Genomic DNA, 72,089 nt, shown 5'->3' on the forward strand with positions numbered 1-72,089 from the left:
TCATGAATTACTTGCACGGAGACAGTAAGGCCGGGCCCTTAGCTCTGCAGCTAGAGGGATGTTTACCTAAGCTACTTAGACAGGAATGCATTTCTTGAGGAGCGGAACAGATAACTTGAAGGCTGAATACAGTTTTGGCAGGCAACAGGCCGGGCTAGGCACCGTTAGCCGCGCAGGAAGTAAGACAAAGTTCATGGATACATATGCAGGTCCAGGCTGGAGCATTCAGAGGCAGAAGCAGGAAAAGCTCGATGGCAGAATTCAGGGCCTACCTTGCCAGAGCTGGAGAACGTGAAAAGTATACCATATAAAGACGGTGGCAAGGCATACTTAGGAACGGAATATCTGGCCCATTCATGGCAGATATGAAAGAGTACATATTAACGTTGGACACAATTGTATTTGCGTCTTCATAGCTTGAAGTGGAGGGAACATACATGTACTTGTAGCATGTACATGGAGCCGTTGGGGTCTAGATAGGGGACACAACTGACCATAAAAATTCATATTTCCTCATTCCCTCCTTGTCCCCTACGGACCCTCATGAAATATCGATCCTCAGGAATCCATCAATTTGTTCATGTAACATCATTTGCTCTTCTTTCTTCTTCCGGGATCTTGAATGAAAACTTGAACGTGGAATACACGATGTGGCACACAGGCCGCAAATCGCTGGTCCACATTGTAGACATAGGCAACAACTGAATACTATGAGAAGGCCAATACCTAGGAAGGATAGGACTTTCCATCCCCAGGCTGACAATACACTCCAGAACCAACCGGACCATGTCCAGGTGCCTGCATTCTGATGTATCTGGTTTGCAATCTTGTGAAGACGAGTTATGGCTTTATATACGGATGGCGCGTTTTCTGGGATGAAAACACAGCAACTTGATCCGATGACCCTACAAGCTCCGCCCCTATCTGCTAGGATGACGTCAAGGACAAGACGATTTTGGAGAACAACAATCCGCATCGCAGACTGCTCCTCTGTTAAGTTGCCTAGGGCAGAGGTAGTTTCATTCACTACTGCTTCAAGGGTTCTGGTTAATCTACGTATCAGTTTACTGTTTGAGACAACACCTATGTAAGGAAAGAGACCTTTATTGAAGTCTGTATATTGTTCCCATGCTGTTTCGGTGTAGTCAACAATCGGGATATCTCTCTGAGGTCTATGGTGTACTAGATTGGTATTTCTATGATAATCAGGAGGGGCTAGGAAAACAGGTGGCAAAAGGAATGCAATGTAACAGGTATCATCCCAGTCTGGAGGTAGACGTATATATGCGGTATGACCACATATGAAGTAGGAATGATGGGAAGCTCTAAATGTAGACTTGCCTTTATCACTGAATTCGATCACAGTAGTACATTTACTATGACCCAGGTGTACTGAACCATTCTTTCTTACACAGAATTCACCTTTGACTGGTAATACTGACATAGCAGGCAAGACTAGTGTAGCTTCAGATTCAACATTTAGAATCATGAGGTTAAGTGTAAAATTACCTAATCCATATACTTCATTTTCTAGATCAGTTCCTGTTCTTTTGGGAAGTCCCTCCTTGTTAGGATAACAGACTTTAAGCAAAACTAAGTTCAGGTTTCCCCATACCCAGTTGCTCTGGTATACTACAGTGTTTGAATCTAGAGAGTTAATCAAACTAAACCATGCTCCACAGGAACCATTGTGTGTGAACGGATACGGAAAGAGAGGCAGAACTCCTTTGTATTTCTGATAGGGAGGGAGTCGGCCACATATCCAACAATTTGTAGCATTGCTGGTCTGATGGGAATGATGTAACATACTAATGAATGTGTTGTTGTGCAGCGCAAATCTATAGGACAACTCATGTGGAGGTAGTTCACTAAAAGAATGTTCGGCAGTAACATTGTAAGCACGCTTGAAAATAGGATAGTACATATGTAACAGTATACTTGCAACAATAATAAAAAGACTTAGGAAAAACATAATCAACAATGTCACTATACAGTGACTATGAAGTGATTTGCAGTATGCATGTTTCTTGAGCTGCTTCTGTCTATTTTTCTCTCTCATTCGGTCTAGAGGATACATGTCAAAGACTTAATTCAACCGATTCACCTTGGAGAGGACTTAAACAATCGAATTGTCTGACTTGCTAGACCTTAGTTTCAGTTTATAGTTCTCTTTTTCTGACTTTTCAACCAGGGGGAGTTTTGAGTCAGTCTGTGGTAAATAATTTAATTACCGGGACTTAATTTGATGCGGAAAATCTATAATAATAGCTCAGTAAAATAAGAGGCAGAATCCGTGGTATTAGAGGTTCGGAACGGGCTTTATTCCAAAATCAATTCGAATTGAGGACTCCATATTCCATCACCACGAAGGTTCAGGAAGTGAAGGACCCCCTTTATTGACAAGTAATCATTTATATACAATAGGCATTTACAGTAAAACAGATGCCGGAGGCGTAACAGTTGATAACAAAAGATAAGAACATACATGCGTAACTAAAGTGGGTGTAACTAAAGAACGTCATCAGGTATGATGTCCTAAATGGGTGGTTCCATGAAAGAATTTCGCAATGTCAGCAGAAACACTTGGCAGAGATGCGCGCGCAGCAGCATGACGTGTGATTGACGTGTAACTAGGGGATGAAGGGGACTTGACATTTAGCTCTACATGTGGAGACAGAAGTCTGGGGTTATGTCAACCTAATCCCAAATCATATCTAATATCCTATGTTTAAAGAACTGTGTTATCCAGAAAGAAAGGTCTCTTAGGATAGAATCTTATTCTATACTGACTATACTGTCCGTTAGTGCGTGTACAAGCGTCTAAGTGTCTACACTAGATGCGAGGGCAGAAATCTTCCATAGTAATAGGGCTATTAATTACTTGCATGAAGACAGAGAAGCCGGGCCCTTTGCTCGGTAGCTGGGAGAATGTTTACTTAAACTACTAGACAGGAATGCATTGGATAGGGAGCGGAGCAAAGCAGATAATCTTGAAGGTGAAATACAGTTTTTGGCAGGCAACAGGCTGGAGTCAGGCACCGTTAGCCGCGCAGGGAGTAGGACAAAGTTCATGGGTACAGATGCGAGCTCAGACTGGAGCTTTCAGAGGCAGAAGGCAGAAAAGGCTTGATGGCAGAATCAGGGCCTACTCGCCTGAACTGTAAAATGGGATAAGTGAACCATATAAAGCCGGTGGCCTTTCATACTTAGGAATAGAATATCCGGCCCATTCATGGCGGATCTGAAAGAGGACATGTTGACGGTGGACGCACATGTGTTTGCGTCTTCATAACTGGAACTGGAGGAAACATACATGTACTTATGGTTTATACATGAAACCGTTGGGGTCCAAGATAGGGGACATAACTGACCATAAAAATCCATATTTCCACATTCCCTCCTTGTCCCCTACTTGTCCTTAAGAGATATCAATCTTCATCAATCCGTTGATCTGTTCATATAGCATCATTTGTTCTTCTTTCTTCTTCCGGAATCTTGAATGAAAACTTGGATGTGGGATACACGAGGTGGCACACAGACCACAAATCGCTGGTCCACATTGTAGGCATAAACAGCAACTGAATAGTATGAGAAAGCCAATACCTAGGAAGGATAGGACCCTCCATCCAAAGGTAGATAATACACTCCACAACCAACTGGACCAAGTCCAGGTGCCTGGATTCTGGTGTATCTGGCTTACAATCTTATGAAGGCGAGTTATGGCTTTATATACAGATGGCGAATTTTCTGGTATGAAAATGCAACAGCTTGATCCGATGACCCTACAAGCTCCGCCCCTATCGGCCAGGATGACGTCAAGGACAAGACGATTTTGAAGCACAACAATCCGCATAGCAGACTGCTCTTCTGTTAAATTGCCTAAGGCGGAAATAGTTTCGTTCACTACTGCTTCAAGTTTTCTTGTTAATCTACGTATCAGCTTACTATTGGTAACTGTACCTATATAGGGAAAGAGACCTTTATTGAAATCTGTGTATTTTTCCCATGCTGTCTCAGTGTAATCGACTATTGGGAGATCTCTCCGTTCTCTATTGTGTACTAAATGAGTATTTCTATGATAATCAGGAGGAGCTAGGAAAACAGGTGGCAAAAGGAATCCAATAAAGCAGGTACCATCCCAATCTAGAGGCAAACGTATATATGCAGTCTGACCACATACAAAGTAGGAATGGCGAGAAGCTCTAAATGTAGACTTGCCTTGATCACTGAATTCTATTACAGTGGTGCATTTACTGTGGCCCATGTGTATAGAGCCATTCTTTCTTATACATAATTCACCTTTAACTGGAAATACTGACATAGCGGGCAAAATTGGTGCAGCTTCAGATTCAACGTTCAGGATCATAAGATTAAGCGTGAAATTACCTAATCCATATACTTCATTTTCTAGATCAGTTCCTGTTCTTTTGGGAAGTCCCTTCTTGTCAGGGTAGCAGGCTTTAAGTAAAACTAAGTGCAGGTTTCCCCATACCCAGTTGTCTTGATAAACTGCGGAATTCGAATCTTGGGAATTAATTAGACTAAACCATGCTCCACAGGAGCCATTGTGTGTGAACGGGTATGGGAAGAGAGGCAGAATTCCTTGATAGTTCTGATAGGGAGGGAGTCGGCCACATATCCAACAATTTGTAGCATTGCTAACCTGATGGGAATGATGTAACATACTAATAAAAGTGTTGTTGCGCAGCGCAAATCTATATGACAACTCATGCGGGGGAAGTTCACTAAAAGAATGTTCAGCAGTAACATTATGAACATGTTTAGAAATAGGATAATATATGTGCAACAATATACTTGCAGCTATTATTAAAAGACATAAGAAAAACAAAATTAATAACGTCACTGTGCAATGACTACGCAGTGATTTATAGTACGCATGTTGTTTCATTCGCTTCCTTCGGTGTCTTTCTCTATTCAGGTCTAGGGGATTCATGTCAGGGACAAATTCGACCGATTCACCTTGGAGAGGACTTAAACAATCAAATTGTCTGACTTGGTGGACCTTAATTTTAGTCTGTATTGTTCTTTGTCATTCAGTTCAACCAAAGGAAGCTTTGAGTCAATCGGTGAAGACACGCAAGGTGTGTCATTTACATCGGAAGGTAGTCCATGAAATTTCTTGATATGACTTGAATGTATCCAGCCTTTTCGACCTTCGATCTTCACGGCTGTCCTCGTTGTTAACAGTACGAGTTGAGGCGATCTCCACCTAGGATCCAGCTGGGACTTCCGGTCAAAATTCCTCACTAACACCAAATCCCCTGGAATTACGTCATGGGGTTTCACCTCGGTGTTGTCGGGAAAGGCTGCAGCTACCTGTGAACGACAAGATTGTAGTGCAGACATCAAGGAAGCCAAGTAATCTGTCAGCATGTTACAGTCAACATCAGTTATTTTTCGTGGTATAGGCGTCCCCCACATATTTGGTGGTCTACCAAAGACCACCTCATAAGGGGATAGCCCTGTTCGAGAGTGCGCTACCATTCTCATGTAAAAGAGTGCAACTGGTAAGGCTACTACCCAGTCGACACCTTTCTCTCTACATATTTTGGACAATCTAATTTTCAGAGTTTGATTATGTCGTTCCACGAGACCTGCTGCCTCGGGGTGTCGGACACAGTGAAATCTCCACTGATAGCCTAACAAAAGTGAAACGTGTTTCATTAGTTCGGAGGAGAACGGCTGGCCGTTATCTGAGTAGACAGCACGTGGTAAACCGTATCGTGGGAATAATTCTCGAACCAACTGTTTGGCAGTAGTCGGGGCAGTGTAATCTGAAACCGGGTATGCCTCTGTCCAACGGGAAAGAGCACAGACAACTACGAGAACATATTTGAATCCTCGACATCGTTCCATCTGGATATAATCCATCTGGAGGACTTCAAAAGAGTGATCAGGAGGCTGAAATCCACCCTGTTCTATGGGAATGCTTTTACCTGGGTTAAACTGACAACAGATCATACAGGTACGGACTTTTTGTTTAGCTGCTGCTCGTAAATGTTTGTTGAACCAAATGTGTTGAATGCTGTCTAGCATAGCTTTTTCTCCTAGGTGCGCTGGACTATGTACAGTGTTAATGATAACTTGGACCATTGAATCAGGAAGGAACCACACAGATTTTTCCTTCGTCATCCATCCTTGATCCGTTTGGGTCCCTCCTAATTCAGTCCATTTCTTTATTTCATCTGGTGTAGCATGTGTCTGTATGTCAATTACGTCAAGATCGGGATCCTTAACCGTCATGCAATGTGTTGGTGTCGGAACTATTGTCTTTGTCATGTCAGACGTGTGGGTTTGAGCAGTCTGTTTAGCTGTTCTGTCAGCTAAATCATTGCCTTGGGAAATGATATCAGTAACTTTCGTATGAGCTTTACATTTCATAATTGATATTGCAGTGGGTAGATGTATTGCATCTAGTAAGGCATGAATAAGGGGTCCGTGCTGAATGTGGGTACCGTGAGAAGTTAAATAACCTCTCTCTCGCCACAGCACGCCGAAGTCATGTACAACTCTGAATGCATAACGTGAATCAGTATATATGTTGACTTTTTTATTCGTAGCTTGAATACAGGCTTGTGTCAGAGCGACGAGCTCTGCTACTTGAGCGGACAAGGTATTTATGCGATTTGTTTCAATAACTTCAGTATCTGTTGTGACTGCATACGCGGCCACTAACTTTCCTGTACTTGTTCTCATACATGACCCATCTACATACAACGTCAGGTCTGGATCTGACAATGGGACGTCTGTCAAGTCTTGTCTAGGTTTCGTCGTGATAGTGATAACTTCAATACAATCATGTGCAAGTGGGTCTGTTCCGTTTACTGGTAACAGTGTGGCAGGATTCAATGTACTACAACGTCTGATTTCTATATGTGGCTGAAACAATGTTAATTCGTAACCAGTGAGTCGTGCTATAGTCAAGTGTTGTGTCTGTGTGCGGTTCAAGAGAACCTCTACTGCATGTGGTACTTGTACTGTCAATTGATGTCCTAACACTATGGCATCGCTTTGTCTAATTGCTAAAGCTGTTGCTGCCACTGATTTCAGGCACGCAGGCAGAGCCTGAGCTACGGGATCTAATGTACTAGAAAAATAAGCACACGGTTTGTGTGATCCTGCTTGTTCCTGAGTGAGTACTGACAAAGCAGTACCTTCGCGTTCTGTAACAAAGAGTGTAAAATGTTTATAGTAACATGGTGTTGCTAAAACGGGTGCTTGACATAAAGCTTTCTTTAGGCTTTCAAAAGCTTGTGTATGTTCCTGTGTCCAAGGGAGGACAGTCGATGTGGCTGCCTCCTGTGTTGTCAACTGAATGAGTGGTTTTGCTAGAAATGCATACTGAGGGATCCACTGCCTACAATATGAAGTGAGGCCTATAAAAGCCCGCACCTCCTTTTGTGTCTTGGGTATTGGCATGTTAGCAATTAACTGGATGCGATCTGGTGTAAGCTGCCTTCCCTCCTTGGACAGCGAGTGACCAAGGTAAACAACTCGCTGGACACAGAATTGCAGCTTAGAAGGGGACACCTTGTGCCCCTTTTCGGCCAAAAAATGTAAAACCGTCAGTGAGGCTTTTTCACATTCAGGTTCGCTTCTAGCGGTGATCAGCAGATCATCGACATATTGAAGCAGGGCAGTGTTGACTGGCATGTGTATACTGTCAAGTTCTCGTTTCAGTGCTTGGCTATAGATGCTGGGGCTTTCTGTGAATCCTTGGGGTGCGCGTGTGAATTTAAAGCTTCGTCCATTTAAACTAAATCCGAACAAGTATTGGCTTTCCGGATCTATTGGGACGCTGAAAAAGGCATTCTTGAGATCAATTACAGTAAAGAATGTTGCTTCGGAATCAATAACTGTCAGTAATGAAGAAATGTCTGGGACTACGGGGTATTGTGGTACAATACATTTATTTAATTCGCGCAGATCAATCACCAATCGATATACTGGCGGGGCCTTTGGATCAGTTCGTTTAAGAATCGGAATTATCGGTGAATTACATACATTGGAGTCTGTTTCCACAACCACTCCTTGGGTAATAAGTTCGTCAATGATTTGCAGTAAAGCCACTACAGCATCTGGTGGTAACTTGTATTGTCGCATTCGTGGTAGTACCACTCCTGCCTTTAGTGTGACTCGATATGGTGTAATGTTCATGCAACCAACATCTGTAGGGCCTTGTGCCCATAAATGTGTGGGTAAAGTCTGCAGTCGGTGATCCATGTCTCGGGACACATAGTGCCCTTTGAAATCACGTAAAAACAATCTTACTCCTTCCGGAGAACAACATATTATAGCTCCTAGAGCTTTCAAAGTTTTTATACCTAACAAGTTTTCTGGGCATGATTTAGTGAGCAATAAATCTGTAGTTCGTGTCAAAGGACCAATCGTAAGGGGAAGAGGCTGTGATACTTCGTTAACGATAGGTTTTCCTGAAAAGCCAAGGGAAATATTCTGTGAGCCTGAGAGGGGTGCCCCTGGAACTTCACTACGTTTTATTGTTGTTCGGCTTGCCCCTGTATCAAGTAAACATTTTCTATCTTGGCCTAATAGTTCACTGTGTACATAAGGTCCTTCTTGATCTACAGGGACCTCAATAAGGGGTAAGCCAACTTCCCTCTCTAGGCTGTTTCATGAGTATCGTTGATAATCAGGATAGTCATACTGTGCGGTCTGGTACATCTGTCGTGTCGTTGTTTGTGTGGCAGCAATAGGCTGCGATGGTGGAGCCGGCAGAGACTGTTGCGGAGCTGGCATGGACTGTGCATGCTGCGGGGCTCCTTGTTGGTTCTGATCCTGTCTAGGTGGCCGTGGTCTTTCTTTTGTATTACCTATGGCGATATTATGTTTTAAAACTGGACAATCATGTACATAATGACCTGGCTGTTTACAATAGTTGCATGTCCCTTTTACAGGACCTGCTGAAACACTGGACTGTGTCATACCCTTTTTATGACCGTCAGCTGGAACTGTCTGGGAAACTAGCATTTTCATTTTCGTGTCTTTCATGCGTCTTTGTTCATGTTCTTGTTCCTCTCTAATTCTATTGTGATGGTACTGTAGCATTTGTAACATTTGTGACGGAGTGTTACCTTGCCAGGTACTCTCGAATTTCAATACTCTATTCTTAACTTGGGGCAAAGAATTTTCAACTAACTTTGTCACAAACAGATGTGGATACGACTCGCTACTTGCTTTTATTCCACTATTTATACCAAAACATTTTTCGAATCGGGCATAGAAATCACTAGTGTCCTCGTCTGGTTTTTGTTTACAGGCTGAGATTGCACCCCAGTCTTCCTTTTTCGTAGTTAATAAACGTGGCAGTACCTGTACTAGTAAACCTGGTAGTGTTTTGGTCTTCTCCCCAAGCCCTGCACCTGGACCTCGAGCTTTTTCTTCGTTTTCTAATGCTGTCCAATCTATCTTTTGGTCTCCCACCTCCCAATCCTTTTCCTTGAGTTTTTCATAAATGCCCGCAGGCATTAATACCTTCAATATTGTCATAATGTCGGGGTAGGTATACTCTCCCATGAGCAACATGTCTTTAATTTCTCGGTGGAAACCCGCTGGGTCTTTGTCATGACTTGGTACCACCTTCTTCATTTCCAATAGTTCTATTTTAGATATGGGTGTGTATACAAACACACGTTTAAACTGATTGTCCTCACCTTTTATCGGGTGCACTTCGCGTAAGGGATTCTGTCTATCCATATAGTACGTCGTTCTTTCCTTGATGGGCAGTGAAACATGTTCGGGACATACAAAAAGAATGTACTGCTTTCTGGATTCTAGTATTTCTCTAATTAGCTCAGTACCTGAACCTCTCCATTTATTCGTGAGTAATTTAGTCAATATATCAGGTAAGGGACCAGGGTCGGAGTGTTGGCTTTTATATAATATAAGGAGTTGTTGAATCATATAGATACCAGCTAAACGCTGTTCATCTGGGGCGAGGTTCAAAAACGTGTGTGCTAATGTATCATCACTATATTTTCCGGGACTATCAACCTAATGAACGGCTGACCTGGCTAATTCTTGTTCGTCCATAGAATCGAGTATATGATAACCCCTTCGTTCTCGGAGTAGGTTGTCAGCGGCTTGGAACGAATGTTCGGGGGACCTTATATTTGTTATAGGAGTTTGGAAATTTCTGCTATTATCTGGACGTACCGGACGTATCGGATCAGTGAAGCATCTAGTATTATTGCAAGATCTTCCTCTACCTACATAGGCCATGGTTTCTGACTGTCCTGTGGGCAGTTCTAATTCTTCCTCGTCTTCGGTTTGTTCAGGTTCGTCTACTGCTAATCTTTCTTCGTGTATTCGTTCTATTTCTTTGCGGATCTTTCGGCACATAGCTACTATACATGATCGTTTATCATGTCTCCCCTCTGATATATTCTGACTCCATGTGGTAAGAATTTGCATTTCTTTCGGATTTACCCCTGGTTGGTCTTGATTTCTGATCACACAATTTATGAGGAAACGTAACAGTTCCCCCTGTATTTCCACTTTTTGGTACTCCATGGCTCTGTTAATACTCTCAGGATCTCGCCCTGACTGGACAAAGTGATATATATTTTCTAAGTGTGTAGTCATTCCTGGTAGCTTCCCTAAATATATAGCAGCTCGTCGGATACGTAATGATGCTAGCATCATTTCGTCCCCTTTTCCGGGCACAGGGTCATATCTACAATCTATTAGAAGTTCCTTGAGCGTGTTGGGAGTTACTAGTTTGGGCGTACGTTGGTGGGCTAATTCTTGAAAGGAAAGTTTATTTACTCTGGGTGGCGTGGAAAAAAATGTTTGATGTACCTCCGGTAGCCCCACCTGGGGTGCTGGATGTGAAAGGATTCGTCGAACGTGATATAGCAACTATAGGTGTGGATACAGATGTCGAAGCAGATGTGCTTGCCTGAACTTGTGTCGGAGTTTGCTGTTGCGGAGGTACAGACGGAAGAGGGTCTTGGCGATGAACCCCCTCTGCAGGCGGTCTATGTGGCGCAGTATTAGCATACTCGGGAGCTGCGTCGTCTAAATAAGAGGAAAGAAAAACATCTTCTGCGGTTCTGGGATGCCCTTTGGGATGTACTTTTATCGGAAACAATGGGGGTGGCAAGTCTTTTGGTATCTCCGGAGTAGCCTTAGGTAATCCTTCGGCCAGGAAAGGATACATACCATTCATAAGGGCATTTCGTTGTCTGTCTACTTGTTCTGATTTTACTCGAGTACCTTCTTCAATTAATATATTTTCTCGAACTTTATTTAAATTCTCCTTACTCTTCTCTTCCTGTCTACGTGCTTTTTCTGTACGTCTATACGATTCTTTACGCCATAATTCAATGGCGTCTTTCTGTGATTGTCTAGCTTTCTTTTTCCATAATTCTTCCTCTACTTTCACGATGCAATCTGCATCCCAGGTCCCAGCTGCGGGCCACCTCTGACTTTCTGGTAATTCCTTGGTGTAGTCTACCCATAAATCAAGAAATAATATGGCGTCTAGGCCATGTTTATGATACATAAAGTACCCTGGAGTGTCCCTAGGAGGAATGGGAACAGCTTCTTCGAGTACCCCTTTTCTAGTTTTGATCTGTCTTAATTTCGAAAAGAGCGGCATTTTGAGAACTGATCTGATCTGATACCTAATTTTGAACACGTTTAATACAACGAAACACAATAATGAACAGTCATTCACACCACAATATGCAGAACGTATTTAAAACATTTAACATTTAACATTTAATGAACAACAATGATGGCCGTTCACTAAGCATAATACTCGATACTAACTAGATAATTCTGACTTCATATACTAGACATACTTGATATACTGCTAAACAGTACAGATACACTGCTGAAACAGTGCAGACCGGATTTGTGTACCCAAACCCGTCTTGACCGGCACAACCTATGTGCACGTCAGAACGCCTCCCCGACAATGGTACTCACCGGGTAGCTCGGAACGGAAGGCCTCGGAACTGAGCTGAACTGGACTCGGACCGGACTGGACTCGACTCGATACTTCGGAACTTCGGAACTTCGGAACTGGTGGGCCTCTGTATACCTCGGATCTTGCTCTCTCAGCTAGGCTCTGGTCGGGATACTTCGCACTTCTCACCGCCTCGTCTGGGTGTTGATCGCAGCCTCAGTTACCCCCGCTCGGCAGGAGGGAGATACAGGAAATCCTGTGGGTACGCGTTGTTGTCCGTCCAGCTGTGACAGGAGACCGGGCCTGCAACGCACCTCCGGCGCGTGAGATGAGAAAGTGTCCCTGTTCGGGCGCCATATATGTGGTAAATAATTTAATTACCGGGACTTAATTTGATGCGGAAAATCTACAATAATAGCTCAGTAAAATAAGAGGCAGAATCCGTGGTATTAGAGGTTCGGAACGGGCTTTATTCCAAAATCAATTCGAATTGAGGACTCCATATTCCATCACCACGAAGGTTCAGGAAGTGAAGGACCCCCTTTATTGACAAGTAATCATTTATATACAATAGGCATTTACAGTAAAACAGATGCCGGAGGCGTAACAGTTGATAACAAAAGATAAGAACATACATGCGTAACTAAAGTGGGTGTAACTAAAGAACGTCATCAGGTATGATGTCCTAAATGGGTGGTTCCATGAAAGAATTTCGCAATGTCAGCAGAAACACTTGGCAGAGATGCGCGCGCAGCAGCATGACGTGTGATTGACGTGTAACTAGGGGATGAAGGGGACTTGACATTTAGCTCTACATGTGGAGACAGAAGTCTGGGGTTATGTCAACCTAATCCCAAATCATATCTAATATCCTATGTTTAAAGAACTGTGTTATCCAGAAAGAAAGGTCTCTTAGGATAGAATCTTATTCTATACTGACTATACTGTCCGTTAGTGCGTGTACAAGCGTCTAAGTGTCTACACTAGATGCGAGGGCAGAAATCTTCCATAGTAATAGGGCTATTAATTACTTGCATGAAGACAGAGAAGCCGGGCCCTTTGCTCGGTAGCTGGGAGAATGTTTACTTAAACTACTAGACAGGAATGCATTGGATAGGGAGCGGAGCAAAGCAGATAATCTTGAAGGTGAAATACAGTTTTTGGCAGGCAACAGGCTGGAGTCAGGCACCGTTAGCCGCGCAGGGAGTAGGACAAAGTTCATGGGTACAGATGCGAGCTCAGACTGGAGCTTTCAGAGGCAGAAGGCAGAAAAGGCTTGATGGCAGAATCAGGGCCTACTCGCCTGAACTGTAAAATGGGATAAGTGAACCATATAAAGCCGGTGGCCTTTCATACTTAGGAATAGAATATCCGGCCCATTCATGGCGGATCTGAAAGAGGACATGTTGACGGTGGACGCACATGTGTTTGCGTCTTCATAACTGGAACTGGAGGAAACATACATGTACTTATGGTTTATACATGAAACCGTTGGGGTCCAAGATAGGGGACATAACTGACCATAAAAATCCATATTTCCACATTCCCTCCTTGTCCCCTACTTGTCCTTAAGAGATATCAATCTTCATCAATCCGTTGATCTGTTCATATAGCATCATTTGTTCTTCTTTCTTCTTCCGGAATCTTGAATGAAAACTTGGATGTGGGATACACGAGGTGGCACACAGACCACAAATCGCTGGTCCACATTGTAGGCATAAACAGCAACTGAATAGTATGAGAAAGCCAATACCTAGGAAGGATAGGACCCTCCATCCAAAGGTAGATAATACACTCCACAACCAACTGGACCAAGTCCAGGTGCCTGGATTCTGGTGTATCTGGCTTACAATCTTATGAAGGCGAGTTATGGCTTTATATACAGATGGCGAATTTTCTGGTATGAAAATGCAACAGCTTGATCCGATGACCCTACAAGCTCCGCCCCTATCGGCCAGGATGACGTCAAGGACAAGACGATTTTGAAGCACAACAATCCGCATAGCAGACTGCTCTTCTGTTAAATTGCCTAAGGCGGAAATAGTTTCGTTCACTACTGCTTCAAGTTTTCTTGTTAATCTACGTATCAGCTTACTATTGGTAACTGTACCTATATAGGGAAAGAGACCTTTATTGAAATCTGTGTATTTTTCCCATGCTGTCTCAGTGTAATCGACTATTGGGAGATCTCTCCGTTCTCTATTGTGTACTAAATGAGTATTTCTATGATAATCAGGAGGAGCTAGGAAAACAGGTGGCAAAAGGAATCCAATATAGCAGGTACCATCCCAATCTAGAGGCAAACGTATATATGCAGTCTGACCACATACAAAGTAGGAATGGCGAGAAGCTCTAAATGTAGACTTGCCTTGATCACTGAATTCTATTACAGTGGTGCATTTACTGTGGCCCATGTGTATAGAGCCATTCTTTCTTATACATAATTCACCTTTAACTGGAAATACTGACATAGCGGGCAAAATTGGTGCAGCTTCAGATTCAACGTTCAGGATCATAAGATTAAGCGTGAAATTACCTAATCCATATACTTCATTTTCTAGATCAGTTCCTGTTCTTTTGGGAAGTCCCTTCTTGTCAGGGTAGCAGGCTTTAAGTAAAACTAAGTGCAGGTTTCCCCATACCCAGTTGTCTTGATAAACTGCGGAATTCGAATCTTGGGAATTAATTAGACTAAACCATGCTCCACAGGAGCCATTGTGTGTGAACGGGTATGGGAAGAGAGGCAGAATTCCTTGATAGTTCTGATAGGGAGGGAGTCGGCCACATATCCAACAATTTGTAGCATTGCTAACCTGATGGGAATGATGTAACATACTAATAAAAGTGTTGTTGCGCAGCGCAAATCTATATGACAACTCATGCGGGGGAAGTTCACTAAAAGAATGTTCAGCAGTAACATTATGAACATGTTTAGAAATAGGATAATATATGTGCAACAATATACTTGCAGCTATTATTAAAAGACATAAGAAAAACAAAATTAATAACGTCACTGTGCAATGACTACGCAGTGATTTATAGTACGCATGTTGTTTCATTCGCTTCCTTCGGTGTCTTTCTCTATTCAGGTCTAGGGGATTCATGTCAGGGACAAATTCGACCGATTCACCTTGGAGAGGACTTAAACAATCAAATTGTCTGACTTGGTGGACCTTAATTTTAGTCTGTATTGTTCTTTGTCATTCAGTTCAACCAAAGGAAGCTTTGAGTCAATCGGTGAAGACACGCAAGGTGTGTCATTTACATCGGAAGGTAGTCCATGAAATTTCTTGATATGACTTGAATGTATCCAGCCTTTTCGACCTTCGATCTTCACGGCTGTCCTCGTTGTTAACAGTACGAGTTGAGGCGATCTCCACCTAGGATCCAGCTGGGACTTCCGGTCAAAATTCCTCACTAACACCAAATCCCCTGGAATTACGTCATGGGGTTTCACCTCGGTGTTGTCGGGAAAGGCTGCAGCTACCTGTGAACGACAAGATTGTAGTGCAGACATCAAGGAAGCCAAGTAATCTGTCAGCATGTTACAGTCAACATCAGTTATTTTTCGTGGTATAGGCGTCCCCCACATATTTGGTGGTCTACCAAAGACCACCTCATAAGGGGATAGCCCTGTTCGAGAGTGCGCTACCATTCTCATGTAAAAGAGTGCAACTGGTAAGGCTACTACCCAGTCGACACCTTTCTCTCTACATATTTTGGACAATCTAATTTTCAGAGTTTGATTATGTCGTTCCACGAGACCTGCTGCCTCGGGGTGTCGGACACAGTGAAATCTCCACTGATAGCCTAACAAAAGTGAAACGTGTTTCATTAGTTCGGAGGAGAACGGCTGGCCGTTATCTGAGTAGACAGCACGTGGTAAACCGTATCGTGGGAATAATTCTCGAACCAACTGTTTGGCAGTAGTCGGGGCAGTGTAATCTGAAACCGGGTATGCCTCTGTCCAACGGGAAAGAGCACAGACAACTACGAGAACATATTTGAATCCTCGACATCGTTCCATCTGGATATAATCCATCTGGAGGACTTCAAAAGAGTGATCAGGAGGCTGAAATCCACCCTGTTCTATGGGAATGCTTTTACCTGGGTTAAACTGACAACAGATCATACAGGTACGGACTTTTTGTTTAGCTGCTGCTCGTAAATGTTTGTTGAACCAAATGTGTTGAATGCTGTCTAGCATAGCTTTTTCTCCTAGGTGCGCTGGACTATGTACAGTGTTAATGATAACTTGGACCATTGAATCAGGAAGGAACCACACAGATTTTTCCTTCGTCATCCATCCTTGATCCGTTTGGGTCCCTCCTAATTCAGTCCATTTCTTTATTTCATCTGGTGTAGCATGTGTCTGTATGTCAATTACGTCAAGATCGGGATCCTTAACCGTCATGCAATGTGTTGGTGTCGGAACTATTGTCTTTGTCATGTCAGACGTGTGGGTTTGAGCAGTCTGTTTAGCTGTTCTGTCAGCTAAATCATTGCCTTGGGAAATGATATCAGTAACTTTCGTATGAGCTTTACATTTCATAATTGATATTGCAGTGGGTAGATGTATTGCATCTAGTAAGGCATGAATAAGGGGTCCGTGCTGAATGTGGGTACCGTGAGAAGTTAAATAACCTCTCTCTCGCCACAGCACGCCGAAGTCATGTACAACTCTGAATGCATAACGTGAATCAGTATATATGTTGACTTTTTTATTCGTAGCTTGAATACAGGCTTGTGTCAGAGCGACGAGCTCTGCTACTTGAGCGGACAAGGTATTTATGCGATTTGTTTCAATAACTTCAGTATCTGTTGTGACTGCATACGCGGCCACTAACTTTCCTGTACTTGTTCTCATACATGACCCATCTACATACAACGTCAGGTCTGGATCTGACAATGGGACGTCTGTCAAGTCTTGTCTAGGTTTCGTCGTGATAGTGATAACTTCAATACAATCATGTGCAAGTGGGTCTGTTCCGTTTACTGGTAACAGTGTGGCAGGATTCAATGTACTACAACGTCTGATTTCTATATGTGGCTGAAACAATGTTAATTCGTAACCAGTGAGTCGTGCTATAGTCAAGTGTTGTGTCTGTGTGCGGTTCAAGAGAACCTCTACTGCATGTGGTACTTGTACTGTCAATTGATGTCCTAACACTATGGCATCGCTTTGTCTAATTGCTAAAGCTGTTGCTGCCACTGATTTCAGGCACGCAGGCAGAGCCTGAGCTACGGGATCTAATGTACTAGAAAAATAAGCACACGGTTTGTGTGATCCTGCTTGTTCCTGAGTGAGTACTGACAAAGCAGTACCTTCGCGTTCTGTAACAAAGAGTGTAAAATGTTTATAGTAACATGGTGTTGCTAAAACGGGTGCTTGACATAAAGCTTTCTTTAGGCTTTCAAAAGCTTGTGTATGTTCCTGTGTCCAAGGGAGGACAGTCGATGTGGCTGCCTCCTGTGTTGTCAACTGAATGAGTGGTTTTGCTAGAAATGCATACTGAGGGATCCACTGCCTACAATATGAAGTGAGGCCTATAAAAGCCCGCACCTCCTTTTGTGTCTTGGGTATTGGCATGTTAGCAATTAACTGGATGCGATCTGGTGTAAGCTGCCTTCCCTCCTTGGACAGCGAGTGACCAAGGTAAACAACTCGCTGGACACAGAATTGCAGCTTAGAAGGGGACACCTTGTGCCCCTTTTCGGCCAAAAAATGTAAAACCGTCAGTGAGGCTTTTTCACATTCAGGTTCGCTTCTAGCGGTGATCAGCAGATCATCGACATATTGAAGCAGGGCAGTGTTGACTGGCATGTGTATACTGTCAAGTTCTCGTTTCAGTGCTTGGCTATAGATGCTGGGGCTTTCTGTGAATCCTTGGGGTGCGCGTGTGAATTTAAAGCTTCGTCCATTTAAACTAAATCCGAACAAGTATTGGCTTTCCGGATCTATTGGGACGCTGAAAAAGGCATTCTTGAGATCAATTACAGTAAAGAATGTTGCTTCGGAATCAATAACTGTCAGTAATGAAGAAATGTCTGGGACTACGGGGTATTGTGGTACAATACATTTATTTAATTCGCGCAGATCAATCACCAATCGATATACTGGCGGGGCCTTTGGATCAGTTCGTTTAAGAATCGGAATTATCGGTGAATTACATACATTGGAGTCTGTTTCCACAACCACTCCTTGGGTAATAAGTTCGTCAATGATTTGCAGTAAAGCCACTACAGCATCTGGTGGTAACTTGTATTGTCGCATTCGTGGTAGTACCACTCCTGCCTTTAGTGTGACTCGATATGGTGTAATGTTCATGCAACCAACATCTGTAGGGCCTTGTGCCCATAAATGTGTGGGTAAAGTCTGCAGTCGGTGATCCATGTCTCGGGACACATAGTGCCCTTTGAAATCACGTAAAAACAATCTTACTCCTTCCGGAGAACAACATATTATAGCTCCTAGAGCTTTCAAAGTTTTTATACCTAACAAGTTTTCTGGGCATGATTTAGTGAGCAATAAATCTGTAGTTCGTGTCAAAGGACCAATCGTAAGGGGAAGAGGCTGTGATACTTCGTTAACGATAGGTTTTCCTGAAAAGCCAAGGGAAATATTCTGTGAGCCTGAGAGGGGTGCCCCTGGAACTTCACTACGTTTTATTGTTGTTCGGCTTGCCCCTGTATCAAGTAAACATTTTCTATCTTGGCCTAATAGTTCACTGTGTACATAAGGTCCTTCTTGATCTACAGGGACCTCAATAAGGGGTAAGCCAACTTCCCTCTCTAGGCTGTTTCATGAGTATCGTTGATAATCAGGATAGTCATACTGTGCGGTCTGGTACATCTGTCGTGTCGTTGTTTGTGTGGCAGCAATAGGCTGCGATGGTGGAGCCGGCAGAGACTGTTGCGGAGCTGGCATGGACTGTGCATGCTGCGGGGCTCCTTGTTGGTTCTGATCCTGTCTAGGTGGCCGTGGTCTTTCTTTTGTATTACCTATGGCGATATTATGTTTTAAAACTGGACAATCATGTACATAATGACCTGGCTGTTTACAATAGTTGCATGTCCCTTTTACAGGACCTGCTGAAACACTGGACTGTGTCATACCCTTTTTATGACCGTCAGCTGGAACTGTCTGGGAAACTAGCATTTTCATTTTCGTGTCTTTCATGCGTCTTTGTTCATGTTCTTGTTCCTCTCTAATTCTATTGTGATGGTACTGTAGCATTTGTAACATTTGTGACGGAGTGTTACCTTGCCAGGTACTCTCGAATTTCAATACTCTATTCTTAACTTGGGGCAAAGAATTTTCAACTAACTTTGTCACAAACAGATGTGGATACGACTCGCTACTTGCTTTTATTCCACTATTTATACCAAAACATTTTTCGAATCGGGCATAGAAATCACTAGTGTCCTCGTCTGGTTTTTGTTTACAGGCTGAGATTGCACCCCAGTCTTCCTTTTTCGTAGTTAATAAACGTGGCAGTACCTGTACTAGTAAACCTGGTAGTGTTTTGGTCTTCTCCCCAAGCCCTGCACCTGGACCTCGAGCTTTTTCTTCGTTTTCTAATGCTGTCCAATCTATCTTTTGGTCTCCCACCTCCCAATCCTTTTCCTTGAGTTTTTCATAAATGCCCGCAGGCATTAATACCTTCAATATTGTCATAATGTCGGGGTAGGTATACTCTCCCATGAGCAACATGTCTTTAATTTCTCGGTGGAAACCCGCTGGGTCTTTGTCATGACTTGGTACCACCTTCTTCATTTCCAATAGTTCTATTTTAGATATGGGTGTGTATACAAACACACGTTTAAACTGATTGTCCTCACCTTTTATCGGGTGCACTTCGCGTAAGGGATTCTGTCTATCCATATAGTACGTCGTTCTTTCCTTGATGGGCAGTGAAACATGTTCGGGACATACAAAAAGAATGTACTGCTTTCTGGATTCTAGTATTTCTCTAATTAGCTCAGTACCTGAACCTCTCCATTTATTCGTGAGTAATTTAGTCAATATATCAGGTAAGGGACCAGGGTCGGAGTGTTGGCTTTTATATAATATAAGGAGTTGTTGAATCATATAGATACCAGCTAAACGCTGTTCATCTGGGGCGAGGTTCAAAAACGTGTGTGCTAATGTATCATCACTATATTTTCCGGGACTATCAACCCAATGAACGGCTGACCTGGCTAATTCTTGTTCGTCCATAGAATCGAGTATATGATAACCCCTTCGTTCTCGGAGTAGGTTGTCAGCGGCTTGGAACGAATGTTCGGGGGACCTTATATTTGTTATAGGAGTTTGGAAATTTCTGCTATTATCTGGACGTACCGGACGTATCGGATCAGTGAAGCATCTAGTATTATTGCAAGATCTTCCTCTACCTACATAGGCCATGGTTTCTGACTGTCCTGTGGGCAGTTCTAATTCTTCCTCGTCTTCGGTTTGTTCAGGTTCGTCTACTGCTAATCTTTCTTCGTGTATTCGTTCTATTTCTTTGCGGATCTTTCGGCACATAGCTACTATACATGATCGTTTATCATGTCTCCCCTCTGATATATTCTGACTCCATGTGGTAAGAATTTGCATTTCTTTCGGATTTACCCCTGGTTGGTCTTGATTTCTGATCACACAATTTATGAGGAAACGTAACAGTTCCCCCTGTATTTCCACTTTTTGGTACTCCATGGCTCTGTTAATACTCTCAGGATCTCGCCCTGACTGGACAAAGTGATATATATTTTCTAAGTGTGTAGTCATTCCTGGTAGCTTCCCTAAATATATAGCAGCTCGTCGGATACGTAATGATGCTAGCATCATTTCGTCCCCTTTTCCGGGCACAGGGTCATATCTACAATCTATTAGAAGTTCCTTGAGCGTGTTGGGAGTTACTAGTTTGGGCGTACGTTGGTGGGCTAATTCTTGAAAGGAAAGTTTATTTACTCTGGGTGGCGTGGAAAAAAATGTTTGATGTACCTCCGGTAGCCCCACCTGGGGTGCTGGATGTGAAAGGATTCGTCGAACGTGATATAGCAACTATAGGTGTGGATACAGATGTCGAAGCAGATGTGCTTGCCTGAACTTGTGTCGGAGTTTGCTGTTGCGGAGGTACAGACGGAAGAGGGTCTTGGCGATGAACCCCCTCTGCAGGCGGTCTATGTGGCGCAGTATTAGCATACTCGGGAGCTGCGTCGTCTAAATAAGAGGAAAGAAAAACATCTTCTGCGGTTCTGGGATGCCCTTTGGGATGTACTTTTATCGGAAACAATGGGGGTGGCAAGTCTTTTGGTATCTCCGGAGTAGCCTTAGGTAATCCTTCGGCCAGGAAAGGATACATACCATTCATAAGGGCATTTCGTTGTCTGTCTACTTGTTCTGATTTTACTCGAGTACCTTCTTCAATTAATATATTTTCTCGAACTTTATTTAAATTCTCCTTACTCTTCTCTTCCTGTCTACGTGCTTTTTCTGTACGTCTATACGATTCTTTACGCCATAATTCAATGGCGTCTTTCTGTGATTGTCTAGCTTTCTTTTTCCATAATTCTTCCTCTACTTTCACGATGCAATCTGCATCCCAGGTCCCAGCTGCGGGCCACCTCTGACTTTCTGGTAATTCCTTGGTGTAGTCTACCCATAAATCAAGAAATAATATGGCGTCTAGGCCATGTTTATGATACATAAAGTACCCTGGAGTGTCCCTAGGAGGAATGGGAACAGCTTCTTCGAGTACCCCTTTTCTAGTTTTGATCTGTCTTAATTTCGAAAAGAGCGGCATTTTGAGAACTGATCTGATCTGATACCTAATTTTGAACACGTTTAATACAACGAAACACAATAATGAACAGTCATTCACACCACAATATGCAGAACGTATTTAAAACATTTAACATTTAACATTTAATGAACAACAATGATGGCCGTTCACTAAGCATAATACTCGATACTAACTAGATAATTCTGACTTCATATACTAGACATACTTGATATACTGCTAAACAGTACAGATACACTGCTGAAACAGTGCAGACCGGATTTGTGTACCCAAACCCGTCTTGACCGGCACAACCTATGTGCACGTCAGAACGCCTCCCCGACAATGGTACTCACCGGGTAGCTCGGAACGGAAGGCCTCGGAACTGAGCTGAACTGGACTCGGACCGGACTGGACTCGACTCGATACTTCGGAACTTCGGAACTTCGGAACTGGTGGGCCTCTGTATACCTCGGATCTTGCTCTCTCAGCTAGGCTCTGGTCGGGATACTTCGCACTTCTCACCGCCTCGTCTGGGTGTTGATCGCAGCCTCAGTTACCCCCGCTCGGCAGGAGGGAGATACAGGAAATCCTGTGGGTACGCGTTGTTGTCCGTCCAGCTGTGACAGGAGACCGGGCCTGCAACGCACCTCCGGCGCGTGAGATGAGAAAGTGTCCCTGTTCGGGCGCCATATATGTGGTAAATAATTTAATTACCGGGACTTAATTTGATGCGGAAAATCTACAATAATAGCTCAGTAAAATAAGAGGCAGAATCCGTGGTATTAGAGGTTCGGAACGGGCTTTATTCCAAAATCAATTCGAATTGAGGACTCCATATTCCATCACCACGAAGGTTCAGGAAGTGAAGGACCCCCTTTATTGACAAGTAATCATTTATATACAATAGGCATTTACAGTAAAACAGATGCCGGAGGCGTAACAGTTGATAACAAAAGATAAGAACATACATGCGTAACTAAAGTGGGTGTAACTAAAGAACGTCATCAGGTATGATGTCCTAAATGGGTGGTTCCATGAAAGAATTTCGCAATGTCAGCAGAAACACTTGGCAGAGATGCGCGCGCAGCAGCATGACGTGTGATTGACGTGTAACTAGGGGATGAAGGGGACTTGACATTTAGCTCTACATGTGGAGACAGAAGTCTGGGGTTATGTCAACCTAATCCCAAATCATATCTAATATCCTATGTTTAAAGAACTGTGTTATCCAGAAAGAAAGGTCTCTTAGGATAGAATCTTATTCTATACTGACTATACTGTCCGTTAGTGCGTGTACAAGCGTCTAAGTGTCTACACTAGATGCGAGGGCAGAAATCTTCCATAGTAATAGGGCTATTAATTACTTGCATGAAGACAGAGAAGCCGGGCCCTTTGCTCGGTAGCTGGGAGAATGTTTACTTAAACTACTAGACAGGAATGCATTGGATAGGGAGTGGAGCAAAGCAGATAATCTTGAAGGTGAAATACAGTTTTTGGCAGGCAACAGGCTGGAGTCAGGCACCGTTAGCCGCGCAGGGAGTAGGACAAAGTTCATGGGTACAGATGCGAGCTCAGACTGGAGCTTTCAGAGGCAGAAGGCAGAAAAGGCTTGATGGCAGAATCAGGGCCTACTCGCCTGAACTGTAAAATGGGATAAGTGAACCATATAAAGCCGGTGGCCTTTCATACTTAGGAATAGAATATCCGGCCCATTCATGGCGGATCTGAAAGAGGACATGTTGACGGTGGACGCACATGTGTTTGCGTCTTCATAACTGGAACTGGAGGAAACATACATGTACTTATGGTTTATACATGAAACCGTTGGGGTCCAAGATAGGGGACATAACTGACCATAAAAATCCATATTTCCACAAGTCGGTGAGGGAATGCAGGGCTGAACGTTTAAATCCGATGGTAGTCCATGAAATTTCCTGATATGACTCGAGTGTAACCACCCCTTGCGACCCTCAATCTTCACGGCTGTCCTTGTGGTGAGAAGAACGAGCTTGGGTGACTGCCAACGAGGCTCCAGCGGGCTCCTCCTGTCGAAGTTTCTTACAAGCACTAGGTCTCCAGGAACCACTTCATGGGGCTTTACCTCGGTGTTGTCGGGAAAGGCTGCAGCTACCTGTGAACGGCAAGATTGTAGTGCAGACATCAAGGAAGTAAGGTAATCTGTCAGCATATTACAATCAACATCAGTTATTTTACGAGGTATAGGCGTCCCCCACATATTTGGTGGCCTACCGAAGACCACCTCGTACGGGGATAGCCCTGTGCGAGAATGTGCTACCATTCTCATGAAAAATAGTGCAACCGGTAAGGCTACTATCCAGTCGACACCTTTCTCTCTACAGATTTTGGAGAGTCGTATTTTCAGGGTCTGATTATGGCGTTCCACGAGACCTGCTGCCTCGGGATGTCGGACACAGTGGAATTTCCATTGATAGCCTAACAAGAGTGAAATGTGTTTCATTAGCTCGGATGAGAACGGCTGGCCATTATCTGAGTACACGATACGAGGCAAACCATACCGTGGGAAGAATTCACGAACTAATTGTTTGGCAGTAGTCGGGGCCGTGTAATCTGAAACGGGATACGCCTCTGTCCAACGGGAAAGAGCGCATACAACTACGAGGACATATTTGAATCCTCGACATCGTTCCATCTGGATATAATCCATCTGGAGGACTTCAAAAGGGTGATCGGGAGGTTGAAATCCACCCTGCTCTACAGGTACACCTTTACCTGGGTTGAACTGACAACAAATCATACAAGTTCGGACTTTCTGTTTGGCTGCGGCTCGTAAGTTCTTGTTGAACCAAATATGTTGAATACTGTCTAACATAGCTTTTTCTCCTAGATGTGCTGGACTATGTATTGTGTTAATGATAACTTGAACCATTGAGTCGGGGAGAAACCATATAGATTTTCCCTTCGTCATCCATCCCTGATCGGTTTGGATCCCTCCTAATTCAGTCCATTTCTTTATTTCTTCTGGTGTAGCATGTGTCTGTATGTCAATTACATCAAGAGCGGGATCCTTAACTGTCATGCAGTGTGTCGGCGTCGGAACTATTGTCTTTGTCAAGTCAGTTGCATGAGTCTGATTCTGTGCTGTTTGCTTAGCTGTTCGGTCTGCTAGGTCGTTACCCTGGGAAATAATATCGGTGACTTTTGTATGAGCTTTACACTTCATGATAGATATTGAAATAGGTAGATGTATTGCATCTAATAGAGCTTGAATGAGGGAACCGTGTTGAATGTTGGCACCGTGAGAAGTCAAATAACCTCTCTCTCGCCAAAGGACTCCGAAGTCGTGTACGACTTCGAAAGCATAACGTGAATCTGTGTATATGTTAACTTTTCTATTCTTGGCTTGAATACAGGCTTGTGTTAGAGCAATAAGTTCTGCTGCTTGAGCTGATAATGTGTCGATACAATTTGTTTCAATGACTTCGGTGTCTGTCGTGACTGCATAGGCGGCCACTAACTTTCCTGTACTTGTTCTCATACATGAACCATCTACATAAAGTGTCAGGTCTGGATCTGATAATGGGACGTCTGTCAAATCTTGTCTGGGTTTCGTCGTAATAGTAATGACTTCAATACAATCATGTGCCAGTGGGTCTGTTCCACTTAATGGCAAAAGTGTGGCAGGATTTAATGTACTACAACGTCTGATTTCTATGTGTGGCTGGAACAATGTGAGTTCGTAACCTGTCAGTCGTGCTATAGTCAAGTGTTGTGTTTGTGTCCGGTTCAAGAGAACCTCTACTACGTGTGGTACTTGTACTGTCAATTGATGTCCTAATACTATGGAATCGCTTTGCCTAATCGCTAGAGCTGTCGCTGCGACTGATTTCAGGCACGCAGGAAGAGCTTGAGCTACGGGATCTAACGTGCTAGAAAAGTAAGCACATGGCTTGTGTGATCCTGCTTGTTCCTGCGTGAGTACTGACAAAGCAGTACCTTCACGTTCTGTAACAAAGAGTGTAAAAGGCTTACTGTAACATGGTGTCGCTAAAACAGGTGCTTGGCATAACGCTTTCTTTAAGTCTTCAAAAGCTTGTGTATGTTCTGGAGTCCAAGGGAGGACAGTCGATGTCGCTGCCTCCTGAGTTGTCAACTGAATGAGTGGTTTAGCTAAAAATGCATATTGGGGGATCCACTGCCTGCAGTACGAAGTGAGGCCTATGAAGGCCCGTACCTCCTTTTGTGTCTTGGGTGGTGGCATGTTTACAATTAACTGGATGCGATCAGGTGTGAGCTGTCTCCCCCATTTGGACAGCAAGTGCCCTAGGTACACAACTTGCTGGGCACAAAATTGCAGCTTTGAAGGGGACACCTTGTGCCCCTTGTCGGCTAAGAAATGTAAAACCGTCAGTGATGCTTTTTCACATTCGGGTTCGCTTCGGGCGGTGATCAGCAGATCATCGACATACTGAAGCAGTGCAGTGTTAACAGGCATGTGTATACTGTCAAGTTGTCTTTTCAGTGCTTGGCTGTAGATGCTAGGACTTTCTGTAAATCCTTGAGGTGCGCGTGCGAATTTAAAACTTCGTCCATTTAAACTGAATCCGAACAAATATTGGCTTTCCGGATCGATTGGGACGCTGAAGAAGGCGTTCTTGAGGTCAATTACAGTAAAGAACGTTGCCTCTGAATCAATAGCTGTCAGTAATGAAGAAATATCCGGGACCACGGGATATTGTGGTACAATGCATTTATTTAATTCGCGTAGATCAATAACTAATCGATATACTGGGGGTGCTTTTGGATCGGTTCGTTTAAGAATCGGGATAATCGGAGAATTACATATATTGGAGTCGGTTTCTACAACCACTCCTTGTGAGATGAGCTCGTCAATGATTTGCAGTAAAGCCACTACAGCATCTGGAGGTAATTTGTATTGTCGCATTCGTGGTAATACCACTCCTGCTTTGAGTGTGACTCGATATGGTGTAATGTGCATACAACCTACATCAGTGGGGCCTTGTGCCCATAAATGTGCAGGTAGATTCTGTAACCGGTGATCCATGTCTCTAGACACGTAGTGACCTTTAAAGTCACGCAAAAATAGTCGTACTCCGTCCGGAGAACAACATATTATAGCTCCTGGAGCTTTCAATGTTTTTATACCTAACAAGTTTTCTGGACATGATTTCGTAAGCAATAGATCTGTAGTCCGTGTTAATGGACCAACTGTAAATGCAAGTGGTTGCGATACTTTGTTAATAGTGGGCTTTCCTGAAAAACCAAGGGAAATATTTTGTGAGCCTGAGAGGGGTGCCCCTGGGACTTCATCGTGACTTATAGTTGTTCTGCTTGCCCCTGTATCAAGTAGAAATTTTCTGTCTTTCCCTAATACTTGACTCTGCACATAGGGACCCTCTTGATCTACAGGAACCTCAATAAGGGGTAAGCCAACTTCCCTCTCTAGGCTATTTCATGTGTATCGCTGATACTCTGGATAGTCATTTTGTGCATACTGGTACATCTGTTGTGTCGTGTTCTGTGTTGCAGCAATAGGCTGTGGCTGTTGTTGTGGTACGGTCTGTTGTGCAGCTTGCATAGGCTGTACATTCTGAGGTGCTTGTTGTTGGATCTGATCCTGTCTAGGCAGACGTGGTCTCTCCTTGGTTTTACCCGTAGCGATATTATGTTTCAGAACTGCACAATCGTTTATATAATGACCTGGCTGTTTACAATAGTTGCATGTCCCTTTAACGGGAACCGCTGAATTACTGGACTGTGTCGCACCCTTTTTATGACCGTCAGCTGGAACTGACTGAGCGACAAGCATTTTCATTTTCGTGTCTTTCATACGTCTTTGTTCGTGTTCTTGTTCTTCTCTAATTCTATTCTGGTGATACTGTAACATTTGTAACATTTGTGAAGGGGTGTTAGCTTGCCAAGTGCTCTCGACTTTCAATACTCTGTTTTTAACCTGCGGCAGAGAATTCTCGACTAGTTTTGTTACAAAAAGATGTGGATATGACTCACTATTTGCTTTCAGGCCGCTATTAATACCAAAACATTTTTCAAATCGGGAATAAAAATCACTGGTGTCTTCCTCGGGTTTCTGTTTACAGGCTGAGATTGCTCCCCAATCTTCCTTTTTCGTAGTTAATAAACGTGGCAATACTTGTACTAATAGACCTGGCAATGCTTTTGTTTTGTCCCCAAGCCCTACGCCTGCAGTTTGGTTATTTTCTTCATTTTCTAATGTGGTCCAATCAATCTTTTGGTCTCCCACCTCCCATTCTTTTTCCTTGAGTTTCTCATAAATATCGGCAGGCAATAATACTTTCAATATTTTCATAATGTCAGGATAGGTATAATCACCCATGAGTAACATGTCCTTTAGTTCACGGTGGAAACCTGCTGGATCTTTGTCATGGCTGGGCACTAATTTTTTCATTTCCAATAGTTCTATTTTGGTTATGGGCGTGTACACAAACACGCGTCTAAACGTATTGTCATCATTCCTGACTGGGTGTACTTCGCGTAAGGGATTCTGTCTGTCTATGTAATACTGGTTTCTCTCCATGGAAGGAGCTGGATCATGTTCTGGGCCCAAAAAGGCACTATATCTATGTCGGTATTCTAGAATTACTTTAATTAGATCGGTACCTAGACCTCTCCATTTATTCGTGAGTAGTTCTATCAATATATCAGGTAGGGGACCAGGATCGGAGTGTTGGCCTTTATATATTATAAGGAGATGTTGTATCATGTATATACTAGCCAAACGTTGTTCGTCTGGGGCGAGATTCAGAAACGTGTGTGCTAGCGCATCATCACTATATTTTTCAGGGCTGTCAGCCCATTGTACTGCTGACCTGGCTAATTCTTGTTCATCCATAGAATCGAGCACATGGTACCCCCTTCGTTCTCGAAGTAATTTATCGGTAGCCTGGAATAAGTGTTCAGGGGTCCTTGGATTTGTAATAACTGTTTGAAAAATTCTGTTACATTCTGGACGTATCGGACGTATTGTTTTATTAAAGGATCTTCCTTTTCCTACATAAGCTATCGTTTGTCTAGCTGGTAATTCAAATTGTCCTGTGTTCATTTCTGACTGTTCCTCCTCCTCTTCCTCTGATTCAGTTTTATCTGCTTCTACTCTGTTTTCATGTATTCGTTCTACTTCTTTTCTGATCCTTCGGCACATTGCTTCTATACACTTCTGTTTATCATGTCTCCCGTCTGTTATATTCTGACCCCATCTGGTAAGTGCTTGCATTTCCTCCGAATCTACCTCTGGCCTATCTCTATTTCTGATCAAACAGTTTATAAAAAAACGTAACAGTAATTTTTGTATGTCTACTTTCTGGTATTCCATGGCTTCGGCAATACTTTCAGGACCCTGCCCTGATTGGATAAAGCGGTATATTTTGTCTAGATGTTCAACCATTCCTGGTAACGTCATTAAATTGTTTGCAGCTCGTCGCAAACGTACTGAAGACAGCAACATTCTGTCGTGTTTTCCTGGTACTGGATCATATCTACAATCGGAAAGAGGCTCGTTTAATATATTGTCTGATATTCTTTGGGGTGTACGTCGATATGCTAAATCTCTATAAGTTAATCTAGTTGTTGGCGGTGGCGTGGAAAAACCTCCTGTCGCACCCCCTGAGGTGCCAAGTCCAAAAGGGTTTGTTGGGTGCAGGGTAGAGAGTGTCGGTGCAGGAAGGACTGTAGAAACAGATGGAATTGTTAGAACTTGAGTAGGAGTTTGTTGCTGCGGAGGTGAGTGCAGCTGGTTTTGGGGTTGAGTGTCGTTAACGGGTGGTGTGCGTGGCTGCACACCATTAGCATATTCGGGGGCTGCATCGTCTAAATAGGAAGAAAGGAAAATGTCTTTTGCGGTCTTGGGATGTACTTTAATCGGAAGTAACGGAGGTGGCAGGTCTTCTGGTACCTCCAAAGTGGCCTTAGGCAAACCCTCGGCCAGAAGAGGATACATACCATTCATAAGAGTGTTTCGTTGTCTGTCTACTTGTTCTGTTTTTATTCGGGTACCTTCTTCAATTAATATGTTTTCTCGGGCCTTTTCTGAATCTTCCCTACTTTTCTCTTCCTTTCTGAGCGCTTTCTCTGTGCGCCTATGCGATTCTTTACGCCATAGTTCAATGGCATCTTTCTGTGACTGTCTGGCTTTCTTTTTCCATAACGCTTCTTCTATTCTCATGATGCAATCTGCATCCCATGTTCCAGCAGCGGGCCATCTCTGACTCTCTGCCAAATCCTTGGTGTAGTCCACCCATAGATCAAGATATAATACGGCATCTAGGCCATGTTTATGGTACATAAAGTACCCTGGAGTGTCCCTAGGTGGGATAGGAACAGCTTCCTCGAGTATCCCTTTTCTAGTTTTTATCTGTCTTAATTTTGAAAATAACGGCATCTTGAACCTTATTACTTAATTCTTATTTTTACTCGGACCTGAACACAACTTATACAATAAACACAATAATGAAGATCGAACAATCACTCATACCACGACATTTAAAACATATTAAAACATTTCAGAACGAACAATAATAATTAGAATAAAACTAGTTAACTGCATAATACTAAATATACTGTATGTACTGCTAAACAGTACAGATACACTGCTAAAACAGTGCCGACCAGGTCTGTGTACCCAGACCCGTCTTGACCGGCACAAACTAATGCGCACGTCTAGATGCGTCCCGAGCAACGGTACTCACCGGGAAGCACGGAACGGAAGGCCTCGGAAGTCTGGACTGGACTAGACCAAACTGGACTGGACTCGACTCGTGACTTAGGTACTTCGGAACTTCGGAATCTGGTGGGCCTCTGTATACCTCGGATCTTGCTCTCTCAGCTAGGCTCTGGTCGGGATTCTCCGCACTCCTCACCGCCTCGTCTGGGTGTTGATCGCAGCCTCAGTCGTCCCCGTTGGCCTGAGGGAGATACAGGAAATCCTGCGGGTACGCGTAATTGTCAGTCAGCGAAAATACATGGCAGAGATGCGCGCGCAGCCGCATGACGTGTGATTGACGTGTAACTAAAGGGTGAAGGGAACTTGACATTTAGCCCTACATGAGGAGACAGAAGTCTGGGGTGTCAGGACAACCTAGTCCTAAATCATATCTAATATCTTGTGTTTAAAGAACTATATTATCTAGAAGGAAAGGTCTTCTCGTACAGATCCTATTCTATACTGACTGCTAGTGCGTGTACAAGCGTCTAAGTGTCTACATGAGATGCGAGGGGGGCATGGGCCTACCATGGTAACAAGAGTCATGAATTACTTGCACGGAGACAGTAAGGCCGGGCCCTTAGCTCTGCAGCTAGAGGGATGTTTACCTAAGCTACTTAGACAGGAATGCATTTCCTGAGGAGCGGAACAGATAACTTGAAGGCTGAATACAGTTTTGGCAGGCAACAGGCCGGGCTAGGCACCGTTAGCCGCGCAGGAAGTAAGACAAAGTTCATGGATACATATGCAGGTCCAGGCTGGAGCATTCAGAGGCAGAAGCAGGAAAAGCTCGATGGCAGAATTCAGGGCCTACCTTGCCAGAGCTGGAGAACGTGAAAAGTATACCATATAAAGACGGTGGCAAGGCATACTTAGGAACGGAATATCTGGCCCATTCATGGCAGATATGAAAGAGTACATATTAACGTTGGACACAATTGTATTTGCGTCTTCATAGCTTGAAGTGGAGGGAACATACATGTACTTGTAGCATGTACATGGAGCCGTTGGGGTCTAGATAGGGGACACAACTGACCATAAAAATTCATATTTCCTCAAACTCTTACTCTGGCCTAATGGTAAGGTCTTAACTCTTACCTTGGCCTAATGGTTAAGGTCTTAGACTCTTACTCTGGCCTAATGGTTAAGGTATTGACTCTTACTCTGGCCTAATGGTTAAGGTCTTAGACTCTTACTCTGGCCTAATGGTTAAGGTCTTAACTCTTACTCTGGCCTAATGGTTAAGGTCTTAGACTCTTACTCTGGCCTAATGGTTAAGGTCTTAGACTCTTACTCTAGCCTAATGGTTAAGGTCTTAGATTCTTACTCTGGCCTAATGGTTAAGGTCTAGACTCTTACTCTGGCCTAATGGTTAAGGTATTGACTCTTACTCTGGCCTAATGGTTAATGTCTTAGACTCTTACTCTGGCCTAATGGTCAAGGTCTTAGAATCTTACTCTGACCTAATGGTTAAGGTCTTTACTCTTACTCTGACCTAATGGTTAAGGTCTTAGACTCTTACTCTGGCCTAATGGTTAAGGTCTTAACTCTTACTCTGGCCTAATGGTAAGATCTAGACCCTTACTCTGGCCTAATGGTTAAGGTCTTAACTCTTACTCTTGCCTAATGGTTAAGGTCTTAGACTCTTACTCTAGCCTAATGGTTAAGGTCTTAGACTCTTACTCTGGTCTAATGGTTAAGGTCTTAGACTCTTACTCTGGCCTAATGGTCAAGGTCTTAGAATCTTACTCTGGCCTAATGGTTAAGGTCTTAACTCTTACTCTGACCTAATGGTTAAGGTCTTAGACTCTTATTCTGGCCTAATGGTTAAGGTCTTAACTCTTACTCTGACCTAATGGTTAAGGTCTTAAACTCTTACTCTGGCCTAATGGTTAAGGTCTTAACTCTTACTATGGCCTACTGATTAAGGTCTTTACTCTTACACTGGCCTAATGGTTAAGGTTTTAACTCTTACTCTGGCCTAATGCTTAAGGTCTTAGACTCTTTCTCTGGCCTAATGGTTAAGGTCTTAACTCTTACTCTGGCCTAATGCTTAAGGTCTTAGACTCTAACTCTGGCCTAATGGTTAAGGTCTAGACTCTTACTCTGGCCTAATGGTTAAGGTCTTAGACTCTTACTCTAGCCTAATGCTTAAGGTCTTAGACTCTTACTCTGGCCTAATGGTTAAGGTCTTAACTCTTACTCTTGCCTAATGGTTAAGGTCTTAGACTCTTACTCTAGCCTAATGGTTAAGGTCTTAGACTCTAACTCTGGCCTAATGGCTAAGGTCTAAGACTCTAACTCTGGCCTAATGGTTAAGGTCTAGACTCTTACTTTGGCCTAATGGTTAAGGTATTGACTCTTACTCTGGCCTAATGGTTAATGTCTTAGACTCTTACTCTGGCCTAATGGTTAAGGTCTTAATTCTTACACTGGCCTAATGGTTAAGGTCTAAGACTCTTACTCTAGCCTAATGGTTAAGGTCTTAGATTCTTACTCTGGCCTAATGGTTAAGGTCTAGACTCTTACTCTGGCCTAATGGTTAAGGTATTGACTCTTACTCTGGCCTAATGGTTACTGTCTTAGACTCTTACTCTGGCCTAATGGTTAAAGTCTTAATTCTTACACTGGCCTAACGGTTAATGTCTTAAACTCTTACTCTGGCCTAATGGTAAGGTCTTAACTCTTACCTTGGCCTAATGGTTAAGGTCTTAGACTCTTACTCTGGCCTAATGGTTAAGGTATTGACTCTTACTCTGGCCTAATGGTTAAGGTCTTAGACTCTTACTCTGGCCTAATGGTTAAGGTCTTAACTCTTACTCTGGCCTAATGGTTAAGGTCTTAGACTCTTACTCTGGCCTAATGGTTAAGGTCTTAACTCTTACTCTTGCCTAATGGTTAAGGCCTTAGACTCTTACTCTAGCCTAATGGTTAAGGTCTTAGATTCTTACTCTGGCCTAATGGTTAAGGTCTAGACTCTTACTCTGGCCTAATGGTTAAGGTATTGACTCTTACTCTGGCCTAATGGTTAATGTCTTAGACTCTTACTCTGGCCTAATGGTCAAGGTCTTAGAATCTTACTCTGGCCTAATGATTAAGGTCTTAACTCTTACTCTGACCTAATGGTTAAGGTCTTAGACTCTTACTCTGGCCTAATGGTTAAGGTCTTAACTCTTACTCTGGCCTAATGGTAAGATCTAGACACTTACTCTGGCCTAATGGTTAAGGTCTTAACTCTTACTCTTGCCTAATGGTTAAGGTCTTAGACTCTTACTCTAGCCTAATGGTTAAGGTCTTAGACTCTTACTCTGGTCTAATGGTTAAGGTCTGAGACTCTTACTCTGGCCTACTGTTTAAGGTATTAACTCTTACTCTTGCCTAATGGTTAAGGTCTTAGACTCTTATTCTGGCCTAATGGTTAAGGTCTTAACTCTTACTCTGACCTAATGGTTAAGGTCTTAGACTCTTACTCTGGCCTAATGGTTAAGGTCTTAACTCTTACTATGGCCTACGGATTAAGGTCTTTACTCTTACACTGGCCTAATGGTTCAGGTTTTAACTCTTACTCTGGCCTAATGCTTAAGGTCTTAGACTCTTTCTCTGGCCTAATGGTTAAGGTCTTAACTCTTACTCTGGCCTAATGCTTAAGGTCTTAGAATCTAACTCTGGCCTAATGGTTAAGGTCTAGACTCTTACTCTGGCCTAATGGTTAAGGTCCTAGACTCTTACTCTAGCCTAATGCTTAAGGTCTTAGACTCTTACTCTGGCCTAATGGTTAAGGTCTTAACTCTTACTCTTGCCTAATGGTTAAGGTCTTAGACTCTTACTCTAGCCTAATGGTTAAGGTCTTAGACTCTAACTCTGGCCTAATGGCTAAGGTCTAAGACTCTAACTCTGGCCTAATGGTTAAGGTCTAGACTCTTACTTTGGCCTAATGGTTAAGGTATTGACTCTTACTCTGGCCTAATGTTTAATGTCTTAGACTCTTACTCTGGCCTAATGGTTAAGGTCTTAATTCTTACACTGGCCTAATGGTTAAGGTCTAAGACTCTTACTCTAGCCTAATGGTTAAGGTCTTAGATTCTTACTCTGGCCTAATGGTTAAGGTCTAGACTCTTACTCTGGCCTAATGGTTAAGGTATTGACTCTTACTCTGGCCTAATGGTTACTGTCTTAGACTCTTACTCTGGCCTAATGGTTAAGGTCTTAATTCTTACACTGGCCTAACGGTTAAGGTCTTAGACTCTTACTCTGACCTAATGGTTAAGGTCTTGACTCTTACTCTGGCCTAATGGTTAAGGTCTTAGACTCTTACTCTGGCCTAATGGTTAAGGTATTAGACTCTTACTCTGGGCTACTGGTTAAGGTCTTAACTCTTACTCTGGCCTACTGGTTAAGGTCTTAAATCTTACTCTGGCCTAATGGTTAAGGTCTTTGCTCTTACTCTGGCCAATTGGTTAAGGTCTTAGACTCTAACTCTGGCCTAATGGTTAAGGTCTTAAACTCTTACTCTGGCCTAATGGTAAGGTCTTAACTCTTACCTTGGCCTAATAGTTAAGGTCTTAGACTCTTACTCTGGCCTAATGGTTAAGGTATTGACTCTTACTCTGGCCTAATGGTTAAGGTCTTAGACTCTTACTCTGGCCTAATGGTTAAGGTCTTAACTCTTACTCTTGCCTAATGGTTAAGGTCTTAGACTCATACTCTAGCCTAATGGTTAAGGTCTTAGATTCTTACTCTGGCCTAATGGTTAAGGTCTAGACTCTTACTCTGGCCTAATGGTTAAGGTATTGACTCTTACTCTGGCCTAATGGTTAATGTCTTAGACTCTTACTCTGGCCTAATGGTTAAGGTCTTAGAATCTTACTCTGGCCTAATGGTTAAGGTCTTAACTCTTACTCTGACCTAATGGTTAGGGTCTTAGACTCTTACTCTGGCCTAATGGTTAAGGTCTTAACTCTTACTCTGGCCTAATGGTAAGATCTAGACCCTTACTCCGGCCTAATGGTTAAGGTCTTAACTCTTACTCTGGCCTTATGGTTAAGGTCTTGACTCTTACTCTGGCCTAATGGTTAAGGTCTTAGACTCTTACTCTCGCCTAATGGTTAAGGTCTTAACTCTTACTCTGACCTTATGGTTAAGGTCTTAACTCTTACTCTGACCTAATGGTTAAGGTCTTAGACTCTGACTCTGGCCTAATGGGTAAGGTCTTAGACACTTACTCTGGCCTAATGGTTAAGGTCTTAGACTCTTACTCTGGTCTAATGGTTAAGGTCTTAGACTCTTACTCCGGCCTACCGTTTAAGGTATTAACTCTTACTCTTGCCTAATGGTTAAGGTCTTAGACCCTTATTCTGGCCTAATGGTTAAGGTCTTAACTCTTACTCTGACCTAATGGTTAAGGTCTTAGACTCTTACTCTGGCCTAATGCTTAAGGTCTTAGACTCTTTCTCTGGCCTAATGGTTAAGGTCTTAACTCTTACTCTGGCCTAATGGTTAAGGTCTTAGACTCTTACTCTGGCCTAATGGTTAAGGTCTTAGCTTTTACTCTGGCCTACTGGTTAAGGTCTTAGACTCTTACTCTGGCCTAATGGTTAAGGTCTTAACTCGTACTCTGGCCTAATGGTTAAGATCTTAGACTCTTACTCTGGCCTAATGGTTAAGGTCTTGACTCTTACTCTGGCCTAATGGTTAAGGTATTAACTCTTACTCTGGCCTAATCGTTAAAGTCTTAGATTCTTACTCTGGCCTAATGGTTAAGGTCTAGACTCTTACTCTGGCCTAAAGGTTAAGGTATTGACTCTTACTCTGGCCTAATGGTTAATGTCTTAGACTCTTACTCTGGCCTAATGGTTAAGGTCTTAATTCTTACACTAGCCTAACGGTTAAGGTCTTAGACTCTTACTCTGACCTAATGGTTAAGTTCTTAGACTCTTACTCTGGCCTAATGGTTAAGGTATTAGCCTCTTACTCTGGGCTACTGGTTAAGGTCTTAACTCTTACTCTGGCCTACTGGTTAAGGTCTTAAATCTTACTCTGGCCTACTGGTTAAGGTCTTAGATCTTACTCTGGCCTAATGGTTAAGGTCTTAGACTCTTACTCTGGCCTAATGGTTAAGGTCTTGACTCTTACTCTGGCCTAATGGTTAAGGTCTTAGACTCTTACTCTGGCCTAATGGTTAAGGTCTTAACTCTTACTCTGGCCTAATGGTTAAGGTCTTATACTCTAAGTCTGGCCTACTGGTAAGGTCTAGACTCTTACTCTGGCCTAATGGTTAAGGTCTTCACTCTTACTCTAGCCTAATGGTTAAGGTCTTAGACTCTTACTCAAGCCTAATGGTTAAGGTCTTAGACTCTTACTCTGGCCTAATGATTAAGGTATTAACTCTTACTCTGGCCTAATGGTGAAGGGCTTAACTCTTACTCTGGCCTACTGGTTAAGGTCTTAGACTCTTACTCTTGCCTATTGGTTAAGGTCTTAGACTCTTACTCTGGCCTAATGATTACGGTCTTAACTCTTACTCTGGCCTAATGGTGAAGGGCTTAACTCTTACTCTGGCCTAATGGTTAAGGTCTTAGACTCTTACTCTTGCCTAATAATTAAAGTCTTAGATTCTTACTCTGGCCTAATCGTTAAGGTCTTGACTTTTACTCTGGAATAATGGTTAAGGTGTTAGACTCTTACTCTGGCCTAATGGTTAAGGTCTAGACTCTTACTCTAGCCTAATGGTTAAGGTCTTAGACTCTTACTCTAGCCTAATGGTTAAGGTGTTAGACTCTAACTCTGGCCTAATGGCTAAGGTCTTAGACTCTAACTCTGGCCTAATGGTTAAGGTCTAGACTCTTACTCTGGCCTAATGGTTAAGGTCTTAGACTCTTACTCTAGCCTAATGCTTAAGGTCTTAGACTCTTACTCTGGCCTAATGGTTAAGGTCTTAACTCTTACTCTTGCCTAATGGTTAAGGTCTTAGACTCTTACTCTAGCCTAATGGTTAAGGCCTTAGACTCTAACTCTGGCCTAATGGCTAAGGTCTAAGAATCTAACTCTGGCCTAATGGTTAAGGTCTAGACTCTTACTTTGTCCTTATGGTTAAGGTATTGACTCTTACTCTGGCCTAATGGTTAATATCTTAGACTCTTACTCTGGCCTAATGGTTAAGGTCTTAATTCTTACACTGGCCTAATGGTTAAGGTATTGACTCTTACTCTGGCCTAATGGTTAAGGTCTTAGACTCTTACTCTGGCCTAAGGGTTAAGGTCTTAACTCTTACTCTTGCCTAATGGTTAAGGTCTAAGACTCTTACTCTAGCCTAATGGTTAAGGTCTTAGATTCTTACTCTGGCCTAATGGTTAAGGTCTAGACTCTTACTCTGGCCTAATGGTTAAGGTATTGACTCTTACTCTGGCCTAATGGTTATTGTCTTAGACTCTTACTCTGGCCTAATGGTTAAGGTATTAATTCTTACACTGGCCTAACGGTTAAGGTCTTAGACTCTTACTCTGACCTAATGGTTAAGGTCTTGACTCTTACTCGGGCCTAATGGTTAAGGTCTTAGACTCTTACTCTGGCCTAATGGTTAAGGTATTAGACTCTTACTCTGGGCTACTGGTTAAGGTCTTAACTCTTACTCTGGCCTACTGGTTAAGGTCTTAAATCTTACTCTGGCCTAATGGTTAAGGTCTTTGCTCTTACTCTGGCCAATTGGTTAAGGTCTTAGACTCTAACTCTGGCCTAATGGTTAATGTAGGAGAGTGGAATCTGACTAATGGTTGCCCCCAACTTTTTGCCTGGTATTTAAGTGGTTTTTGACTAGTCTGGCTGGGATCCTGCTATCCAGGACCCCAGCCTATCTGCTTTCTCCCTAAAACTGTTGTGAGTACTCTAGGTACAAACATAATTGGATGCTGGGCATGCCCTACCAGTCCCTTGTAGATGGTACCCTAGGTACCCAGGGCATGGGTCCCCCAGTAGGCCTACCAGGGCTGCAGCACTTATTGTGCCACCCTGGGACAGCCACCCAAACTGACACCACCAGGCCACTACTGTAGCCTGGGTAAGGTGGTGCTAGCACCCCTTACAGGGATGTAGGTACCCTATGTCCCATGCCATTACAACACATATACTCTCATAGGTCACCCCTATGGCAGGCCCTGGTAATCCTACAGGGCTGGGTGCTGAGGTATGTGTGAGGGGGGACCCCTACGTGAGTAGGACCTCTCTGCAACCTTCGTAAAATCGTTACTGGGTTGTTTGTAGTGTAGCCATACCATATACTCTTAACCGCATTATAAGTTATTGCGTCATCGCTGTAACTTGGGAATGGCTACACAGAACCATATCGTGTTTGGTGTCAAACATGAAGGAATCATACCCCCAGTCCAGCCATGGGCATGGGGGAACGATTCCCTCTTGCTAGGAGGGTGATATGGGAAAAGCGGTAGAATTTAGACACCAATTTAAAAGTGCACATGTACCACAAAATGGCTACTGTCCGCCACCTACACGACTCTGGCTGGCTGTTGCTGGGGAAAACCCCAGCCTCGCCATCTGGACAATAGGGCTCCTGTGGCAGGGAGGTGCCAGCACCTCCCCAGACAAGATATGTGGATTGGAACAGGGTGGGTGCACCAAATGTCCTTTCAGAGTTGCACGTAGGCAGCTGCAGAGCCCCAATTCTGCATACACCGCCTGGAACTGGTTCAGGGGCATCCTGCCCCTCGCCCAGGCGGGAAACACACAAAGGGGAGTGGGTGTAGCAACCCTTTCCCACCTCTACTCTGATTGGTAGGCTCTATTTTGGACCATCCCCTAATCTGGGGGATATATGGGAATAACTTTGCCCTAGAGCCTTAGATTCGGACAGGACTTCACAGAACTGACCTTCGAAGAGCTGCTGCCCAGCTGACTGAAGAAATCTCCCTTGGGATAAAGGAGTTATCCCCCTGCTTGGCAGGCACCTAAAAGACTACAAGATACCCGGTTGGAACTTCGCTGCTCTCATGAACTTTGACACCTTCCATCAACCTTCAGGTGGGTCTCCAGTGCATCCCAGAGTCCTGTGAGCGTGCCCAGCAAGTCTGAGCACTGTGGACCACGTGGGTGCCGAGATCCCTGCATACCCCGAGACCCCAGCCACCTCTTGTATAGCACACGACCCCGACCAGTGGGGAAGTTGTGCTTTGGCCCATTTCTGAGCCAACCTTCAAGCAGCATCCGCGCCAAAGCTCAGCCCCCTAGTCCACTCCGGTGGCCTGTGGCAGCCCTTTTACGCACTCCACTTTGCTGCCCTCTGCGGTCCCTTGTCGCTCGACTTGTGGGCCCTGACGGAGGAAAACCTATCTTTCCAAGAGTTCCCCTGGTTGCTCCAGGCCTGCTCTACGCTCCCTGCAAAGGAGAGCACCCTCAGACCTCGTGGGTCTGCACCAGAGCTGCTTTGTTCATCTTGCATGGGTTGCGGTTGCCAATGCTTAGTGGATCCAATCGGGACACTAACACCGCAGCAACCCTCAGCCGATGTGGGACAGTCGCCCTCCAGAAGCTGGCCTTCCTTGAAGCCTCCCGGAGCCCGTGACTGCAGAGCCCAGCTGTACCTTCCACACCTGAAGCACCCGACATCCACGAGTTCCTTCCTGTGAGCTCCCTGGTCACTGTGCTGTGACCCAGACTCTGTCCCCTCTGCTTTCAGGTTCACCTTTATCTTCTCTTCAACTTTAATCTTCACGACTTCAACAACGCTTTCAGCTAGCAGCAGTTTGGACTACTTTTCCATAGAAAATCAGCCCGCGACCCGACACCAGAATCGACCTATGCACCCGGCTTCCCTGGGGCAGGTAACAGTGGTACTTCGGTACTTCCGTGGTGGTGGGCTCTCCAAAGCCTTAAGTCTCAAGCCTTAACTTTGTACTGTTGTTAGAAGTGTCCTTAAACCTTAATTATTCAACCGCGACATTCTCCATAGGCTAACATTGCGATCCCGATAGCAACTTCTCGCACTGCACACGCCTCCCGTGGGTCCCCTTCCTCTTAACTGTGGGTGGATTCTGAAGGGGCAAGCGATCCTGAATGCCCTAGGCATTGCCTGTAGAATTGTCGTGGTTCTTATACCACTATTTTAGTATATGGTTTGGTCCCCCCCTGGGGCCCATTGATTTCTGTGCTATTTATTGTGTTTATAAATGCTTGTTTGAAGTGTAACTTTGCCACTAGCCACATAAAGTGACTGTGGGATTCTGTCTAGAATAAATACATATATTTTATATATATACCTGTGTGGGCTACTCTTTCATTTGGATATTCAAGAGGTTATTATGGTAAAACAATAAGCTTAACACTCCTTCAAGACTTAGCCTGAAGGCTGCTCTCCACAGCTACCACTAGGATAGCTTTCTTTAAAGGTTGTCTTAAACCTATCATCAATAAGAGTCGAATTGGACTGGTGCAAGGTGTCCCTATAACTAGGAACAGCATATGCCAGGCCAACTTCTCACAGTTAAGGTCTTAAACTCTTACTCTGGCCTAATGGTAAGGTCTTAACTCTTACCTTGGCCTAATGGTTAAGGTCTTAGACTCTTACTCTGGCCTAATGGTTAAGGTATTGACTCTTACTCTGGCCTAATGGTTAAGGTCTTAGACTCTTACTCTGGCCTAATGGTTAAGGTCTTAACTCTTACTCTGGCCTAATGGTTAAGGTCTTTGACTCTTACTCTGTCCTAATGGTTAAGGTCTTAACTCTTACTCTTGCCTAATGGTTAAGGTCTTAGACTCTTACTCTAGCCTAATGGTTAAGGTCTTATATTCTTACTCTGGCCTAATGGTTAAGGTCTAGACTCTTACTCTGGGCTAATGGTTAAGGTATTGACTCTTACTCTGGCCTAATGGTTAATGTCTTAGACTCTTACTCTGGCCTAATGGTCAAGGTCTTAGAATCTTACTCTGGCCTAATGGTTAAGGTCTTAACTCTTACTCTGACCTAATGGTTAAGGTCTTAGACTCTTACTCTGGCCTAATGGTGAAGGTCTTAACTCTTACTCTGGCCTAATGGTAAGATCTAGATCCTTACTCTGGCCTAATGGTTAAGGTCTTAACTCTTACTCTTGCCTAATGGTTAAGGTCTTAGACTCTTACTCTAGCCTAATGGTTAAGGTCTTAGACTCTTACTCTGGTCTAATGGTTAAGGTCTGAGACTCTTACTCTGGCCTACTGTTTAAGGTATTAACTCTTACTCTTGCCTAATGGTTAAGGTCTTAGACTCTTATTCTGGCCTAATGGTTAAGGTCTTAACTCTTACTCTGACCTAATGGTTAAGGTCTTAGACTCTTACTCTGGCCTAATGGTTAAGGTCTTAACTCTTACTATGGCCTACTGATTAAGGTCTTTACTCTTAAACTGGCCTAATGGTTAAGGTTTTAACTCTTACTCTGGCCTAATGCTTAAGGTCTTAGACTCTTTCTCTGGCCTAATGGTTAAGGTCTTAACTCTTACTCTGGCCTAATGCTTAAGGTCTTAGACTCTAACTCTGGCCTAATGGTTAAGGTCTAGACTCTTACTCTGGCCTAATGGTTAAGGTCTTAGACTCTTACTCTAGCCTAATGCTTAAGGTCTAAGACTCTAACTCTGGCCTAATGGTTAAGGTCTAGACTCTTACTTTGGCCTAATGGTTAAGGTATTGACTCTTACTCTGGCCTAATGGTTAATGTCTTAGACTCTTACTCTGGCCTAATGGTTAAGGTCTTAATTCTTACACTGACCTAATGGTTAAGGTCTAAGACTCTTACTCTAGCCTAATGGTTAAGGTCTTCGATTCTTACTCTGGCCTAATGGTTAAGGTCTAGACTCTTACTCTGGCCTAATGGTTAAGGTATTGACTCTTACTCTGGCCTAATGGTTACTGTCTTAGACTCTTACTCTGGCCTAATGGTTAAGGTCTTAATTCTTACACTGGCCTAACGGTTAAGGTCTTAGACTCTTACTCTGACCTAATGGTTAAGGTCTTGACTCTTACTCTGGCCTAATGGTTAAGGTCTTACACTCTTACTCTGGCCTAATGGTTAAGGTATTAGACTCTTACTCTGGGCTACTGGTTAAGGTCTTAACTCTTACTCTGGCCTACTGGTTAAGGTCTTAAATCTCACTCTGGCCTAATGGTTAAGGTCTTTGCTCTTACTCTGGCCAATTGGTTAAAGTCTTAGACTCTAACTCTGGCCTAATGGTTAAGGTCTTAAACTCTTACTCTGGCCTAATGGTAAGGTCTTAACTCTTACCTTGGCCTAATGGTTAAGGTCTTAGACTCTTACTCTGGCCTAATGGTTAAGGTATTGACTCTTACTCTGGCCTAATGGTTAAGGTCTTAGACTCTTACTCTGGCCTAATGGTTAAGGTCTTAACTCTTACTCTTGCCTAATGGTTAAGGTCTTAGACTCTTACTCTAGCCTAATGGTTAAGGTCTTAGATTCTTACTCTGGCCTAATGGTTAAGGTCTAGACTCTTACTCTGGCCTAATGGTTAAGGTATTGACTCTTACTCTGGCCTAATGGTTAATGTCTTAGACTCTTACTCTGGCCTAATGGTTAAGGTCTTAGAATCTTACTCTGGCCTAATGGTTAAGGTCTTAACTCTTACTCTGACCTAATGGTTAAGGTCTTAGACTCTTACTCTGGCCTAATGGTTAAGGTCTTAACTCTTACTCTGGCCTAATGGTAAGATCTAGACCCTTACTCCGGCCTAATGGTTAAGGTCTTAACTCTTACTCTGGCCTTATGGTTAAGGTCTTGACTCTTACTCTGGCCTAATGGTTAAGGTCTTAGACTCTTACTCTCGCCTTATGGCTAAGGTCTTAACTCTTACTCTGACCTTATGGTTAAGGTCTTAACTCTTACTCTGACCTAATGGTTAAGGTCTTAGACTCTGACTCTGGCCTAATGGGTAAGGTCTTAGACTCTTACTCTGGCCTAATGGTTAAGGTCTTAGACTCTTACTCTGGTCTAATGGTTAAGGTCTTAGACTCTTACTCCGGCCTACCGTTTAAGGTATTAACTCTTACTCTTGCCTAATGGTTAAGGTCTTAGACTCTTATTCTGGCCTAATGGTTAAGGTCTTAACTCTTACTCTGACCTAATGGTTAAGGTCTTAGACTCTTACTCTGGCGTAATGCTTAAGGTCTTAGACTCTTTCTCTGGCCTAATGGTTAAGGTCTTAACTCTTACTCTGGCCTAATGGTTAAGGTCTTAGACTCTTACTCTGGCCTAATGCTTAAGGTCTTAGCTCTTACTCTGGCCTACTGGTTAAGGTCTTAGACTCTTACTCTGGCCTAATGGTTAAGGTCTTAACTCGTACTCTGGCCTAATGGTTAAGATTTTAGACTCTTACTCTTTCCTAATGGTTAAGGTCTTAACTCTTACTCTGGCCTACTAATTAAGGTCTTTACTCTTACACTGGCCTAATGGTTAAGGTCTTAACTCTTACTCTGGCCTAATGGTAAGGTCTAGACTCTTAATCCGGCCTAATGGTTAAGGTCCTAACTCTTACTCTGGCCTAATGCTTAAGGTCTTAGACTCCTACTCTGGCCTAATGGTTAAGGTCTTAACTCTGGGTCTTAACTCTTACTCTGACCTAATGGTTAAGGTCTTAGACTCTTACTCTGGCCTACTGGTTAAGGTATTGACTCTTACTCTGGCCTAATGGTTAAGGTCTTAGGCTCTTACTCTGGCCTAATGGTTAAGGTCTTAGACACTTACTCTGGCCTACTGGTTAAGGTCTTTGTTCTTACTCTGGCCTATTGGTTAAGGTGTTTGACTCTTACTGTGGCCTAATGGTTAAGGTTTTAGACTCTTGCTCTGGCCCAATGGTTGAGGTCTTAACTCTTATTTTGGCCTAATGGTTAAGGTCTTAAACTCTTACTCTTGCCTAATGGTTAAGGTCTTAACTCTTACTCTGGCCTAATGGTTAAGGTTTTAGACTCTTACTCTAGCCTAATGGCTAAGGTCTTAACTTTTACTCTGGCCTAATGGTTAAGGTCTTGACTCTTACTTTGGCCTAATGGTTAATGTCTTAACTCTTACTCTGGCCTAATGGTTAAGGTCTTAGACTCTTACTCTGGCCTACTGGTTAAGGTCTTAGACTCTTACTCTAGCCTAATGGTTGAGGTCTTAGACTCTTACTCTGGCCTAATGGTTAAGGTCTTAGACTCTTACTCTGGCCTAATGGTTAAGGTCTCAAACTCTTACTCTGGCCTACTGGATAAGGTCTTAAGTCTTACTTTGACCTAATGGTTAAGGTCTTAGACTCTTACTCTGACCTAATGGTTAATTTCTTAGACTCTTACTCTGGCCTAATGGTTAAGGTCTTGACTCTTACTCTGGCCTAATGGGTAATGTCTTAGACTTTTACTCTGGCCTAAAGGTTAAGGTCTTAACTCTTACTCTGGCCTAATGGTTAAGGTCTTAGACTCTTACTCTGGCCCAATGGTTAAGGTCTTAACTCTTACTCTGGCCCAATGGTTAAGGTCTTAACTCTTACTCTGGCCTAATGGTTAAGGTTTTAGACTCTTACTCTAGCCTAATGGCTAAGGTCTTAACTCTTACTCTGGCCTAATGTTTAAGGTATTGACTCTTACTCTAGCCTAATGGTTAAGGTCTTAACTCTTACTCTGGCCTAATGGTTAAGGTCTTAGACTCTTACTCTGGCCTACTGGTTAAGGTCTTAGACTCTTACTCTAGCCTAATGGTTAAGGTCTTAGACTCTTACTCTGGCCTAATGGTTAAGGTCTTAGACTTTTACTCTGGCCTAATGGTTAAGGTCTCAATCTCTTACTCTGGCCTACTGGATAAGGTCTTAAGTCTTACTTTGACCTAATGGTTAACGTCTTAGACTCTTACTTTGACCTAATGGTTAAGTTCTTAGACTCTTACTCTGGCCTAATGGTTGAGGTCTTGACTCTTACTCTGGCCTAATGGTTAATGTCTTAGACTCTTACTCTGGCCTAAAGGTTAAGGTCTTAACTCTTACTCTGGCCTAATGGTTAAGGTCTTAGACTCTTACTCTGGCCTAATGGTTAAGGTCTTACCTCTTACTCTGGCCCAATGGTTAAGGTCTTAACTCTTACTCTGGCCTAATGGTTATGACTCTTACTCTGGCCGAATCGTTAAAGTCTTAGACTCTTACTCTGGCCTAATGGTTAAGGTCTTGACTTTTACTCTGGCCTAATGGTTAAGGTCTTAGACTTTTACTCTGGCCCAATGGTTAAGGTCTTAACTCTTACTCTGGCCCAATGGTTAAGGTCTTAACTCTTACTCTGGCCTAAAGGTTAAGGTCTTAACTCTTACTCTGGCCTAATGGTTAAGGTCTTGACTCTTACTATGGCCTAATGATTAAGGTATTAACTCTTACTCTGGCCTAATCGTTAAAGTCTTAGATTCTTACTCTGGCCTAATGGTTAAGGTCTAGACTCTTACTCTGGCCTAATGGTTAAGGTATTGACTCTTACTCTGGCCTAATGGTTAATGTCTTAGACTCTTACTCTGGCCTAATGGTTAAGGTCTTAATTCTTACACTGGCCTAACGGTTAAGGTCTTAGACTCTTACTCTGACCTAATGGTTAAGTTCTTAGACTCTTACTCTGGCCTAATGGTTAAGGTATTAGACTCTTACTCTGGGCTACTGGTTAAGGTCTTAACTCTTACTCTGGCCTACTGGTTAAGGTCTTAAATCTTACTTTGGCCTAATGGCTAAGGTCTTTGCTCTTACTCTGGCCAATTGGTTAAGGTCTTATACTCTAACTCTGGCCTAATGGTTAAGGTCTTAAACTCTTACTCTGGCCTAATGGTAAGGTCTTAACTCTTACTTTGGCCTTATGGTTAAGGTCTTAGACTGTTACTCTGGCCTACTGGTTAAGGTCTTAGATCTTACTCTGGCCTAATGGTTAAGGTCTTGACTCTTACTCTGGCCTAATGGTTGTATTAGACTCTTACTCTGGCCTAATGGTTAAGGTCTTTACTCTTACTCTGGCCTAATGGTTAAGGTCTTAACTCTTACTCTGGCCTAATGGTTAAGGTCTTAGACTCTAAGTCTGGCCTTATGGTAAGTTCTAGACTCTTACTCTGGCCTAATGGTTAAGGTCTTAACTCTTACTCTAGCCTAATGGTTAAGGTCTTAGACACTTACTCTGGCCTACTGGTTAAGGTCTTTGCTCTTACTCTGGCCTATTGGTTAAGGTCTTAGACTCTTACTCTGGCCTAATGATTAAGGTCTTAACCCTTACTCTGGCCTAATGGTGAAGGGCTTTACTCTTATTCTGGCCTAATGGTTAAGGTCTTATACACTTACTCTTGCCTAATCGTTAAAGTCTTAGATTCTTACTCTGGCCTAATGGTTAAGGTCTTGACTTTTACTCTGGCCTAATGGTTAATGTCTTAGACTCTTACTCTGGCCTAATGGTTAAGGTCTAGACTCTTACTCTAGCCTAATGGTTAAGGTCTTAGACTCTTACTCTAGCCTAATGGTTAAGGTCTTAGACTCTAACTCTGGCCTAATGGCTAAGGTCTTAGACTCTAACTCTGGCCTAATGGTTAAGGTCTAGACTCTTACACTGGCCTAATGGTTAAGGTCTTAACTCTTACTCTGGCCTAATGCTTAAGGTCTTAGACTCTAACTCTGGCCTAATGGTTAAGGTCTAGACTCTTACTCTGGCCTACTGGTTAAGGTCTTAGACTCTTACTCTAGCCTAATGCTTAAGATCTTGGACTCTTACTCTGGCCTAATGGTTAAGGTCTTAACTCTTACTCTTGCCTAATGGTTAAGGTCTTAGACTCTTACTCTAGCCTAATGGTTAAGGTCTTAGACTCTAACTCTGGCCTAATGGCTAAGGTCTTAGACTCTAACTCTGGCCTAATGGTTAAGGTCTAGACTCTTACTCTGGCCTAATGGTTAAGGTATTGACTCTTACTCTGGCCTAATGGTTAATGTCTTAGACTCTTACTCTGGCCTAATGGTTAAGGTCTTAGACTCTTACTCTGGCCTAATGGTTAAGGTCTTAGACTCTTACTCTGGCCTAATGGTAAGATCTAGACCCTTACTCCGGCCTAATGGTTAAGGACTTAACTCTTACTCTGGCCGAATGGTTAAGGTCTTGACTCTTACTCTGGCCTAATGGTTAAGGTCTTAGACTCTTACTCTCGCCTAATGGTTAAGGACTTGACTCTTACTCTGGCCTAATGGTTAAGGTCTTAGACTCTTACTCTGGCCTAATCTGTTAAGGTCTTAACTCTTACTCTTGCCTAATGGTTAATGTCTTAACTCTTACTCTGACCTAATGGTTAAGTTCTTAGACTCTGACTCTGGCCTAATGGGTAAGGTCTTAGACTCGTACTCTGGCCTAATGGTTAAGGTCTTAGACTCTTACTCTGGTCTAATGGTTAAGGTCTTAGACTCTTACTCTGGCCTACTGTTTAAGGTATTAACTCTTACTCTTGCCTAATGGTTAAGGTCTTAGACTCTTACTCTGGCCTAATGGTTAAGGTCTTAACTCTTACTCTGGCATAATGGTTAAGGTCTTAACTCTTACTCTGACCTAATCGTTAAGGTCTTAGACTCTTACTCTGGCCTAATGGTTAAGGTCTTAACTCTTACTATGGCCTACTGATTAAGGTCTTTACTCTTACACTGGCCTATGGTTAAGGTTTTAACTCTTACTCTGGCCTAATGCTTAAGGTCTTAGACTCTTTCTCTGGCCTAATGGTTAAGGTCTTAACTCTTACTCTGGCCTAATGGTTAAGGTCTTAGACTCTTACTCTGACCTAATGGTTAAGGTCTTAATTCTTACACTGGCCTAATGGTTAAGGTCTAAGACTCTTACTCTAGCCTAATGGTTAAGGTCTTAGATTCTTACTCTGGCCTAATGGTTAAGGTCTAGACTCTTACTCTGGCCTAATGGTTAAGGTATTGACTCTTACTCTGGCCTAATGGTTACTGTCTTAGACTCTTACTCTGGCCTAATGGTTAAGGTCTTAATTCTTACACTGGCCTAACGGTTAAGGTCTTAGACTCTTACTCTGACCTAATGGTTAAGGTCTTGACTCTTACTCTGGCCTAATGGTTAAGGTCTTACACTCTTACTCTGGCCTAATGGTTAAGGTATTAGACTCTTACTCTGGGCTACTGGTTAAGGTCTTAACTCTTACTCTGGCCTACTGGTTAAGGTCTTAAATCTCACTCTGGCCTAATGGTTAAGGTCTTTGCTCTTACTCTGGCCAATTGGTTAAAGTCTTAGACTCTAACTCTGGCCTAATGGTTAAGGTCTTAAACTCTTACTCTGGCCTAATGGTAAGGTCTTAACTCTTACCTTGGCCTAATGGTTAAGGTCTTAGACTCTTACTCAGGCCTAATGGTTAAGGTATTGACTCTTACTCTGGCCTAATGGTTAAGGTCTTAGACTCTTACTCTGGCCTAATGGTTAAGGTCTTAACTCTTACTCTTGCCTAATGGTTAAGGTCTTAGACTCTTACTCTAGCCTAATGGTTAAGGTCTTAGATTCTTACTCTGGCCTAATGGTTAAGGTCTAGACTCTTACTCTGGCCTAATGGTTAAGGTATTGACTCTTACTCTGGCCTAATGGTTAATGTCTTAGACTCTTACTCTGGCCTAATGGTTAAGGTCTTAGAATCTTACTCTGGCCTAATGGTTAAGGTCTTAACTCTTACTCTGACCTAATGGTTAAGGTCTTAGACTCTTACTCTGGCCTAATGGTTAAGGTCTTAACTCTTACTCTGGCCTAATGGTAAGATCTAGACCCTTACTCCGGCCTAATGGTTAAGGTCTTAACTCTTACTCTGGCCTTATGGTTAAGGTCTTGACTCTTACTCTGGCCTAATGGTTAAGGTCTTAGACTCTTACTCTCGCCTAATGGCTAAGGTCTTAACTCTTACTCTGACCTTATGGTTAAGGTCTTAACTCTTACTCTGACCTAATGGTTAAGGTCTTAGACTCTGACTCTGGCCTAATGGGTAAGGTCTTAGACTCTTACTCTGGCCTAATGGTTAAGGTCTTAGACTCTTACTCTGGTCTAATGGTTAAGGTCTTAGACTCTTACTCCGGCCTACCGTTTAAGGTATTAACTCTTACACTTGCCTAATGGTTAAGGTCTTAGACTCTTATTCTGGCCTAATGGTTAAGGTCTTAACTCTTACTCTGACCTAATGGTTAAGGTCTTAGACTCTTACTCTGGCGTAATGCTTAAGGTCTTAGACTCTTTCTCTGGCCTAATGGTTAAGGTCTTAACTCTTACTCTGGCCTAATGGTTAAGGTCTTAGACTCTTACTCTGGCTTAATGCTTAAGGTCTTAGCTCTTACTCTGGCCTACTGGTTAAGGTCTTAGACTCTTACTCTGGCCTAATGGTTAAGGTCTTAACTCGTACTCTGGCCTAATGGTTAAGATTTTAGACTCTTACTCTGTCCTAATGGTTAAGGTCTTAACTCTTACTCTGGCCTACTAATTAAGGTCTTTACTCTTACACTGGCCTAATGGTTAAGGTCTTAACTCTTACTCTGGCCTAATGGTAAGATCTAGACTCTTAATCCGGCCTAATGGTTAAGGTCCTAACTCTTACTCTGGCCTAATGCTTAAGGTCTTAGACTCCTACTCTGGCCTAATGGTTAAGGTCTTAACTCTGGGTCTTAACTCTTACTCTGACCTAATGGTTAAGGTCTTAGACTCTTACTCTGGCATACTGGTTAAGGTATTGACTCTTACTCTGGCCTAATGGTTAAGGTCTTAGGCTCTTACTCTGGCCTAATGGTTAAGGTCTTAGACACTTACTCTGGCCTACTGGTTAAGGTCTTTGTTCTTACTCTGGCCTATTGGTTAAGGTGTTTGACTCTTACTGTGGCCTAATGGTTAAGGTTTTAGACTCTTGCTCTGGCCCAATGGTTGAGGTCTTAACTCTTATTTTGGCCTAATGGTTAAGGTCTTAAACTCTTACTCTTGCCTAATGGTTAAGGTATTAACTCTTACTCTGGCCTAATGGTTAAGGTTTTAGACTCTTACTCTAGCCTAATGGCTAAGGTCTTAACTTTTACTCTGGCCTAATGGTTAAGGTCTTGACTCTTACTCTGGCCTAATGGTTAATGTCTTAACTCTTACTCTGGCCTAATGGTTAAGGTCTTAGACTCTTACTCTGGCCTACTGGTTAAGGTCTTAGACTCTTACTCTAGCCTAATGGTTAAGGTCTTAGACTCTTACTCTGGCCTAATGGTTAAGGTCTTAGACTCTTACTCTGGCCTAATGGTTAAGGTCTCAAACTCTTACTCTGGCCTACTGGATAAGGTCTTAAGTCTTACTTTGACCTAATGGTTAAGGTCTTAGACTCTTACTCTGACCTAATGGTTAAGTTCTTAGACTCTTACTCTGGCCTAATGGTTAAGGTCTTGACTCTTACTCTGGCCTAATAGGTAATGTCTTAGACTTTTACTCTGGCCTAAAGGTTAAGGTCTTAACTCTTACTCTGGCCTAATGGTTAAGGTCTTAGACTCTTACTCTGGCCCAATGGTTAAGGTCTTAACTCTTACTCTGGCCCAATGGTTAAGGTCTTAACTCTTACTCTGGCCTAATGGTTAAGGTTTTAGACTCTTACTCTAGCCTAATGGCTAAGGTCTTAACTCTTACTCTGGCCTAATGTTTAAGGTCTTGACTCTTACTCTAGCCTAATGGTTAAGGTCTTAACTCTTACTCTGGCCTAATGGTTAAGGTCTTAGACTCTTACTCTGGCCTACTGTTTAAGGTCTTAGACTCTTACTCTAGCCTAATGGTTAAGGTCTTAGACTCTTACTCTGGCCTAATGGTTAAGGTCTTAGACTTTTACTCTGGCCTAATGGTTAAGGTCTCAATCTCTTACTCTGGCCTACTGGATAAGGTCTTAAGTCTTACTTTGACCTAATGGTTAACGTCTTAGACTCTTACTTTGACCTAATGGTTAAGTTCTTAGACTCTTACTCTGGCCTAATGGTTGAGGTCTTGACTCTTACTCTGGCCTAATGGTTAATGTCTTAGACTCTTACTCTGGCCTAAAGGTTAAGGTCTTAACTCTTACTCTGGCCTAATGGTTAAGGTCTTAGACTCTTACTCTGGCCTAATGGTTAAGGTCTTACCTCTTACTCTGGCCCAATGGTTAAGGTCTTAACTCTTACTCTGGCCTAATGGTTATGACTCTTACTCTGGCCGAATCGTTAAAGTCTTAGACTCTTACTCTGGCCTAATGGTTAAGGTCTTGACTTTTACTCTGGCCTAATGGTTAAGGTCTTAGACTCTTACTCTGGCCCAATGGTTAAGGTCTTAACTCTTACTCTGGCCCAATGGTTAAGGTCTTAACTCTTACTCTGGCCTAAAGGTTAAGGTCTTAACTCTTACTCTGGCCTAATGGTTAAGGTCTTGACTCTTACTCTGGCCTAATGATTAAGGTATTAACTCTTACTCTGGCCTAATCGTTAAAGTCTTAGATTCTTACTCTGGCCTAATGGTTAAGGTCTAGACTCTTACTCTGGCCTAATGGTTAAGGTATTGACTCTTACTCTGGCCTAATGGTTAATGTCTTAGACTCTTACTCTGGCCTAATGGTTAAGGTCTTAATTCTTACACTGGCCTAACGGTTAAGGTCTTAGACTCTTACTCTGACCTAATGGTTAAGTTCTTAGACTCTTACTCTGGCCTAATGGTTAAGGTATTAGACTCTTACTCTGGGCTACTGGTTAAGGTCTTAACTCTTACTCTGGCCTACTGGTTAAGGTCTTAAATCTTACTTTGGCCTAATGGCTAAGGTCTTTGCTCTTACTCTGGCCAATTGGTTAAGGTCTTATACTCTAACTCTGGCCTCATGGTTAAGGTCTTAAACTCTTACTCTGGCCTAATGGTAAGGTCTTAACTCTTACTTTGGCCTTATGGTTAAGGTCTTAGACTGTTACTCTGGCCTACTGGTTAAGGTCTTAGATCTTACTCTGGCCTAATGGTTAAGGTCTTGACTCTTACTCTGGCCTAATGGTTGTATTAGACTCTTACTCTGGCCTAATGGTTAAGGTCTTTACTCTTACTCTGGCCTAATGGTTAAGGTCTTAACTCTTACTCTGGCCTAATGGTTAAGGTCTTAGACTCTAAGTCTGGCCTAATGGTAAGTTCTAGACTCTTACTCTGGCCTAATGGTTAAGGTCTTAACTCTTACTCTAGCCTAATGGTTAAGGTCTTAGACACTTACTCTGGCCTACTGGTTAAGGTCTTTGCTCTTACTCTGGCCTATTGGTTAAGGTCTTAGACTCTTACTCTGGCCTAATGATTAAGGTCTTAACCCTTACTCTGGCCTAATGGTGAAGGGCTTTACTCTTATTCTGGCCTAATGGTTAAGGTCTTAGACACTTACTCTTGCCTAATCGTTAAAGTCTTAGATTCTTACTCTGGCCTAATGGTTAAGGTCTTGACTTTTACTCTGGCCTAATGGTTAAGGTCTTAGACTCTTACTCTGGCCTAATGGTTAAGGTCTAGACTCTTACTCTAGCCTAATGGTTAAGGTCTTAGACTCTAACTCTGGCCTAATGGCTAAGGTCTTAGACTCTAACTCTGGCCTAATGGTTAAGGTCTAGACTCTTACACTGGCCTAATGGTTAAGGTCTTAACTCTTACTCTGGCCTAATGCTTAAGGTCTTAGACTCTAACTCTGGCCTAATGGTTAAGGTCTAGACTCTTACTCTGGCCTACTGGTTAAGGTCTTAGACTCTTACTCTAGCCTAATGCTTAAGATCTTGGACTCTTACTCTGGCCTAATGGTTAAGGTCTTAACTCTTACTCTTGCCTAATGGTTAAGGTCTTAGACTCTTACTCTAGCCTAATGGTTAAGGTCTTAGACTCTAACTCTGGCCTAATGGCTAAGGTCTTAGACTCTAACTCTGGCCTAATGGTTAAGGTCTAGACTCTTACTCTGGCCTAATGGTTAAGGTATTGACTCTTACTCTGGCCTAATGGTTAATGTCTTAGACTCTTACTCTGGCCTAATGGTTAAGGTCTTAGACTCTTACTCTGGCCTAATGGTTAAGGTCTTAGACTCTTACTCTGGCCTAATGGTAAGATCTAGACCCTTACTCCGGCCTAATGGTTAAGGTCTTAACTCTTACTCTGGCCGAATGGTTAAGGTCTTGACTCTTACTCTGGCCTAATGGTTAAGGTCTTAGACTCTTACTCTCGCCTAATGGTTAAGGACTTGACTCTTACTCTGGCCTAATGGTTAAGGTCTTAGACTCTTACTCTGGCCTAATCTGTTAAGGTCTTAACTCTTACTCTTGCCTAATGGTTAATGTCTTAACTCTTACTCTGACCTAATGGTTAAGTTCTTAGACTCTGACTCTGGCCTAATGGGTAAGGTCTTAGACTCGTACTCTGGCCTAATGGTTAAGGTCTTAGACTCTTACTCTGGTCTAATGGTTAAGGTCTTAGACTCTTACTCTGGCCTACTGTTTAAGGTATTAACTCTTACTCTTGCCTAATGGTTAAGGTCTTAGACTCTTACTCTGGCCTAATGGTTAAGGTCTTAACTCTTACTCTGGCATAATGGTTAAGGTCTTAACTCTTACTCTGACCTAATGGTTAAGGTCTTAGACTCTTACTCTGGCCTAATGGTTAAGGTCTTAACTCTTACTATGGCCTACTGATTAAGGTTTTTACTCTTACACTGGCCTATGGTTAAGGTTTTAACTCTTACTCTGGCCTAATGCTTAAGGTCTTAGACTCTTTCTCTGTCCTAATGGTTAAGGTCTTAACTCTTACTCTGGCCTAATGGTTAAGGTCTTAGACTCTTACTCTGGCCTAATGGTTAAGGTCTTAATTCTTACACTGGCCTAATGGTTAAGGTCTAAGACTCTTACTCTAGCCTAATGGTTAAGGTCTTAGATTCTTACTCTGGCCTAATGGTTAAGGTCTAGACTCTTACTCTGGCCTAATGGTTAAGGTATTGACTCTTACTCTGGCCTAATGGTTACTGTCTTAGACTCTTACTCTGGCCTAATGGTTAAGGTCTTAATTCTTACACTGGCCTAACGGTTAAGGTCTTAGACTCTTACTCTGACCTAATGGTTAAGATCTTGACTCTTACTCTGGCCTAATGGTTAAGGTCTTACACTCTTACTCTGGCCTAATGGTTAAGGTATTAGACTCTTACTCTGGGCTACTGGTTAAGGTCTTAACTCTTACTCTGGCCTACTGGTTAAGGTCTTAAATCTCACTCTGGCCTAATGGTTAAGGTCTTTGCTCTTACTCTGGCCAATTGGTTAAAGTCTTAGACTCTAACTCTGGCCTAATGGTTAAGGTCTTAAACTCTTACTCTGGCCTAATGGTAAGGTCTTAACTCTTACCTTGGCCTAATGGTTAAGGTCTTAGACTCTTACTCTGGCCTAATGGTTAAGGTATTGACTCTTACTCTGGCCTAATGGTTAAGGTCTTAGACTCTTACTCTGGCCTAATGGTTAAGGTCTTAACTCTTACTCTTGCCTAATGGTTAAGGTCTTAGACTCTTACTCTAGCCTAATGGTTAAGGTCTTAGATTCTTACTCTGGCCTAATGGTTAAGGTCTAGACTCTTACTCTGGCCTAATGGTTAAGGTATTGACTCTTACTCTGGCCTAATGGTTAATGTCTTAGACTCTTACTCTGGCCTAATGGTTAAGGTCTTAGAATCTTACTCTGGCCTAATGGTTAAGGTCTTAACTCTTACTCTGACCTAATGGTTAAGGTCTTAGACTCTTACTCTGGCCTAATGGTTAAGGTCTTAACTCTTACTCTGGCCTAATGGTAAGATCTAGACCCTTACTCCGGCCTAATGGTTAAGGTCTTAACTCTTACTCTGGCCTTATGGTTAAGGTCTTGACTCTTACTCTGGCCTAATGGTTAAGGTCTTAGACTCTTACTCTCGCCTAATGGCTAAGGTCTTAACTCTTACTCTGACCTTATGGTTAAGGTCTTAACTCTTACTCTGACCTAATGGTTAAGGTCTTAGACTCTGACTCTGGCCTAATGGGTAAGGTCTTAGACTCTTACTCTGGCCTAATGGTTAAGGTCTTAGACTCTTACTCTGGTCTAATGGTTAAGGTCTTAGACTCTTACTCCGGCCTACCGTTTAAGGTATTAACTCTTACACTTGCCTAATGGTTAATGTCTTAGACTCTTATTCTGGCCTAATGGTTAAGGTCTTAACTCTTACTCTGACCTAATGGTTAAGGTCTTAGACTCTTACTCTGGCGTAATGCTTAAGGTCTTAGACTCTTTCTCTGGCCTAATGGTTAAGGTCTTAACTCTTACTCTGGCCTAATGGTTAAGGTCTTAGACTCTTACTCTGGCCTAATGCTTAAGGTCTTAGCTCTTACTCTGGCCTACTGGTTAAGGTCTTAGACTCTTACTCTGGCCTAATGGTTAATGTCTTAACTCGTACTCTGGCCTAATGGTTAAGATTTTAGACTCTTACTCTGTCCTAATGGTTAAGGTCTTAACTCTTACTCTGGCCTACTAATTAAGGTCTTTACTCTTACACTGGCCTAATGGTTAAGGTCTTAACTCTTACTCTGGCCTAATGGTAAGGTCTAGACTCTTAATCCGGCCTAATGGTTAAGGTCCTAACTCTTACTCTGGCCTAATGCTTAAGGTCTTAGACTCCTACTCTGGCCTAATGGTTAAGGTCTTAACTCTGGGTCTTAACTCTTACTCTGACCTAATGGTTAAGGTCTTAGACTCTTACTCTGGCCTACTGGTTAAGGTATTGACTCTTACTCTGGCCTAATGGTTAAGGTCTTAGGCTCTTACTCTGGCCTAATGGTTAAGGTCTTAGACACTTACTCTGGCCTACTGGTTAAGGTCTTTGTTCTTACTCTGGCCTATTGGTTAAGGTGTTTGACTCTTACTGTGGCCTAATGGTTAAGGTTTTAGACTCTTGCTCTGGCCCAATGGTTGAGGTCTTAACTCTTATTTTGGCCTAATGGTTAAGGTCTTAAACTCTTACTCTTGCCTAATGGTTAAGGTCTTAACTCTTACTCTGGCCTAATGGTTAAGGTTTTAGACTCTTACTCTAGCCTAATGGCTAAGGTCTTAACTTTTACTCTGGCCTAATGGTTAAGGTCTTGACTCTTACTCTGGCCTAATGGTTAATGTCTTAACTCTTACTCTGGCCTAATGGTTAAGGTCTTAGACTCTTACTCTGGCCTACTGGTTAAGGTCTTAGACTCTTACTCTAGCCTAATGGTTAAGGTCTTAGACTCTTACTCTGGCCTAATGGTTAAGGTCTTAGACTCTTACTCTGGCCTAATGGTTAAGGTCTCAAACTCTTACTCTGGCCTACTGGATAAGGTCTTAAGTCTTACTTTGACCTAATGGTTAAGGTCTTAGACTCTTACTCTGACCTAATGGTTAAGTTCTTAGACTCTTACTCTGGCCTAATGGTTAAGGTCTTGACTCTTACTCTGGCCTAATGGGTAATGTCTTAGACTCTTACTCTGGCCTAAAGGTTAAGGTCTTAACTCTTACTCTGGCCTAATGGTTAAGGTCTTAGACTCTTACTCTGGCCCAATGGTTAAGGTCTTAACTCTTACTCTGGCCCAATGTTTAAGGTCTTAACTCTTACTCTGGCCTAATGGTTAAGGTTTTAGACTCTTACTCTAGCCTAATGGCTAAGGTCTTAACTCTTACTCTGGCCTAATGTTTAAGGTCTTGACTCTTACTCTAGCCTAATGGTTAAGGTCTTAACTCTTACTCTGGCCTAATGGTTAAGGTCTTAGACTCTTACTCTGGCCTACTGGTTAAGGTCTTAGACTCTTACTCTAGCCTAATGGTTAAGGTCTTAGACTCTTACTCTGGCCTAATGGTTAAGGTCTTAGACTTTTACTCTGGCCTAATGGTTAAGGTCTCAATCTCTTACTCTGGCCTACTGGATAAGGTCTTAAGTCTTACTTTGACCTAATGGTTAACGTCTTAGACTCTTACTTTGACCTAATGGTTAAGTTCTTAGACTCTTACTCTGGCCTAATGGTTGAGGTCTTGACTCTTACTCTGGCCTAATGGTTAATGTCTTAGACTCTTACTCTGGCCTAAAGGTTAAGGTCTTAACTCTTACTCTGGCCTAATGGTTAAGGTCTTAGACTCTTACTCTGGCCTAATGGTTAAGGTCTTACCTCTTACTCTGGCCCAATGGTTAAGGTCTTAACTCTTACTCTGGCCTAATGGTTATGACTCTTACTCTGGCCAAATCGTTAAAGTCTTAGACTCTTACTCTGGCCTAATGGTTAAGGTCTTGACTTTTACTCTGGCCTAATGGTTAAGGTCTTAGACTCTTACTCTGGCCCAATGGTTAAGGTCTTAACTCTTACTCTGGCCCAATGGTTAAGGTCTTAACTCTTACTCTGGCCTAAAGGTTAAGGTCTTAACTCTTACTCTGGCCTAATGGTTAATGTCTTAGACTCTTACTCTGGCCTAAAGGTTAAGGTCTTAACTCTTACTCTGGCCTAATGGTTAAGGTCTTAGACTCTTACTCTGGCCTAATGGTTAAGGTCTTACCTCTTACTCTGGCCCAATGGTTAAGGTCTTAACTCTTACTCTGGCCCAATGGTTAAGGTCTTAACTCTTACTCTGGCCTAAAGGTTAAGGTCTTAACTCTTACTCTGGCCTAATGGTTAAGGTCTTGACTCTTACTCTGGCCTAATGATTAAGGTATTAACTCTTACTCTGGCCTAATCGTTAAAGTCTTAGATTCTTACTCTGGCCTAATGGTTAAGGTCTAGACTCTTACTCTGGCCTAATGGTTAAGGTATTGACTCTTACTCTGGCCTAATGGTTAATGTCTTAGACTCTTACTCTGGCCTAATGGTTAAGGTCTTAATTCTTACACTGGCCTAACGGTTAAGGTCTTAGACTCTTACTCTGACCTAATGGTTAAGTTCTTAGACTCTTACTCTGGCCTAATGGTTAAGGTATTAGACTCTTACTCTGGGCTACTGGTTAAGGTCTTAACTCTTACTCTGGCCTACTGGTTAAGGTCTTAAATCTTACTTTGGCCTAATGGCTAAGGTCTTTGCTCTTACTCTGGCCAATTGGTTAAGGTCTTATACTCTAACTCTGGCCTAATGGTTAAGGTCTTAAACTCTTACTCTGGCCTAATGGTAAGGTCTTAACTCTTACTTTGGCCTTATGGTTAAGGTCTTAGACTGTTACTCTGGCCTACTGGTTAAGGTCTTAGATCTTACTCTGGCCTAATGGTTAAGGTCTTGACTCTTACTCTGGCCTAATGGTTGTATTAGACTCTTACTCTGGCCTAATGGTTAAGGTCTTTACTCTTACTCTGGCCTAATGGTTAAGGTCTTAACTCTTACTCTGGCCTAATGGTTAAGGTCTTAGACTCTAAGTCTGGCCTAATGGTAAGTTCTAGACTCTTACTCTGGCCTAATGGTTAAGGTCTTAACTCTTACTCTAGCCTAATGGTTAAGGTCTTAGACACTTACTCTGGCCTACTGGTTAAGGTCTTTGCTCTTACTCTGGCCTATTGGTTAAGGTCTTAGACTCTTACTCTGGCCTAATGATTAAGGTCTTAACCCTTACTCTGGCCTAATGGTGAAGGGCTTTACTCTTATTCTGGCCTAATGGTTAAGGTCTTAGACACTTACTCTTGCCTAATCGTTAAAGTCTTAGATTCTTACTCTGGCCTAATGGTTAAGGTCTTGACTTTTACTCTGGCCTAATGGTTAAGGTCTTAGACTCTTACTCTGGCCTAATGGTTAAGGTCTAGACTCTTACTCTAGCCTAATGGTTAAGGTCTTAGACTCTTACTCTAGCCTAATGGTTAAGGTCTTAGACTCTAACTCTGGCCTAATGGCTAAGGTCTTAGACTCTAACTCTGGCCTAATGGTTAAGGTCTAGACTCTTACACTGGCCTAATGGTTAAGGTCTTAACTCTTACTCTGGCCTAATGCTTAAGGTCTTAGACTCTAACTCTGGCCTACTGGTTAAGGTCTTAGACTCTTACTCTAGCCTAATGCTTAAGATCTTGGACTCTTACTCTGGCCTAATGGTTAAGGTCTTAACTCTTACTCTTGCCTAATGGTTAAGGTCTTAGACTCTTACTCTAGCCTAATGGTTAAGGTCTTAGACTCTAACTCTGGCCTAATGGCTAAGGTCTTAGACTCTAACTCTGGCCTAATGGTTAAGGTCTAGACTCTTACTCTGGCCTAATGGTTAAGGTATTGACTCTTACTCTGGCCTAATGGTTAATGTCTTAGACTCTTACTCTGGCCTAATGGTTAAGGTCTTAGACTCTTACTCTGGCCTAATGGTTAAGGTCTTAGACTCTTACTCTGGCCTAATGGTAAGATCTAGACCCTTACTCCGGCCTAATGGTTAAGGTCTTGACTCTTACTCTGGCCTAATGGTTAAGGTCTTAGACTCTTACTCTCGCCTAATGGTTAAGGACTTGACTCTTACTCTGGCCTAATGGTTAAGGTCTTAGACTCTTACTCTGGCCTAATCTGTTAAGGTCTTAACTCTTACTCTTGCCTAATGGTTAATGTCTTAACTCTTACTCTGACCTAATGGTTAAGTTCTTAGACTCTGACTCTGGCCTAATGGGTAAGGTCTTAGACTCGTACTCTGGCCTAATGGTTAAGGTCTTAGACTCTTACTCTGGTCTAATGGTTAAGGTCTTAGACTCTTACTCTGGCCTACTGTTTAAGGTATTAACTCTTACTCTTGCCTAATGGTTAAGGTCTTAGACTCTTACTCTGGCCTAATGGTTAAGGTCTTAACTCTTACTCTGGCATAATGGTTAAGGTCTTAACTCTTACTCTGACCTAATGGTTAAGGTCTTAGACTCTTACTCTGGCCTAATGGTTAAGGTCTTAACTCTTACTATGGCCTACTGATTAAGGTCTTTACTCTTATACTGGCCTATGGTTAAGGTTTTAACTCTTACTCTGGCCTAATGCTTAAGGTCTTAGACTCTTTCTCTGGCCTAATGGTTAAGGTCTTAACTCTTACTCTGGCCTAATGGTTAAGGTCTTAGACTCTTACTCTGGCCTAATGGTTAAGGTCTTAACTCTTACTCTTGCCTAATGGTTAAGGTCTTAGACTCTTACTCTAGCCTAATGGTTAAGGTCTTAGACTCTAACTCTGGCCTAATGGCTAAGGTCTTAGACTCTAACTCTGGCCTAATGGTTAAGGTCTAGACTCTTACTCTGGCCTAATGGTTAAGGTTTTGACTCTTACTCTGGCCTAATGGTTAATGTCTTAGACTCTTACTCTGGCCTAATGGTTAAGGTCTTAGACTCTTACTCTGGCCTAATGGTTAATGTCTTAGACTCTTACTCTGGCCTAATGGTTAAGATCTTAACTCTTACTCTTGCCTAATGGTTAAGGTCTCAGACTCCTACTCTAGCCTAATGGTTAAGGTCTTAGACTCTTACTCTAGCCTAATGGTTAAGGTCTTAGACTCTAACTCTGGCCTAATGGCTAAGGTCTTAGACTCTAACTCTGGCCTAATGGTTAAGGTCTAGACTCTTACTCTGGCCTAATGGTTAAGGTTTTGACTCTTACTCTGGCCTAATGGTTAATGTCTTAGACTCTTACTCTGGCCTAATGGTTAAGGTCTTAGACTCTTACTCTGGCCTAATGGTTAATGTCTTAGACTCTTACTCTGGCCTAATGGTTAAGATCTTAACTCTTACTCTTGCCTAATGGTTAAGGTCTCAGACTCCTACTCCAGCCTAATGGTTAAGGTCTTAGATTCTTACTCTGGCTGTTGGACCCGGCCTCGTGGCGTGGTCCTTACCCCCGTGGATTGTGCCCGTTCCCCGCCCCGGCCTTCACGGGCCACCCTTCCGAACTGCACCGAGACCCCTCATTCCGAGCCGCACGAGGTCGCATACCCCTCGGGGCTCCGCCATCTTGTTGGCATCCACGTGACTCTGTGCGCCAGCCGGCGTGACCCCGCTCAACCCGGCCTCGGCCCCAGCGAAGCCCCGACATCGAGGCACCAAGAACAAGCCAGGGGGTGCCACATGAACCATTCACCGCCCCCGGCGGAGGAAAGTATCGATGAGACCCCCAACTGTCCTCCCATCCCTAGGTGTGATCGCCCTGCAACTCTCTTGGGCCGGGCGCCTCTCCTGCTGGGCGTCTGGCCACCTCCACCCGGCCTCTCCGCCCCCCCGGGCGCCAGGGTCCGGACATCAAAGGGCTCCAGACCTATATCTGGGGCGACCCCGCCACAGATCGGCAGTTGTATCCAGGAGTCGAGAGCCCTGCTGATTGAATCGCGGCCGACCCTACGGAGAAGAACTCTTGCTTGAACTATCACGAGCCCTGCAGACTGCGTCGCGGCTCCTTCTTGTGAACACCTTGAAGCCCCCCGGAACATCGGGGCCCTGCTGACGCTGTCGCAGCCCAACCTCGCTGAAACCTCCCTCGGAGCCCTGCTGACGACGTCGCGGCTAGAGCTGAGCAGAAACCATCTTGAGAGCCCTGCTGACCTGATCGCGGCTCCCCACGAACTGAACGCCAGAGCCCTGCTGACGCCGTCGCGGCTCGACCCCTCCGAGATCCGGAGGTCCTCCAGCTTGAGGATAAGAACTGGGCCCCAGGTACCCTCGTACCGAGCTCCTGCCAAAGACTGTCCCGCTACCCCTACCCTTCCAAAGAGACACTGAGACTTTTGGTGGATCCCTCGATCCCTTTCGTGTAAATATTGATCTCGTAAACCTTTAATTGCTGATAAAGAATTGCTCGTCTTGAGACAACCTCCTTGAGTCCGGTGTGGTGGTGTTACTGTGCTAGTACGTGATAGGAGAAGGATCTCTCAGGAGGCTTCTCGACGGCGCTCGGCTACTTCCTGCAAGTGAGGGCCCCCCCCTTGGTGGTCTCACCGACTCCTCGGGGTCCGCCTTCCAACACTGGCCTAATGGTTAAGGTCTAGACTCTTACTCTGGCCTACTGGTTAAGGTATTGACTCTTAGTCTGGCCTAATGGTTAATGTCTTAGACTCTTACTCTGGTCTAATGGTTAAGGTCTTAGACTCTTACTCTGGCCTAATGGTTAAGGTATTAACTCTTACTGTGACCTAATGGTTAAGGTCTTAGACTCTTACTCTGGCCTAATGGTTAAGGTCTTAACTCTTACTCTGGCCTAATGGTAAGATCTAGACCCTTACTCCGGCCTAATGGTTAAGGTCTTAACTCTTACTCTGGCCTAATGGTTAAGGTCTTGACTCTTACTCTGGCCTAATGGTTAAGGTCTTAGACTCTTACTCTGGCCTAATGGTTAAGGTCTTGACTCTTACTCTGGCCTAATGGTTAAGGTCTTAGACTCTTACTCTGGCCTAATCTGTTAAGGTCTTAACTCTTACTCTTGCCTAATGGTTAATGTCTTAACTCTTACTCTGACCTAATGGTTAAAGTCTTAACTCTTACTCTGACCTAATGGTTAAGGTCTTAGACTCTGACTCTGGCCTAATGGGTAAGGTCTTAGACTCTTACTCTGGCCTAATGTTGAAGGTCTTAGACTCTTACTCTGGCCTAATGGTTAAGGTCTTAACTCTTACTCTGGCCTAATGGTAAGATCTAGACCCTTACTCTGGCCTAATGGTTAAGGTCTTAACTCTTACTCTGGCCTAATGGTTAAGGTCTTGACTCTTACTCTGGCCTAATGGTTAAGGTCTTAGACTCTTACTCTGGCCTAATCTGTTAAGGTCTTAACTCTTACTCTTGCCTAATGGTTAATGTCTTAACTCTTACTCTGACCTAATGGTTAAGGTCTTAACTCTTACTCTGACCTAATGGTTAAGGTCTTAGACTCTGACTCTGGCCTAATGGGTAAGGTCTTAGACTCTTCCTCTGGCCTAATGGTTAAGGTCTTAGACTCTTACTCTGGTCTAATGGTTAAGGTCTTAGACTCTTACTCTGGCCTACTGTCTAAGGTATTAACTCTTACTCTTGCCTAATGGTTAAGGTCTTAGACTCTTATTCTGGCCTAATGGTTAAGGTCTTAACTCTTACTCTGACCTAATGGTTAAGGTCTTAGACTCTTACTCTGGCCTAATGGTTAAGGTCTTAACTCTTACTATGGCCTACTGATTAAGGTCTTTACTCTTACACTGGCCTAATGGTTAAGGTTTTAACTCTTACTCTGGCCTAATGCTTAAGGTATTATACTCTTTCTCTGGCCTAATGGTTAAGGTCTTAACTCTTACTCTGGCCTAATGGTTAAGGTCTTAGACTCTTACTCTGGCCTAATGGTTAAGGTCTTAGCTCTTACTCTGGCCTACTGGTTAAGGTCTTAGACTCTTACTCTGGCCTAATGGTTAAGGTCCAAACTCGTACTCTGGCCAAATGGTTAAGGTCTTAACTCTTACTCTGGCCTAATGGTTAAGGTCTTGACTTTTACTTTGGCCTAACGGTTAAGGTCTTAGACTCTTACTCCGGCCTAATGGTTAAGGTCTAGACTCTTACTCTAGCCTAATGGTTAAGGTCTTAGACTCTTACTCTAGCCTAATGGTTAAGGTCTTAGACTCTTACTCTTGCTTAATGGTTAAGGTCTTGACTCTTACTCTGGCCTAATGGTTAAGGTCTTAACTCTTACTCTGGCCTAACGGCTAAGGTCTTAGACTCTAACTCTGGCCTAATGGTTAAGGTCTAGACCCTTACACTGGCCTAATGGTTAAGGTATTGACTCTTACTCTGGCCTAATGGTTAAGGTCTTAGACTCTTACTCTGGCCTAATCTGTTAAGGTCTTAACTCTTACTCTTGCCTAATGGATAAGGTCTTAGACTCTTACTCTAGCCTAATGGTTAAGGTCTTAGACTCTAACTCTGGCCTAATGGTTAAGGTCTAGACTCTTACACTGGCCTAATGGTTAAGGTATTGACTCTTACTCTGGCCTAATGGTTAAGGTCTTAGACTCTTACTGTAGCCTAATAGTTAAGGTCTTAACTCGTACTCTGGCCTAATGGATACGGTCTTAACTCTTACTCTGGCCTAATGGTTAATGTCTTAAATCTTACTCTGGCCTAATAGTTAAGGTCTTAGACACTTACTCTGGTCTTCTGGTTAAGGTCTTAGCTCTTACTCTGGCCTACTGGTTAAGGTCTTAGAGTCTTACTCTGGCCTACTGGTTAAGGTCTTAGAGTCTTACTCTGGCCTAATGGTTAAGGTCTTAAACTCTTACTCTTGCCTAATGGTTAAGGTCTTAACTCTTACTCTGGCCTAATGGTTAATGTTTTAGACTCTTACTCTAGCCTAATGGCTAAGGTCTTAACTCTTAGTCTGGCCTAATGGTTAAGGTCTTAGACTCTTTCTCTGTCCTACTGGTTAAGGTCTTTGCTCTTACTCTGGCCTAATAGTTAAGGTCTTAGACTCTTACTCTGGCCCAATCGTAAAGGTCTTTACTCTTACTCTGGCCTAATGGTTAAGGTCTTGACTCTTACTCTGGCCTAATAGTTAAGGTCTTAACTCTTACTCTGGCCTAATGGTTAAGGTCTTAGACTCTTACTCTGGCCTACTGGTTAAGGTCTTAGACTCTTACTCTAGCGTAATGGTTAATGTCTTAGACTCTTCCTCTGGCCTAATGGTTAAGGTCTTAGACTTTTACTCTGGCCTAATGGTTAAGGGCTCAAACTCTTACACTGGCCTACTGGATAAGGTCTTAAGTCTTACTTTGACCTAATGGTTAAGGTCTTAGACTCTTACTCTGGCCTAATGGTTAAGGTCTTGACTCTTACTCTGGCCTAATGGTTAAGGTCTTAGACTCTTACTCTGGCCTACTGGTTAAGGTCTTAGACTCTTACTCTAGCGTAATGGTTAATGTCTTAGACTCTTACTCTGGCCTAATGGTTAAGGTCTTAGACTTTTACTCTGGCCCAATGGTTAAGGGCTCAAACTCTTACACTGGCCTACTGGATAAGGTCTTAAGTCTTACTTTGACCTAATGGTTAAGGTCTTAGACTCTTACTCTGGCCTAATGGTTAAGGTCTTGACTCTTACTCTGGCCTAATGGTTAATGTCTTAGACTCTTACTCTGGCCTAATGCTTAAGGTCTTAGACTCTTACTCTGGCCTAATGGTTAAGGTCTTAACTCTGGGTCTTAACTCTTACTCTGACCTAATGGTTAAGGTCTTAGACTCTTACTCTGGCCTACTGGTTAAGGTATTGACTCTTACTCTGGCCTAATGGTTAAGGTCTTAGACTCTTACTCTGGCCCAATGGTTAAGGTCCTAGACTCTTACTCTGGCCTAATGGTTAAGGTCTTGACTCTTACTGTGGCCTAATGGTTAAGGTTTTAGACTCTTGCTCTGGCCCAATGGTTGAGGTCTTAACTCCTATTTTGGCCTAATGGTTAAGGTCTTAAACTCTTACTCTTGCCTAATGGTAAAGGTCTTAACTCTTACTCTGGCCTAATGGTTAAGGTTTTAGACTCTTACTCTAGCCTAATGGCTAAGGTCTTAACTCTTACTCTGGCCTAATGTTTAAGGTCTTGACTCTTACTCTAGCCTAATGGTTAAGGTCTTAACTCTTACTCTGGCCTAATGGTTAAGGTCTTAGACTCTTACTCTGGCCTACTGGTTAAGGTCTTAGACTCTTACTCTAGCCTAATGGTTAAGGTCTTAGACTCTTACTCTGGCCTAATGGTTAAGGTCTTAGACTCTTACTCTGGCCTAATGGTTAAGGTCTCAATCTCTTACTCTGGCCTACTGGATAAGGTCTTAAGTCTTACTTTGACCTAATGGTTAACGTCTTAGACTCTTACTTTGACCTAATGGTTAAGTTCTTAGACTCTTACTCTGGCCTAATGGTTAAGGTCTTGACTCTTACTCTGGCCTAATGGTTAATGTCTTAGACTCTTACTCTGGCCTAAAGGTTAAGGTCTTAACTCTTACTCTGGCCTAATGGTTAAGGTCTTAGACTCTTACTCTGGCCCAATGGTTAAGATCTTACCTCTTACTCTGGCCCAATGGTTAAGGTCTTTGCTCTTACTCTGGCCTAATAGTTAAGGTCTTAGACTCTTACTCTGGCCCAATCGTAAAGGTCTTTACTCTTACTCTGGCCTAATGGTTAAGGTCTTGACTCTTACTCTGGCCTAATAGTTAAGGTCTTAACTCTTACTCTGGCCTAATGGTTAAGGTCTTAGACTCTTACTCTGGCCTACTGGTTAAGGTCTTAGACTCTTACTCTAGCGTAATGGTTAATGTCTTAGACTCTTCCTCTGGCCTAATGGTTAAGGTCTTAGACTTTTACTCTGGCCTAATGGTTAAGGGCTCAAACTCTTACACTGGCCTACTGGATAAGGTCTTAAGTCTTACTTTGACCTAATGGTTAAGGTCTTAGACTCTTACTCTGGCCTAATGGTTAAGATCTTAACTCTTACTCTTGCCTAATGGTTAAGGTCTCAGACTCCTACTCTAGCCTAATGGTTAAGGTCTTAGACTCTTACTCTAGCCTAATGGTTAAGGTCTTAGACTCTAACTCTGGCCTAATGGCTAAGGTCTTAGACTCTAACTCTGGCCTAATGGTTAAGGTCTAGACTCTTACTCTGGCCTAATGGTTAAGGTTTTGACTCTTACTCTGGCCTAATGGTTAATGTCTTAGACTCTTACTCTGGCCTAATGGTTAAGGTCTTAGACTCTTACTCTGGCCTAATGGTTAATGTCTTAGACTCTTACTCTGGCCTAATGGTTAAGATCTTAACTCTTACTCTTGCCTAATGGTTAAGGTCTCAGACTCCTACTCCAGCCTAATGGTTAAGGTCTTAGATTCTTACTCTGGCTGTTGGACCCGGCCTCGTGGCGTGGTCCTTACCCCCGTGGATTGTGCCCGTTCCCCGCCCCGGCCTTCACGGGCCACCCTTCCGAACTGCACCGAGACCCCTCATTCCGAGCCGCACGAGGTCGCATACCCCTCGGGGCTCCGCCATCTTGTTGGCATCCACGTGACTCTGTGCGCCAGCCGGCGCGACCCCGCTCAACCCGGCCTCGGCCCCAGCGAAGCCCCGACATCGAGGCACCAAGAACAAGCCAGGGGGTGCCACATGAACCATTCACCGCCCCCGGCGGAGGAAAGTATCGATGAGACCCCCAACTGTCCTCCCATCCCTAGGTGTGATCGCCCTGCAACTCTCTTGGGCCGGGCGCCTCTCCTGCTGGGCGTCTGGCCACCTCCACCCGGCCTCTCCGCCCCCCCGGGCGCCAGGGTCCGGACATCAAAGGGCTCCAGACCTATATCTGGGGCGACCCCGCCACAGATCGGCAGTTGTATCCAGGAGTCGAGAGCCCTGCTGATTGAATCGCGGCCGACCCTACGGAGAAGAACTCTTGCTTGAACTATCACGAGCCCTGCAGACTGCGTCGCGGCTCCTTCTTGTGAACACCTTGAAGCCCCCCGGAACATCGGGGCCCTGCTGACGCTGTCGCAGCCCAACCTCGCTGAAACCTCCCTCGGAGCCCTGCTGACGACGTCGCGGCTAGAGCTGAGCAGAAACCATCTTGAGAGCCCTGCTGACCTGATCGCGGCTCCCCACGAACTGAACGCCAGAGCCCTGCTGACGCCGTCGCGGCTCGACCCCTCCGAGATCCGGAGGTCCTCCAGCTTGAGGATAAGAACTGGGCCCCAGGTACCCTCGTACCGAGCTCCTGCCAAAGACTGTCCCGCTACCCCTACCCTTCCAAAGAGACACTGAGACTTTTGGTGGATCCCTCGATCCCTTTCGTGTAAATATTGATCTCGTAAACCTTTAATTGCTGATAAAGAATTGCTCGTCTTGAGACAACCTCCTTGAGTCCGGTGTGGTGGTGTTACTGTGCTAGTACGTGATAGGAGAAGGATCTCTCAGGAGGCTTCTCGACGGCGCTCGGCTACTTCCTGCAAGTGAGGGCCCCCCCCTTGGTGGTCTCACCGACTCCTCGGGGTCCGCCTTCCAACACTGGCCTAATGGTTAAGGTCTAGACTCTTACTCTGGCCTACTGGTTAAGGTATTGACTCTTAGTCTGGCCTAATGGTTAATGTCTTAGACTCTTACTCTGGTCTAATGGTTAAGGTCTTAGACTCTTACTCTGGCCTAATGGTTAAGGTATTAACTCTTACTGTGACCTAATGGTTAAGGTCTTAGACTCTTACTCTGGCCTAATGGTTAAGGTCTTAACTCTTACTCTGGCCTAATGGTAAGATCTAGACCCTTACTCCGGCCTAATGGTTAAGGTCTTAACTCTTACTCTGGCCTAATGGTTAAGGTCTTGACTCTTACTCTGGCCTAATGGTTAAGGTCTTAGACTCTTACTCTGGCCTAATGGTTAAGGTCTTGACTCTTACTCTGGCCTAATGGTTAAGGTCTTAGACTCTTACTCTGGCCTAATCTGTTAAGGTCTTAACTCTTACTCTTGCCTAATGGTTAATGTCTTAACTCTTACTCTGACCTAATGGTTAAAGTCTTAACTCTTACTCTGACCTAATGGTTAAGGTCTTAGACTCTGACTCTGGCCTAATGGGTAAGGTCTTAGACTCTTACTCTGGCCTAATGTTGAAGGTCTTAGACTCTTACTCTGGCCTAATGGTTAAGGTCTTAACTCTTACTCTGGCCTAATGGTAAGATCTAGACCCTTACTCTGGCCTAATGGTTAAGGTCTTAACTCTTACTCTGGCCTAATGGTTAAGGTCTTGACTCTTACTCTGGCCTAATGGTTAAGGTCTTAGACTCTTACTCTGGCCTAATCTGTTAAGGTCTTAACTCTTACTCTTGCCTAATGGTTAATGTCTTAACTCTTACTCTGACCTAATGGTTAAGGTCTTAACTCTTACTCTGACCTAATGGTTAAGGTCTTAGACTCTGACTCTGGCCTAATGGGTAAGGTCTTAGACTCTTCCTCTGGCCTAATGGTTAAGGTCTTAGACTCTTACTCTGGTCTAATGGTTAAGGTCTTAGACTCTTACTCTGGCCTACTGTCTAAGGTATTAACTCTTACTCTTGCCTAATGGTTAAGGTCTTAGACTCTTATTCTGGCCTAATGGTTAAGGTCTTAACTCTTACTCTGACCTAATGGTTAAGGTCTTAGACTCTTACTCTGGCCTAATGGTTAAGGTCTTAACTCTTACTATGGCCTACTGATTAAGGTCTTTACTCTTACACTGGCCTAATGGTTAAGGTTTTAACTCTTACTCTGGCCTAATGCTTAAGGTATTATACTCTTTCTCTGGCCTAATGGTTAAGGTCTTAACTCTTACTCTGGCCTAATGGTTAAGGTCTTAGACTCTTACTCTGGCCTAATGGTTAAGGTCTTAGCTCTTACTCTGGCCTACTGGTTAAGGTCTTAGACTCTTACTCTGGCCTAATGGTTAAGGTCCAAACTCGTACTCTGGCCAAATGGTTAAGGTCTTAACTCTTACTCTGGCCTAATGGTTAAGGTCTTGACTTTTACTTTGGCCTAACGGTTAAGGTCTTAGACTCTTACTCCGGCCTAATGGTTAAGGTCTAGACTCTTACTCTAGCCTAATGGTTAAGGTCTTAGACTCTTACTCTAGCCTAATGGTTAAGGTCTTAGACTCTTACTCTTGCTTAATGGTTAAGGTCTTGACTCTTACTCTGGCCTAATGGTTAAGGTCTTAACTCTTACTCTGGCCTAACGGCTAAGGTCTTAGACTCTAACTCTGGCCTAATGGTTAAGGTCTAGACCCTTACACTGGCCTAATGGTTAAGGTATTGACTCTTACTCTGGCCTAATGGTTAAGGTCTTAGACTCTTACTCTGGCCTAATCTGTTAAGGTCTTAACTCTTACTCTTGCCTAATGGATAAGGTCTTAGACTCTTACTCTAGCCTAATGGTTAAGGTCTTAGACTCTAACTCTGGCCTAATGGTTAAGGTCTAGACTCTTACACTGGCCTAATGGTTAAGGTATTGACTCTTACTCTGGCCTAATGGTTAAGGTCTTAGACTCTTACTGTAGCCTAATAGTTAAGGTCTTAACTCGTACTCTGGCCTAATGGATACGGTCTTAACTCTTACTCTGGCCTAATGGTTAATGTCTTAAATCTTACTCTGGCCTAATAGTTAAGGTCTTAGACACTTACTCTGGTCTTCTGGTTAAGGTCTTAGCTCTTACTCTGGCCTACTGGTTAAGGTCTTAGAGTCTTACTCTGGCCTACTGGTTAAGGTCTTAGAGTCTTACTCTGGCCTAATGGTTAAGGTCTTAAACTCTTACTCTTGCCTAATGGTTAAGGTCTTAACTCTTACTCTGGCCTAATGGTTAATGTTTTAGACTCTTACTCTAGCCTAATGGCTAAGGTCTTAACTCTTAGTCTGGCCTAATGGTTAAGGTCTTAGACTCTTTCTCTGTCCTACTGGTTAAGGTCTTTGCTCTTACTCTGGCCTAATAGTTAAGGTCTTAGACTCTTACTCTGGCCCAATCGTAAAGGTCTTTACTCTTACTCTGGCCTAATGGTTAAGGTCTTGACTCTTACTCTGGCCTAATAGTTAAGGTCTTAACTCTTACTCTGGCCTAATGGTTAAGGTCTTAGACTCTTACTCTGGCCTACTGGTTAAGGTCTTAGACTCTTACTCTAGCGTAATGGTTATGTCTTAGACTCTTCCTCTGGCCTAATGGTTAAGGTCTTAGACTTTTACTCTGGCCTAATGGTTAAGGGCTCAAACTCTTACACTGGCCTACTGGATAAGGTCTTAAGTCTTACTTTGACCTAATGGTTAAGGTCTTAGACTCTTACTCTGGCCTAATGGTTAAGGTCTTGACTCTTACTCTGGCCTAATGGTTAAGGTCTTAGACTCTTACTCTGGCCTACTGGTTAAGGTCTTAGACTCTTACTCTAGCGTAATGGTTAATGTCTTAGACTCTTACTCTGGCCTAATGGTTAAGGTCTTAGACTTTTACTCTGGCCCAATGGTTAAGGGCTCAAACTCTTACACTGGCCTACTGGATAAGGTCTTAAGTCTTACTTTGACCTAATGGTTAAGGTCTTAGACTCTTACTCTGGCCTAATGGTTAAGGTCTTGACTCTTACTCTGGCCTAATGGTTAATGTCTTAGACTCTTACTCTGGCCTAATGCTTAAGGTCTTAGACTCTTACTCTGGCCTAATGGTTAAGGTCTTAACTCTGGGTCTTAACTCTTACTCTGACCTAATGGTTAAGGTCTTAGACTCTTACTCTGGCCTACTGGTTAAGGTATTGACTCTTACTCTGGCCTAATGGTTAAGGTCTTAGACTCTTACTCTGGCCCAATGGTTAAGGTCCTAGACTCTTACTCTGGCCTAATGGTTAAGGTCTTGACTCTTACTGTGGCCTAATGGTTAAGGTTTTAGACTCTTGCTCTGGCCCAATGGTTGAGGTCTTAACTCCTATTTTGGCCTAATGGTTAAGGTCTTAAACTCTTACTCTTGCCTAATGGTAAAGGTCTTAACTCTTACTCTGGCCTAATGGTTAAGGTTTTAGACTCTTACTCTAGCCTAATGGCTAAGGTCTTAACTCTTACTCTGGCCTAATGTTTAAGGTCTTGACTCTTACTCTAGCCTAATGGTTAAGGTCTTAACTCTTACTCTGGCCTAATGGTTAAGGTCTTAGACTCTTACTCTGGCCTACTGGTTAAGGTCTTAG

Source organism: Triturus cristatus, chromosome 7 (assembly GCF_964204655.1).
Source record: "Triturus cristatus chromosome 7, aTriCri1.1, whole genome shotgun sequence".
Classification (NCBI taxonomy): Eukaryota; Metazoa; Chordata; class Amphibia; order Caudata; family Salamandridae; genus Triturus; species Triturus cristatus.